Genomic DNA, 72,089 nt, shown 5'->3' with positions numbered 1-72,089 from the left:
AAAATTCAAAGTTGATTTGCTGGAGCTGTGACAAAATTTGCTACTTTGAAAGGAATTACCAAGTTATTTTGGGTAATAATAACACTAAAGGAATTAGCACAACTACGTGTTAAACGTTTATTCAGTTTTCGAGTATTTTTTTTTAGATGCATAACTATATGCATCAATCATTTCTTCCGTAGATGAAGTGCGGTTGGTTCATCCTCTCAATTGAGGTGTTTTCAAGAATCATGAAAGGTTTGAACGCAGATTGTTATCTTCAAGATACAAACGAGGTTTAAGATGAAATCAAGTGGCAAACTTGAAGAAATGTTTAGTTTCATATGTTATAATCAATATTTTAATTCATTTTAATTGTTCAGTGTTATTAGTCCACAGTCGATAGTCCACAGTTAACATTCCAATAATTCATATATAGTTTAATATATAATATTCGAATTAATTAATGTGACGACCCCGTCAAAACACTTAACGGATCCGTCAGTTGGTCCCACAGCTTGATCGGACTTAAATGAATTAAATAAACAAAGTTGCATTCTTTTATTTCAAAATGTTGCCCAAAAAGGAAACAAACCCAATTAAGTAGTTTAAATCAACCAACCATAGTAATGAACCAAAAGTTGACACAAAACATTGCCAACAAACCCACAATTTAAATTATTCAAAATAGAATGCAAACTTAAGTTTCATTAATAGTTTCATAAAATCTGCCCAAATGCATGCAGACTCTTCTAACGACAGCGGAAGCATCAAATAACTCAAGTACCTGTGAAAACATGCAAGTAAACTGTCAACACAAAGGTTGAGTGAATTATAGGTTTAAATAAACAAGTAAACTTTAGACCACAAGATTTAAAAAAATATGTTAGAAAACATTAAACATTATTCCATTATCAATGAGCCACCTGGTAACCACTTAACCCTTTATTTACCCTTGCCAAACACAATAAAAATATACACTTGGACAGTGTATCTACAACAAATTACGAAGTACTAAACATTCCGATTATAAATTGCTAGCGCGACTAGCTCGAAATGGGGTTGTCAAACCCGATAGATCTATCCATAGGATTCGCGTTCACCAGTAGAAACCAGTGATTACAGTTACCAGACTAGGGAATATTTTTGTCCAACTCACAATGAATAATTAAATTTAACTGTTACTTGTGTCTAAACGTAAATAAAAATCTGCATGTAATCACATCCCAAAAATATACTTTGAAAAGTATGTAAAAACGGGACTATAACTCACCTTAAATAGCAACTGAAGAAATCTCACAAACAAGCGAACAGCAAGTAAAGTAATGTGATCAAGAAAGATCACAACGCCGACCTATAAATAAAGCAGGTCGAAATAAATAACTAACTTAGGCCAAGTCTTAGTATGATAGCTATTGTACAGGTTGCAAGTAGGCATAGAACATTACTCAGCAAGCATCGGTTTGATTGGAACAGCATAAGGACACACACTTTCTATTTTTAGAAAGTTTCTATTTTTAGCAGGTTTCCATTTTTGGAAAGTTTTCTATTTTAGGAAAGTTTCTATTTTTGGAAAGTTTCTATTTTTGGAAAGTTTCCAAATTTAGAAAGTTCTATTTTTAGAAAGTTTTGAAGTTAGGAAAGTTTCCTTATTTAGAAAGTCAACAGAAGTCAACTGAAAGTCAAAGTCAACCGAAAGTCAACTCAAAAGTCAACCTTGGTCAAACATAGTCAACATTAATTTTAAAAGTGTAAGTTATAATAATAACATAGGTTATAATGTTATTTAAAGTCAAAAGTGTATAATAATGTCTTAACATAAGTTTAATTAAATAAAATGAATTATTAAAGTTAATATAAGTTGAAATGTTATAATTAGTATAACATAAGTATTTAATTAATTAATTAAATATTAATCATAATATAAATATTATAAATTTATAATAAATTTTAAATCATATCATAAGTATTATTAATTAATAATGAATTATTAATCATATCATAAGTTTCTAATTAAAATTATTAAATCATAAGTATTTAATAATTAAATAATAATTAAGTCTTATAATAATTAAATAATTATTTAATATTTATTATAAGTCTTTTAATAATTTCACAAAAACAAATTTAATACTTATCATAAGTATTTTCCTTTAATAATAAAAGTATTACTAATCATAAGTTTAATTAAAATGTTAATTAAATTATAATTAATAATTAAATGATATAATAAATATTTATATCACAAGTTTTAAATAATAATAATTAGTTCTTTTATCATAAGTAATTGATTAATAATGAAATCCATTAATTTTAACATAAGTTTAATCATGAACCATAAGTTTTAAGTTTAAAAGTTCGTCGGGTCGTATCTTGAGCCCCGGGTGTCGGTTTCGGGCAAGCCACATATGCAACTTCACCTACTCAAACCACCCGACACAATTATGAACTCAAGAACACTCCAAGAACAGTCCCTAGGTCGTGGATATCAGCCATGACAACATTTGGGAAATCAATTTACTCAAAACGGTAATTCGGGCACAACGGGTGAACCGTGGCTCGGATTTAGGTAACCCGAACATAAAAATTCGTCCCACCATCAGTCCTAACCAAATAACACACCCTAAAGACACCAAAGATGGTCACAAAGTCGGACCCAACCTTGTTCATGCCAAGAACACCTTTCAATCTTTAACAAAAACCAAATTAAGCATATCTAGGGCTCCGGGAATCGAAACGACATGAATCCGGAGTCTAAAATTAATGCCTTGATGAGAGGAACTCATTTATGTACTTTATTTTAACATTCATATCAGTTACAAAGTCAGAATATACGAATCAAACTGCTGTCCAAAATTTACAAACCGAAAACATGTACAAACGAGTAATTCTATGCATCCAAACAACATTACAACAACTAATATACATCATACTAATAATATAAACTCAAAATACAGAAATATAAATGAAAAATAGAAGATTCTAGGGTTAGGGTTTATACCCTAATCGAGAAACGATCAACGTAGTCGCGTAGAGAAAGACGAGAGGAAACCGATTATGTGAACGATTTAATGATCCAAGTAATATATTGTTGATGGATGATGATGAATGGTGTTGGTGGTGGCGTCGCCCAAGGAAGAAGGAAAGAGGGAGGAGAGCAAAATTAATTTAGGTTTTTGATAAATTGGAAAGTGATAAGATGAAATCTCAAAAAAAAAAGAAAACAAGGAGAAGTAACCCCCTCCCCCCCTTGGCTTCGGCCGAATTTGCATGGGGGTGGGCCCCATGGGTCCAATTTTGTTAAAAGTTAATTTCCTTGTGGCCCGAAATCCCGAACGAAGCCCGAAACGCGAAAACACGCTTACGCGATTAAAAATCCGGAAGGATAACGAACGCGCGACGAAAAATAAATATAAACACACCTAATAATAATATGATCATAAAATATCATATTTAAAATATTTATGATTTAAAAATCCCGAAAGCTCGACCGTTGGTTTAAAAACCGAAAAGATTCGCCGGATGGAAATCCGCGGAACGTAGAAACGTATAAATTAAAATATGAATACATATATTCACATAACACATAATAATTATTATATATATATTATTACAAAAATAATAATATAGGTTATAGAAATGACGTGGCACACTAACAGTTAACGGTCGTTAAATAATTAACGGAAAAAGATAACGGAAAAAGTAGGGTCGTGACAATTAATATGTATCGTGACCCGTGTACATGTCTCAGACTCAATTACAACTCAAACTATATATATTATTGTAGAATCAACCTCAACCCTGTATAGCGAACTCGATCATTACAGCATATAGAGTGTCTATGGTTATTCTAAATAATATATATAGATGCGTCGATATGATATGTCAAAACCTTGTATACGTGTCCCGATATTTAAAGTGCGTAAAAATAAATAACAGGAATTAAATAACGATAAATAAAGTGCGTAAAGTAAATAACAGAAATTAAATGACGATAAATAAAATGGCGAGAATGTAAATTGCGATAAATAAAGTGTAATTAGTTAGCTGGGAACAATTAGCTCGTAACAGTTAGCGTGGATTCTTAACAAAATTTCTCATAGTTAATTTGTTTTTTTCTAACAAATTTTATTTTGTCAAATGTTTCCTTCATTATGCCACTTGATTTTTGATAAATCAAAATCCAAATATGAAATTGGATGAATATGGTTATTCTGTGGTGAATCATATTCGTATATCTGTGGATGTAAGTAGGATGGTAATTGACCATTGAATCAGGTTCGAAGAATGTACAGTGTAATTTATTGTGAAATCTAAATATTCCTAGGGTATTACCTACCCGTTAAAATATTTTCACCATTAACAGTTTGTACAAAAGAATTTTTAATTACAATCTTTATGAAAATATACTTACATATATATTTTCTTCAGATGTGATCATGGATTTAATGAGTTAATATGATATTAAACTCATATGATTTTCGGTTTGAGCTAGAATAAGTAATCTCTAAAACTATTAGGAACCACATATTCTCCGCAGAATATTTCTTCAATGAAGTGATGGATCAATACTTTATCGTTCATTGTTGTTGGTACTCCTTGGTATCTATGGTGCGTATGATGTTGATGTTTGAGGTATAGATTGTGATGTCGAGACGTGTGATGCAGATGTTGCTGTTGGCGGTGGTGATGATACCGTTGATGTTACTGATGGTGGTACCGTTGTTGATGTTGGTGGTACTGTTGGTGCCGATGATGTTGCTGAAGCTGGTACGTTTTGCACCATATTTTCCAAGACTACAACTCGAGCGCGAAGCTCATTGATTTCTTCTAATACACCGGGATGATTGTCAGTTCGGACGATCGAATGAATAAGGTCTAGAATTTGAGATAGTATATAATCGTGATGAGATGTTCTGGAAATGAGAGAGAAAATGGTATTACGAACAGGTTCACCGGTAAGTGCTTCAGGTTCTTCGTCAAGAGGTGAATTTGGTTGATGGAAAGGATTGCCTTCTTCGCGTCTCCATTGATTTAATGGATTACGAACCCATCAGATGAATTGAGGATGGCTGATTGGTTGATTCATTCTGGTGATGCTGCTTTTGGAGCTCAAGTGTGTATCCATATCGGAATGGCTGTCGGAATCCGGAGAATTTGAACTAGTTGCGAGTTCCGTATTTTACGGTTAGATAAAGTGTTTTCGATATGAAATGATTTTCGGATATCGGATGATATTCTAATTACATAGAATACCTGTATATAGTACAGAAGATCCCGTAGATTACAGAGGGAATTAAGGAAACGTATCAGACAAGATTTAATGTGATTGGATATGAATTTGTCTGTATACCATCTATGCAATAATTGCAATAAAACGTGTCGAGACTGAAAACAATAGGTAGATATTTTTTGACCAAGAACGATAAGCAAAACTTTTTAACATGCAGACCAGGTTCAAGTCTAGACTTATTAATTTATCCTAACAATTATTAGGTCAAAGTCCAGACTCATTAATGCATCCTAACATCTAATAGTTAGACACACTAATGCAAGACCTGGTTCGCTAAGACCACCACTTTGATACCACATGTAAAACCCCGTCCTAATCTGTCTGGATGAAGTCACCAACATCTGGTTCCATTGCGATGATCGACTCCAAATAATTTCTTTACAATGAGCAAATGCACAGCGGAAGATTTATTTCATACCTGAGAATAAACATGCTTTCAAGTGTCAACCAAAAGGTTGGTGAGTTCATTAGTTTAACATAAATAATCATTTTATAATTTTAATAGACCACAAGATTTCATATTTCCATTTCTCATAAACATACGTCCCACGCATAGAGACAAAAATATCATTCATATGGATTGAGCACCTGGTTACCGACATTCACAATATACATATAAGAATATCCCCATCATTCCGGGATCCTCCTTCGGACATGATATAAATTTCGAAGTACTAAAGCATCCTGTACTTTGGATGGGGCTTGTTGGGCCCAATAGATCTATCTTTAGAGTTCGTGTCAATTAGGGTGTCTGTTCCCTAATTCTTAGATTACCAGACTTAATAAAAAGGGGCATATTCGATTAGATAATCCAACCATAGTATGTAATTTAGATTACTTGTGTCTATTTCGTAAAGCATTTATAAAAGTTGCGCATGTATTCTCAGCCCAAAAATATATAGGGTAAAAAGACAAATGAAACTCACGCATATAAATATTGTAAAACAGTTAAAAAAGCATTTGCATGTATTCTCAGCCCAAAAATATATATAAAAAGGGAATAATGAAACTCACCATACTGTATTTTGTAGTAAAAATACATATGACTAAATTGAACAATGCAGGGTTTGGCCTTGGATTCACGAACCTATATCATGTATATATATTAACATATGTAACGAAAATCGAACAACTTTATATATTATTATCGGTGATATATCTGTTATTTTAATGATTTATGTGTTCCACTTATAGCTTAAATATATATTTATTTTATATATCATACTTATTATAAAAGTAGAGGGAGGTTATATGTACTAGGTATATTTTTATGTAACTAATATTTATTTGGTAAAATAATACTGATAAATGAAAAATTGTAATATCTTTATAACGATAATAATAACAATAACTAATAATCATTTTTAAAATAGTGATAATAGAAATAATGATATTAGTAATAAAAATGATAATAATAATAATAATAATAATAATAATAATAATAATAATAATAATAATAATAATAATAATAATAATAATAATAATAATAATAATAATAATAATAATACCTTAGAAGGAAAAGCTCCAAAAGGAAAATAAACTGCCTCCGTCCGAGCTCGAACCCGTGACCTCTCATTCAAACCCTAAACTCCCTAACCACTCTTCTGTTCATTACTTTTCTGAAATAATCACTATCCTAAATCATTTTAACTCAACTAAGCCTGCTGCTTTTTCTTCATAGTTCACATAAGATCATATTCCTAATACCATCATATATAATCATAATCGTGATCATCTCATGATCATGATCATATCAGAATCATAGTCATAACATAATCATAATTATATCATAATCATTATTATTTTTCGATTCATTTCGTCTCGATCGTCATCGTTCTTGATCTAGTACTACCATCACTATCTTTATCAAGTTATCATCATAATTATTAACATTTTAACCCACACAAAATCATAATCATATCAACCATCATCATCGAAACTTCTATCATCATATTATCATTATCATTAACCCGTATCATCATCATTCATTTACTAGTTCATCACCAAAACATCATCACATCATTATTAATTATAATCATCATCATTTCATTAATAATAATACGCCTTTTAATATATAAGGAAATCCAATACCAAAATAGCCCAAGATGCAAATCCATATGAAACCCTAGTGGTCCATAAACAATCGGCCCACCCCAAAATATTAATGAACCGATCCATCCCTAAACATAATTGGAATACACTGTAATATCTTAGGGTTCTCCACGGCTCAAAATTCAATTTCCACTTTGATAATATCATATTAGTAAATAAGGTGCAAGTGGGATCGACTTTCTTGTTGTCCACGAACAGAAGCAAAAGAAAAAGTAAATGGGGTCTTTGGTTCATCATACAACTCCCTTTTCCTTTATCATCTTCATCGGCTAAAAGGAAAAAGAGGAATCATTGTTTAATGGTGGTGATCTAAACAGGGAAATAGTAAGCCTTTAATTGTAAGTGGTGTTCGAAATAGAAAGGAACAGAAAAGAAACAGGATCATCGAATGAAAACTGAAACATTCATGGGTTTTGCAGGTGGGTTGATAATGGTTATTCTGTTCAATATAAAATCATTCACTAATACATCATCTTGTCCTTGTTACCTGACAACAATAGTAATATCCAGTTGTTCGATTAATGGCACAAGAAGAAAAGTTTTGATGGAGAAACAACATCATCATCATCTTAATACATAATCACCGTTTTCATCACCTTATTCATCATCATTTACGTATTTATCACTATCTCATCTTTTCCTTTCTCTAATCCTCTTCAACTTCACGTCATTGGCTTTAACATCCTCCAAGGCTATCCATGATTCATAAAAGTAATATGATGCGTAGGCATCATATTTAATTATGGGACCAACTACTTCATTTGTTTTAGTCCTTGCACCTTTCTTTATTGAGTAGGTAATCTCTTTGTAATCCACTAGTCTAATATATTGGTATGTGGGGTAATAATGCTTAAAGATTGTCGACCAAGACCAAGAAAATATGCATAAAAGTAGCCACTCTATTCACATACATTTATTCATGGACACTTGACATTAATTAATGTTTTGATGATTGTTTTGAGTTGGATTTTGTCTTGGTAATCAGACAGAAACATACCATAATCCAAAATTATTCGTAGATGGTGTGTAGCTACAATCGCAGTCTGTTTTGGTCGATCAAGGAACTGAAGTGAAAAAATGGGTGTTAAGGTGTTTTGATTGAATTATGAGTTTGGCTCTTGGTTGGTGTCGATTTAAGCCAGAGACAGAAAGAGTAGCAAATGAAATGAATAATATTAGCAGTTGGTGAAGGTTTGTTTGCCCGATCAAGACAGAAACCGTAAGGCAATCTAATGAGATGATTATGAGGATGGTGAGGTGGTTTTCTATTGCAGAAAGAGAGATGGTTTTGTGAGTTAGTAAATGTGTGCGTATTTGAGTTGGTAAACAAATACAGAAAGAGAGGTGAGGTAGGTGGGTTTTATTTATTTATTTAATTTTTTTTTCTTTAATTCATGAAGAAAATATCATGAAGAAAGAGATATTGTATTGTCCGAATGTTTGAAGTGGCAAACAAGAATTTATCTTGATTGTTTTGTAATGCAAAGTGAGATCGACGTAAATGGAATCACAATGAGAAATAAAATTTAAAGCAGATGGGGACTTATAAGGATTACCCTAAATTATTAGATTTTAAATATATTATATTAATTTTAATAATTATAAACATAATATATATTAATAATAATAATATTATTAATGATAATAATAATAAATTGTATTATTTTTATAATAATAATAATACTGATAAAAATAATAATTTTATAGATAATGGTAATAATAATAATATCTAATAATAATACATATAATAATTAAGATATAACACGTTATATTTATAAATTTTATATCTATATATTTTATATAATAATACTAATAATACAGATGTTAATATTAATATTAATATTAATAATATTAATGAAAGTAATACCAATAATATTACTATAAAAACTATATTTAAAATTTAAATTAACTTTAATATTATAATATATTCTATCATAACATATATTGAATATTTAATATCTATATTTATTATTATTACTATTATTATTATTAATTTTTTTTTTTATATGTTGTTATATAATTATGTTTGTATGTTGGTTACATCATATATCATATAGATAATTATGATTATTCTAATAATGTTTTATATATTTAAGCATTATGTATATATCTACTATTTTTATTTACACACAATTGTTTGTGAACCGTCAGGAATAGTCAAAGGGTAAGTACATATATGAACAGTTCAAAAATTTTTTTGAGATTCAACTTTACAAACTTTGCTTATCGTGTCGAAATCAAATAAAGATTTAGTTTAAATTTGGTCAGAAATTTCCAGGTCGTCACATATTGAGTCAAAATAATTTCTTAACCCGTTGCGTAAAATAGCATTTGGGTTCCCCGCAATATATGCATCAAAGTAAACACATCGTAACTTATGGATTTCCCAATGTGATATCCCCCATCTTTCGAACGAAAGCCTTTTATAAATCAAGGCATTCTTGGAACGTTCTTCGAATGTCTTACAAACTGATCTCGCCTTAAATAGTTGTGCCGAGGAATTCTGACCGACTCTAGACAAGATTTCATCAATCATGTCTCAGGGTAGGTCTCTTAAAATATTGGGTTGTCTATCCATTTTGTATTTTTATACTGTAAAATAGACAAGAGTTAGATTCATAAAAAATACTTATTAATACAAGCAATTTTTACATATATCATAAAGCATAAGCACACTATATTACATATATTACACCACACGAATACAACTATCTTATTCTGACTCGCTCGTTTCTTCTTCTTCGGTTTTGGTTAGTTTTGCCAAGTTTCTAGGGATATATGATGTTCCCCTAATACGAGCCGTCGTTTTCCACATTGGTTTAGAAAAACCTAGTGGTTTAGAGGTTCCCGGGTTATTGTCACAACTTAAGAAATACGGGTGTTAACGATACATATAAAGTTCATCGGGTTTGGAATCAAATTTCTCTATTTTTATGCCCTTTCCCTTATTGTTCTCTTTTGCCTTATTAAATTGTGTTGGGGTAATTTCTATAACATCATCGGAATCCTTGTCGGGATCCGATTCATCGGAGAATTGGTAATCCTCCCAATACTTTGCTTCCTTGGCGAAAACACCATTGACCATAATTAACTTTGGTCGGTTGGTTGAGGATTTTCTTCTACTTAACCGTTTTATTATTTCCCCCACTTGTGATGCCCCGTACAAAACCATCGTGTACGAATCATCAACAACAGGATCATTACAAGGTTAAGTACTATATGCTGTAATAAAAGAAGTTGCATTCATGATAAAAAAGATGACGTCATAACCGACGTCAATTGTTTTACACCAATAGTATGCTTCTACGAATAGCAAGCACGAATAAATGTATGTGACCCTTAGGTCATTACAAAACATAGTTTCAAATGTATTAAAGTTTGAATGCAAGATAAACAGTTCATGCGGTGATAACACTAGAGCAGCGGATGTCTACGGCAAGACTAGCACGACAGCGGAAACAAATAACCTTAAGCACCTGAGAAAAACATGCTTAAAAACGTCAACACAAAGGTTGGTGAGCTATAGTTTAAGTATAACAGTATGTAAGGTAGGCCACGAGATTTCAGTGCTACAAAGAGCGTTTCAAAACAGTATGATAAAGTATATGTTAACCGTGGGCACTTGGTAACTAACTTAACATTTATACCCCCTGAAAGTACACTTGGCAAGTGCGTATGTATACGAAGTATTAAACACTCGTTAAATGCTAGCGCGACTAGCCCGAGTGGGGATGTCAAACCCTATGGATCCATATCTAAGATTCGCGTTCACGGTTCAAAAACCAATGATTAAACGTTACCGAGCTAAAGGGAATGTTTATGTAAAAAGGGAATGCTATAACTCACAATGATAAAGTAGCGGTAAAGTATGACTCGGAAAGTAAGCAAGTAATGAAGGTTGTCCAAACGGGTCCTCAACCTAAGTAAAATAGTACTAAGTCAGTAAATCGTCCGAAAAGGTTTAAAAGTATGTAAATAAGGTCTTAAAGGTCATCATCATTCATCATCAAACAAAAGGTGTAAAGTAGGTTTCGTTTATAAAAGTAGTTTAAAACAAAGGCTAACTTTGATCAGTCACCACGGCCTCTACCCTTACTGAATTAAGGTGAGACCAGTGGCCATGGCTCCGTATATGAGTCCTTTAAGTGTGGTAAAAATCCCAGAAGCAAACTCGTCTTTGTTTGACCGTGGCGACGGTCTAAGTGCGAGTAGGTTAGAAATTTCTGCACAACGTTAAAAGGACATAGTGACGATCGGAGGGCCATAAATCCTAAACCGTAACTCGGATTAAGACGAGTCCTATATGAAAAGTTATCTACTCGAAAAGAGCTATCTGAAAATCAAGGTTACAGTATCCCAGGTGTACTGGTCTGTTACAGAAACCAGAAAACGGTAGGTAGAAGACAGAAAGCAGAAAAATAATGGGTTCCGGTGGTCTTGGTGCTCGATGCTTATCACGGTTCTCATCCTTGATGCATATAGCTTCAAGTGTACAACTCGTTGATGTGTTTGCATCATTTTCACCAAGGTTTGACCATCATAACCCAAGTGTACGTCTAAGACATGAAGCACAACTCACTTAAGTGTTGCAAGTGTTTTGATGAACCAAGGTTACATCAAAGTCTTAGATTCAACACATACATGAAATGTAAAAGTAATATTGAACTATAAACTTGAAAGTAAGCTAACTAATCAAGATCATAAGTTGTAGAACATAGTTCTTAGTTTGATCTTGAAGATCCAAGACTCAAAAGTCTAGATCAAGCATAAGTATACAAAGTTATATTTAAAGAAAACTTACTTACATGTTCTTGAACTTTTAAGTTAACTTTTAGTTCCAAGAGATATGAGATCAAGACTAACTTGTAGTACTTTACCAACAACAACCAATAATCACAAAATTAAAGTGCAAGTAAATGAAGTGATAAATTAAATAAACAAGTAAAAGGTTCATGGTTGGTCATACTTTTAAAGATTCAACCAAAGTTTGATCTTTAAGAAAAGTAAACTTTAAGTTTACTTCAAGAACTACAAGTATGAATTCAACACATGAACTTACAAACTTTTGAAATAATAAATGAAGAACATAAGCTAAAAACTTTATGTTCTTGTATGCCTTGTAAGAACAAGTTAGATGAAGAATCAAACTAACAAGTTTGCTTCTTAGAAAATCATAAGTAAATAACAAACAACAAGTAAGTAAGTAAATCATAAACATGAACAAGTAACAACAAGCAAATGATGATGATTATGGGTGTGTGTATGGTCACGGTTTTGCAAGGAAAAAGAAAGGAAGAAAAGCTTCAAGTTACTTACAAGAACTAAAGAGAAAAGAGAGAAAAAAGTTGAGAGAATTAAGTGTGTGTTTGGAATGAATGAGGTATGAGTGAATGCTAGCACATAAGTTAACCAAAATTGAAACAAAAAAAGCTCCCCTTGGCCTACCAAAACCGACGGTTAGGAGGGAAAAAAAGGGGGAGAGGAGTGACCACTAGTCTCATGTATGTAAAGCTTACAAAGTTGGATACAAGATGGTTGTTTATGGGAAGTAACATGTAACAAGATTCCAAGTCCTTAAACTAACTAGTTACAACTCTAAGTAATACTTACACATGGTAGGTTGGGCTAAAAGGTCCATTAAGAAGTAGGTTGGGCTTATAAGTCCTCATTCAAGAGTCCATTAACATTAACAAGGCCCAAGTTCAATTAATTAACAAATTAATCCATTTAAAGCCCATGTAACTAACTAATAACCTTAGTTAATTATAATGATTAATAAAATTAATCATGAATGTAAATAATACTTGAAAATATTATTCGTGCAAGTTTCGTGTGTCACAAAGACGTTTCGGGCATTTAAAGTCAAGTGCGGGCAATCATGTAAATGTAATAACATACATTCGTTTAATCACAAGTATTAATAATAATAATTATTAATAAATAAATGTTGGAAAGTCCAGGGTCGTTACATTACCCACCTGTTAAAGAAAATTTCGTCCCGAAATTTTAAGCTGAGGTAGATGGAGGAGTCGGGAAAAGGTGAGGATACTTCTGCATCATTTGATCCTCTCGCTCCCAAGTAAACTCAGGTCCTTGTTTGGCATTCCATCGTACTCGGACGATCGGAATCTTGTTGTGTTTCAAAGTTTTGATCTCTCGATCCATAATCTCAACAGGTTCCTCCACAAAGTGGAGTTTGTCATCAATTGTAAGTTCTTCCAGTGGTATGATAAGTTTGGATGCAGCAAGACACTTCTTCAAGTTTGATACGTGGAAGGTAGGATGAACTGAGCTCAACTGTACTGGTAGATCCAAACGGTAAGCAACGGGTCCAACACGTTCCAAAATTTTGAAAGGACCAATGTATCGCGGGTTTAACTTTTTGCGTTTTCCAAAGCGAATCACACCCTTCCAAGGTGCAACCTTTAACATTACATGGTCGCCAACGTTGAATTCAAAGTCTTTACGTTTAAGATCGGCATAACTCTTTTGGCGATCACGGGCAGTCTTAAGTCTAGCTTGAATCTGAGCAATCTTCTCCGTCGTTTCATGGACTACCTCGGGTCCGGTGATTTGCTTTTCGCCTACTTCAGCCCAACAAATAGGAGATCGGTACTTGCGGCCATACAATGCTTCAAAAGGTGCAGCATTAATGCTCGAGTGATAACTGTTGTTGTACGAGAATTCGGCTAGTGGCAAATGCCTTTCCCAGGCTTTTCCAAAGTCAATGACACATGCACGCAACATTTCCTCCATGGTCTGAATCGTTCGTTCACTTTGTCCGTCAGTCTGTGGATGATACGTAGTACTCATGTCGAGACGGGTTCCCATGGCTTCTTGCAAAAAACGCCAAAATCTAGAGGCAAAACAGGGATCGCGATCCGAGATGATCGATAAAGGTACACCATGACGAGATACAACCTCCTTGATGTATAGTTGAGCAAGTCTTTCCATTGTATCCATTTCCTTCATCGCTAAGAAGTGTGCAGATTTGGTAAGACGGTCAACGATAACCCAGATGGTATCGTATCCGCCCACCGTCTTTGGTAGCTTGGTGATGAAATCCATCGTGATCCTTTCCCACTTCCATTGTGGGATTTCCGGCTGTTGAAGTAAACCAGAAGGTCTCTGATGCTCGGATTTAACCTTCGAGCAAGTCAAACACTTACCAACATAAGTCGCAACGTCCTTCTTAAGATTCGGCCACCAATACTGTTCTTTAAGGTTGTGGTACATTTTGCCCGCTCCAGGATGAATTGAATATCTCGATTTGTGTGCTTCATCAAGTATAAGATTCCGTAAATCCCCATAAAGAGGTACCCAAATTCTTCCGGCATAACATCGAAGTCCAGACTCCCTAACCTCGAATCGAGAGACAAGTATGTTCAAATGTTCGTGAGATATATTCTCCTCCTTGAGATCCTCATCTTGGGCTACTCTGATCTGACTGTTGAGGTTTGAATGAATGGTGATGTTCAGAGCCCTAACACGAAGAGGTGTCATCCTCTCCTTTCGACTCAAGGCATCAGCTACAACATTGGCTTTGCCCGGATGATAACGAATTTCACAATCATAGTCGTTGAGCGTCTCGATCCATCGACGCTGTCTCATATTCAGTTGCTTCTGATCAAAGATGTGCTGGAGACTCTTGTGATCGGTGAAGATAGTGCTCTTAGTTCCATACAAATAGTGTCTCCACAATTAAAGCGCAAAAACAACGGCTCCAAGTTCAAGATCGTGAGTAATGTAGTTCTGCTCGTGTATCTTCAATTGGCGGGAGGCATAGGCAATAACTTTTGATCGTTGCATCAGTACACAACCAAAACCACTCTTCGATGCATCACAATAAACAACAAAGTCATCACTGCCCTCAGGAAGTGATAGGATAGGTGCGGTGGTTAACTTGTTCTTCAAAGTTTGAAATGCTGATTCGTGTGCGGGTTCCCAAATGAACTTCTTGCCCTTGTGAGTCAGCGCGGTCAAAGGACGCGCAATCAGAGAGAAACCTTCGATAAACCTTCGGTAGTAACTGGCGAGACCTAGGAATTGGCGAATATGCGTCAGAGTAGTGGGAGTCTCCCACTTGCTGATAGCTTCAATCTTGGTGGGATCAACTTTGATACCCTGGTCGCTCACAACATGACCCAGAAATTGTACTTCCTTCAACCAAAATTCACACTTGGAGAATTTGGCGTAAAGTTGCTCTTATCTCAGGAGTTCAAGTACTAGTCGGAGGTGTTGCTCATGCTCTTCTTCGCTCTTAGAGTAGATGAGGATATCATCTATGAAGACGATAACAAACTTATCCAAGTACGGCTTGCAGACACGATTCATGAGGTCCATGAACATGGCAGGTGCATTGGTTAATCCGAATGGCATCACGAGAAACTCATAATGACCATAACGAGTTCTAAATGCAGTTTTCATTATGTCACTTTCCTTCACCCTCAACTGGTGATAACCGTATCGTAAATCGATCTTTGAGTAAACGCTCGATCCTTGTAGTTGATCAAAAAGATCGTCAATGCAGGGAAGAGGATACCGATTCTTGATCGTCAATTTGTTGAGTTCACGGTAGTCGATACACATACGGAAGGATCCATCCTTCTTCTTCACAAACAGAATAGGTGCGCCCCAAGGCGAGAAGCTTGATTGGATAAATCCTCGATCAAGTAGTTCTTGTAGTTGACTTTGAAATTCTTGCATCTCGGAAGGTGCGAGTCTATAAGGTGCGCGAGCTATAGGTGCAGCTCCTGGCACTAAGTCAATCTGAAACTCTACTGCTCTCTGCGGCGGCAATCCAGGCAATTCCTCTGGGAAGACATCGGAAAATTCGTTCACAATTCGAACGTCGTTCACGCTCTTCACCTCAGTTTCTACCGCTTTCACATGTGCTAGGATAGCAAAACGTCCCTTCTTCATAATTTTTTGCGCTTTCACGCAACTAATGAGGTTCAACTTCGAGGTACATCTCTCTCCATAGATAACCAGTGGCTCTCCATCTCCTTGTGGTATACGAAGTGCTTTATCTCCACAGATAATATTGGCCCTTATCTTACTCAACCAATCCATACCGACGATCACGTCAAAACTTCCCAATTTGATGGGTATCAAATCAATTTCGAAATCTGCACCAGCTATATTGATAATAGCTCCACGACTAATATGGTCAACCTTTTCAAGTTTTCCATTGGCGACCTCGACAAGCATACTCTCTTTTAACGGGACTAATGACCAATTAATCTTATCGCAAAAATGTCTACATACATAACTTCTATCCGCACCAGTATCAAACAAGACAGAAGCTAAAAGATTGTTGATTTTGAATATACCTGTCACCAAGTCGGGGTTTTCGCGTGCGTCCCTTGCATTAACATTGAAAGCTCTAGCGCGCGGTGGTCCGCCGTATTTTCGCTTGTTTGGACACGCATTTCTGAAATGGCCCGTCTGCCCGCATTCATAACACTTCTTTGGCCCTGTGGGGTTCGGCTTCCCATTCAAAGTGGTGACCTTGCAGTCTTTGCCAACATGCCCAGACCGTTGGCACTTCTCGCAGACAACATTGCAATACTCAGTGTGGTGTTTGTAACACCTCTTGCATTGAGGTAGGATTCCCTTGTAGTTCGGGTTGGAGTTGGTGTTGTTGTTGGGGTTGGGGTTTCCACCGTTGTTGTTTCCTCTGAAACCCTCATGTCATTTCGCCGAGTTCTGTTCATAGTTTCTTCCCCTGTTGTTGTTATTGTTGTTGTTGTGGTTATCCTATTTGCGCTTCTTACTAGTACCCGCTTCAGACTTAGCTTTCTCCGGTTCATCGATGGTTATTTGATTCATTAAAGTATGCGCCATGCGCATCGCTTGGAGAACATTTAGTGGTTTGGATGAGGTGACGTTTCCCTTAATGCTCTTAGGGAGTCCCCAGAAGTATCTCTCCATTCGCTTGAATTCTGGGGTGACCATTGTCGGACACATCAGGGCTAACTCCAAAAATCTCCTGTTGTAACCATCAAGGTCGTTCCCAACGGCCTTTAACTGCATGGATTCCATTTCCATTTTTTGGATTTCGGTTCTCGGACAATACTCCTCAATCATGGCACACTTAAATTCTTCCCATGGCGTAGCATACGCCTCATCAATGCCTTGTGCCTGTGCCATTGTGTTCCACCATGTGAGCGCGCCGTCAGACAGCGTGCAAGAAGCAAATTTAGTTTTGTTGTCCTCCGAACAGTTGCTGACTCGGAATACTAATTCAAGTTTCTCGAACCATCTGGTGAGACCAACCGGTCCCTCAGTGCCGCTGAAGTTATGTGGTTTACAGCTCTGGAATTCCTTGTAAGTACACCCATTTCGAACGGGTTGAATAACCGGTGGTGGTGGCGGTGGCGGTGGAGCTTGGGGTTGCATTTCCGCAATGGTTGTGGCTACACGTTCTTGGATCATCTCTTTAATTTGAGCAGCAGTAGGTGTGGATCGACCGTTAGCCATGGTGTTCTATACAAACATTTTGACTCAAGTCAAAATCTAGCATTCAATATATGATAATATAGTGTATAACAACCAACATGTAAACAGCACAACACATGTTAATTAAGTAACGCAAGTTGATACAAGTACCGCGAAACACCATACAGTAACGTAAATAGAACACTTGTGCAAAAAGTAACATCACAAAGTTTCCATTCATTAATAATAAGTTTCATACATCATGATAGATTCGTACAATACATAAGTGAAATATGAAACTACAACTAGATTACATCATGAAATCTAATACAAAAGGTCCTACGGTGAAGGTGGGTGTAGGATGTCTAAAACCTAAGCCAACAGCTCCTCGTGCTCAGTAACCCGAGCTCGGAGGATTCCCACCTCTCTTGTCAATTCCTCGACTGTGGGAGATGGTGGGGCAGGCGGTGCAGGTGGTACGGGTGGTGCCGGTGGTGCGGGTGGTGCAGACCGCACGAAACGGGGTGCAGACGTTCCGGCTCCAGAAATAGTCAGTACGTAACGGGGTGCCTTACGCACTTGTGGGTCGGCAGGGTACGGCACAAGCCGCTTACGAGCAGTAACCCTACGACGCCGACCAAACGCGTTAGTGAAGGCTTGTCCTCCGTTGATCCCCGGAATGATGGTACCGTCGAAGCGATACCGCTTCTTCGGCGGGGTGGTCCTCATCATCACTAGAGTCGTCTGAGGAAGAGTCATCTGATGAAGAATCGGCGGATGATGAGTCATCCGAATCATGTGGTGGTGGCACTGGTGGCTGAACTGGCAGTCCGTGGGCGGCCATCATCTATTAGTATCTGCCTAGCGGAATCGGCACTAAACGTCCATTAGGAGTGCGTCGGCACGGCATGCGCATATGGTTACGGAATGGCCCTTCCCCAAACTCCGTGGGAATCACAACACCACCGATGCGGGGCTGTGGCTCCGAGGATCCGGGAGCAGACGGAGCTGGAATCTCCGTAGGGTCCACGTGTCCGTTAATAGTAGCCACTGGTGCAGGCGGCTGGCGGCTAGTCCCGGAAGATGAAGCGTCGGGGTCACTGGTGCGTATCGGGATCGGTTTGTCGGCAGCAGCAGCAGCTGGGGTGGCTGATGAGTCTAAACTGCCCAAAACAATAGCAGGTGGAACATCCGACATCTGAACAAGGAAAAAATAAATTTTCCATGTTAGTAACTCATAAAGCAAGCACGTATTAGGCCAACAGCTTAAATCATGCATAACAATAAGTAGCATGGCAATAATAACGAATCGTACAGAAGTAGCATGCAATCGAAAGCAAGTGATATTATATAGTAGTGAAATCATGTAGTAGCATACGGCATATAGCAGTAAAAGTAAGCAGCAGCATACAGTAAGTTCAGCAGAAACACGTAAACTAGCAAGTTGTAGATTAGTCCTATTAGTGAATCCTACTCGGGTCGGTCTTAGACTTACTAATGCAACCTAATTCCCTACAACCAATGCTCTGATACCAAATGTGATGCCCTGTACAAAACCATCGTGTACGAATCATCAACAACAGGATCATTACAAGGTTAAGTACTATATGCTGTAATAAAAGAAGTTGCATTCATGATAAAAAAGATGACGTCATAACCGACGTCAATTGTTTTACACCAACAGTATGCTTCTATGAATAGCAAGCACGAATAAATGTATGTGACCCTTAGGTCATTACAAAACATAGTTTCAAATGTATTAAAGTTTGAATGCAAGATAAACAGTTCATGCGGTGATAACACTAGAGCAGCGGGTGTCTACGGCAAGACTAGCACGACAGCGGAAGCAAATAACCTTAAGCACCTGAGAAAAACATGCTTAAAAACGTCAACACAAAGGTTGGTGAGCTATAGTTTAAGTATAACAGTATGTAAGGTAGGCCACGAGATTTCAGTGCTACAAAGAGCGTTTCAAAACAGTATGATAAAGTATATGTTAACCGTGGGCACTTGGTAACTAACTTAACGTTTATACCCCCTGAAAGTACACTTGGAAAGTGCATATGTATACGAAGTATTAAACACTCGTTAAATGCTAGCGCGACTAGCCCGAGTGGGGATGTCAAACCCTATGGATCCATATCTAAGATTCGCGTTCACGGTTCAAAAACCAATGATTAAACGTTACCGAGCTAAAGGGAATGTTTATGCCGTTGTATAACCCACACATATATAAGTTTAAGTACTCGTGCCTAGTATGTAAAACATAAAATCCGCATGTATTCTCAGTTCCCAAAATAAGTTAAAGTAAAAAGGGAATGCTATAACTCACAATGATAAAGTAGCGGTAAAGTATGACTCGGAAAGTAAGCAAGTAATGAAGGTTGTCCAAATGGGTCCTCAACCTAAGTCAAATAGTACTAAGTCAGTAAATCGTCCGAAAAGGTTTAAAAGTATGTAAATAAGGTCTTAAAGGTCATCATCATTCATCATCAAACAAAAGGTGTAAAGTAGGTTTCGTTTATAAAAGTAGTTTAAAACAAAGGGTAACTTTGATCAGTCACCACGGCCTCTACCCTTACTGAATTAAGGTGAGACCAGTGGCCATGGCTCCGTATATGAGTCCTTTAAGTGTGGTAAAAATCCCAGAAGTAAACTCGTCTTTGTTTGACCGTGGCGACGGTCTAAGTGCGAGTAGGTCAGAAATTTCTGCACAACGTTAAAAGGACATAGTGACGATCGGAGGGCCATAAATCCTAAACCGTAACTCGGATTAAGACGAGTCCTATATGAAAAGTTATCTAATCGAAAAGAGCTATCTGAAAATCAAGGTTACAGTAGCCCAGGTGTACTGGTATGTTACAGAAACCAGAAAACGGTAGGTAGAAGACAGAAAGCAGAAAAATAATGGGTTCCGGTGGTCTTGGTGCTCGATGCTTATCACGGTTCTCATCCTTGATGCATATAGCTTCAAGTGTACAACTCGTTGATGTGTTTGCATCATTTTCACCAAGGTTTGACCATCATAACCCAAGTGTACGTCTAAGACATGAAGCACAACTCACTTAAGTGTTGCAAGTGTTTTGATGAACCAAGGTTACATCAAAGTCTTAGATTCAACACATACATGAAATGTAAAAGTAATATTGAACTATAAACTTGAAAGTAAGCTAACTAATCAAGATCATAAGTTGTAGAACATAGTTCTTAGTTTGATCTTGAAGATCCAAGACTCAAAAGTCTAGATCAAGCATAAGTATACAAAGTTATATTTAAAGAAAACTTACTTACATGTTCTTGAACTTTTAAGTTAACTTTTAGTTCCAAGAGATATGAGATCAAGACTAACTTGTAGTACTTGACCAACAACAACCAATAATCACAAAATTAAAGTGTAAGTAAATGAAGTGATAAATTAAATAAACAAGTAAAAGGTTCATAGTTGTTCATACTTTTAAAGATTCAACCAAAGTTTGATCTTTAAGAAAAGTAAACTTTAAGTTTACTTCAAGAACTACAAGTATGAATTCAACACATGAACTTACAAACTTTTAAAATAATAAATGAAGAATATAAGCTAGAAACTTTATGTTCTTGTATGCCTTGTAAGAACAAGTTAGATGAAGAATCAAACTAACAAGTTTGCTTCTTAGAAAATCATAAGTAAATAACAAACAACAAGTAAGTAAATAAATCATAAACATGAACAAGTAACAACAAGCAAATGATGATGATTATGGGTGTGTGTATGATCACGGTTTTGCAAGGAAAAAGAAAGGAAGAAAAGCTTCAAGTTACTTACAAGAACTAAAGAGAAAAGAGAGAAAAAAAGTTGAGAGAATTAAGTGTGTGTTTGGAATGAATGAGGTATGAGTGAATGCTAGCACATAAGTTAACCAAAATTGAAACAAAAAAAGCTCCCCTTGGCCTACCAAAACCGACGGTTAGGAGGGAAAAAAAGGGGGAGAGGAGTGACCACTAGTCTCATGTATGTAAAGCTTACAAAGTTGGATACAAGATGGTTGTTTATGGGAAGTAACATGTAACAAGATTCCAAGTCCTTAAACTAACTAGTTACAACTCTAAGTAATACTTACACATGGTAGGTTGGGCTAAAAGGTCCATTAAGAAGTAGGTTGGGCTTATAAGTCCTCATTCAAGAGTCCATTAACATTAACAAGGCCCAAGTTCAGTTAATTAACAAATTAATCCATTTAAAGCCCATGTAACTAACTAATAACCTTAGTTAATTAAAATAATTAATAAAATTAATCATGAATGTAAATAATACTTGAAAATATTATTCGTGCAAGTTTCGTGTGTTACAAAGACGTTTCGGGCATTTAAAGTCAAGTACGGGCAATCATGTAAATGTAATAACATACATTCGTTTAATCACAAGTATTAATAATAATAATTATTAATAAATAAACGTTGGAAAATCCAGGGTCATTACACCACTGGTTCTATTTCTTCTTCCGGTTCCGATTCTTCTTCTGGTTCCGACTCTTCTTCCGGTTCCTCTTCGGGAACTTGTGAATCAGTCCACGAATAATTCCAATTTACATTTGACTCTTCATTATTATTAGGTGAGTTAATGGAACTTGTTCTAGAGGTAGACATCTATCACATAATATCAAACACGTTAAGAGATTAATATATCACATAATATTCACATGTTAAAAATATATAGTTTCCAACAAAATTTGTTAAGCAATCATTTTTCAAGTAAACACGGTCGAAATCCAGACTCACTAATGCATCCTAACAAACTCGATAAGACACACTAATGCAAAATTCTGGTTCTCTAAGACCAACGCTCGGATACCAACTGAAATGTCCCGTTCATATTGATTATAAACGTTCCATATTAATTGATTTCGTTGCGAGGTTTTGACCTCTATATGAGACGTTTTTCAAAGACTGCATTCATTTTTAAAACAACCATAACCTTTATTTTATCAATAAAGGTTTTAAAAACATTACGTAGATTATCAAATAATGATAATCTAAAATATACTGTTTACACACGACCATTACATAATGGTTTACAATAGAAATATATTACATCGACATATGTTTCTTGAATGCAGTTTTTAAACAATATCATACAAACATGGACTCCAAATCTTGTCCTTATTTTAGTATGCAACAGCGGAAGCTCTTAATAATCACCTGAGAATAAACATGCTTAAAACGTCAACAAAAATGTTGGTGAGTTATAGGTTTAACCTATATATTGTCAAATCATAATAATAGACCACAAGATTTCATATTTCAAAATACATCCCATATATAGAGATAAAATTCATTCATATGGTGAACACCTGGTAACCGACATTAACAAGATGCATATATAAGAATATCCCCATCATTCCGGGACACCCTTCGGATATGATATAAATTTCGAAGTACTAAAGCATCCGGTACTTTGGATGGGGTTTGTTAGGCCCAATAGATCTATCTTTAGGATTCACGTCAATTAGGGTGTCTGTTCCCTAATTCTTAGATTACCAGACTTAATAAAAAGGGGCATATTCGATTTCGATAATTCAACCATAGAATGTAGTTTCACGTACTTGTGTCTATTTTGTAAATCATTTATAAAACCTGCATGTATTCTCATCCCAAAAATATTAGATTTTAAAAGTGGGACTATAACTCACTTTCACAGATTTTTACTTCGTCGGGAAGTAAGACTTGGCCACTGGTCGATTCACGAACCTATAACAAATATGTACATATATATCAAAGTATATTCAAAATATATTTACAACACTTTTAATACATTTTGATGTTTTAAGTTTATTAAGTCAGCTGTCCTCGTTAGTAACCTACAACTAGTTGTCCAACGTTAGATGTACAGAAAAAAATTGATATATATTATCTTGAATCAATCCAAGACCCAGTGTATACACGTCTCAGGCTAGATCACAACTCAAAGTATATATATTATTGGAATCAACCTCAACCCTGTATAGCTAACTCCCACATTACTGCATATAGAGTGTCTATGGTTGTTCCAAATAATATATACACATGGGTCGATATGATATGTCAAAACATTTGCATACGTGTCTATGGTATCCCAAGATTACATAATATATTAGAATACATGTATAATACAATATAAGTTAGCTAGGATATGATTATTATAGATTTGTTACCAATTTTCACGTTGCTACAACAAGAAAAATTATCCAATCTTGTTTTACCCATAACTTCTTCATTTTAAATCCGTTTTGAGTGAATCAAATTGCTATGGTTTCATATTGAACTCTATTTTATGAATATAAACAGAAAAAGTATAGGTTTTTAGTCGGAAATATAAGTTACAAGTCATTTTTGTAAAGGTAATCATTTCAGTCGAAAGAACAACGTCTAGATGACCATTTTAGAAAACATACTTTCACTTTGAGTTTAACCATGATTTTTGGATATAGTTTCATATTCATAAGAAAAATCATTTTCCCAGAAGAACAACTTTTAAATCAAAGTTTATCATAGTTTTTAATTAACTAACCCAAAACAGCCCGCGGTGTTACTACGACGGCGTAAATCCGGTTTTACGGTGTTTTTCGTGTTTCCAGGTTTTAAATCATTAAGTTAGCATATCATATAGATATAGAACATGTGTTTAGTTGATTTTAAAAGTCAATTTAGAAGGATTAACTTTCGTTTGCGAACAAGTTTAGAATTAACTAAACTATGTTCTAGTGATTACAAGTTTAAACCTTCGAATAAGATAGCTTTATATGTATGAATCGAATAATGTTATGAACATCATTACTACCTCAAGTTTTCTGGATAAAGCTACTGGAAATGATAAAAATGGATCTAGCTTCAAAGGATCCTTGGATGGCTTGAAAGTTCTTGAAGCAGAATCATGACACGAAAACAGTTCAAGTAAGATTTTCACTCGAAATAAGATTGTTATAGTTATAGAAATTGAATCAAAGTTTGAATATGAGTATTACCTTGTATTAGAAAGATATCTTACTGTAAATAAGAAAGATTTCTTGAGGTTGGATGATCACTTTACAAGATTGGAAGTAAGCTAGCAAACTTGGAAGTATTCTTGATTTTATGAAACTAGAACTTGTAGAATTTATGAAGAACACTTAGAACTTGAAGATAGAACTTGAGAGAGATCAATTAGATGAAGAAAATTGAAGAATGAAAGTGTTTGTAGGTGTTTTTGGTCATTGGTGTATGGATTAGATATAAAGGATATGTAATTTTGTTTTCATGTAAATAAGTCATGAATGATTACTCATATTTTTGTAATTTTATGAGATATTTTATGCTAGTTGCCAAATGATGGTTCCCACATGTGTTAGGTGACTTACATGGGCTACTAAGAGCTGATCATTGGAGTGTATATACCAATAGTACATACATCTAAAAGCTGTGTATTGTACGAGTACGAATACGGGTGCATACGAGTAGAATTGTTGATGAAACTGAACGAGGATGTAATTGTAAGCATTTTTGTTAAGTAGAAGTATTTTGATAAGTATCTTGAAGTCTTTCAAAAGTGTATGAATATATATTAAAACACTACATGTATATACATTTTAACTGAGTCGTTAAGTCATCGTTAGTCGTTACATGTAAGTGTTGTTTTGAAACATTTAGGTTAACGATCTTGTTAAATGTTGTTAACCCAATGTTTATAATATCAAATGAGATTTTAAATTATTATATTATCATGATATTATGATGTACGAATATCTCTTACTATGATATATATACATTAAATGTCGTTACAACGATAATCGTTACATATATGTCTCGTTTCAAAATCATTAAGTTAGTAGTCTTGTTTTTACATATGTAGTTCATTATTAATATACTTAATGATATGTTTACTTATCATAATATCATGTTAACTATATATATAACCATATATATGTCATCATATAGTTTTTACAAGTTTTAACGTTCGTGAATCACCGGTCAACTTGGGTGGTCAATTGTCTATATGAAACCTATTTCAATTAATCAAGTCATAACAAGTTTGATTGCTTAATATGTTGGAAACACTTAATCATGTAAATAACAATTTCATTTAATATATATATAAACATGGAAAAGTTCGGGTCACTACAGTACGGTGGTGGAGTACGGTGGTGGGGTAAAAAAATGATTGGTTTGATAGAGAATCTGGTTGAGGAGAGAACTGGGTTTGATAAGGGTAAGGTGAGGCGATCAGATAAAGAGGAAAGGTGATTTAAACATTTTCGCCTAACTCGCCTAATAAAATTAGGTAAGGCGAAATAATAAACTATACGTGGCGGGATTTGATTGGTGTATATATTCGCCTAATACGCCTAAATGGGATTTCGCCTTATTCGCCTAAAAAGCTAAATTTAGGCAAAAATGTGGAAAAAAAATTAGGCGGAAGATTTTTTTATGACGTGTAGCGTATTTATTGGTTATAAGAATTTTCGCCTAAATCGCCCAATGTCTAGGTGAAATCAATGCTTAGTGTTGAAAAAAGTGGTATGACAATGCTTATTTTTGTGAGAGAGAGATACAAAAATGCTTATCTCTACACTTTACAAAGCATAAAGATTATTGCTGGCATGTCACTTAGTTAATCACTCTAATTATTTTAATCCACGTGTAAGTCCGCAATTAAATCGAGATTAATTTTTTTAATTACCATAAAATAGCACGTGGACCTGTAAAATTCGTCATTAAGGTACAATTTTTACAAATAATAAATATAAAAACACAGATACAGCCATACAGATCCTAAAAACACTCTACCATTCTCTCTTCAAAATACAAGCAACCACGATCTTTATTTCGCCGATTACTGCCTCCGGCTGCCGTAATAAATGACGCAGCAACAAGTAACTACTTCGTTACAATTTTACGCATCTAATGGTATAAATTTTGTATAATATGTCCGGTTTATCTTAACCCGCCGGAAGCTTCTCCGTTCATCTGGATTTGTAAATGGATGGCGTTCATGTTTAAGGAATCGATTTGAATAAGGGTTTCTTATCAACTGAATCAAGCAATTTAAAGCATCTTAACCGCCGTTATCAATTTTGAAACAAGCAATTTCAACACAGGTATCTAATTTTCGAAATCCATAATCGAATTTGACTGTAGCTTTGTTGTAATATAATCGATTTCCATAAACGAATTTCACTACCACTTATGTATTTAATTCAGGATATTTATGTGCTTCCTGTAATCGTAATTGATAAATCCATGGACTGCTGAAGACGATGATGGTGTTTAACAAATCCACGACATTTAACATGTTGAAGACAATGATGGTGTTAAACTATTTTAGACCGGCACCTAGGGTTCATCACGAAAATAGGTTCGTTATTCTAATTAAACTATTTTAATGAATTTATCTGTTAACGTTTATGAATACCAATTTTTCAATTTGTATAATGATTTTATGTTCTTTTATTTTGATTTAAGCGTATGTAGACAATCAATCATTGTTGAAGCAATTTCAGTGGAATGTATCTAATTTAAAACTGATTTGTTTACTTACAAAAGTGTGAATTTTCGTTTATATGCAACTTGGGGCTGTAATTGATGTTGTGGAATCATGGTAATAGGTAAACTTAATGATTATGGGAGGTCTTTGAACATGTTAAGGTGCGTTTTTTATGCCGAAGTTAAGGTTCGTTTTGTATGATTTTTATTGTTACGATTCATTAATTTTGGAGTTAACTGTTGTCGACTATTTGTTTCTGTTTTAGAATGCTGAGAGTTCAAAGATAGAGCACGAGAAGAAGACTGAACAACTGAGGAAAATAGAGTCGGAGGGTGATTTCGTCAAGGGGGAGGAATCGAAGAAAGAGGTCGAAAAAGTTGGAGTCGATGATCATCGTTTCTGCTCAGACTATCAAGATAACTTCACAGGAAATCAAGTTATGTATGCTACTATTCTGAAACCTCATATGAGGTAAAAGTTCCATCCGCTATCTTTGTAAAATATGACGCACGTAAAAAAGGTGTGTGTTTTTATATATAATGAGATAATTGAGCACATGTTTTACTGGGTAATTGTTCGTAGTTTTTAATTTTTAATTTGTTCAATTAAACAATAAAAGTGGTTGTTGCATTAGAAACATGTGGAGATAACGAGGTTTGGATATATATATATATATATATATATATATATATATATATATATATATATATATATATATATATATATATATATATATATATATATATATATATATATATATATATATATATATATATATATATATTGTGCCGGTATTGCAATCCGTGTGCCATTCTATAAGGACTAAACCAATGGTTGTGTTTTAGGGCATTATCCTCAATGGGATGAAGATCATTTGATTTATTTTGTTGGGCATTCGGCTGTAGCACACGTGATATGGATTTTGCACCAGATGTTAACGAGGTTAGTTTTTGTTACAAATTGAATTCAACATCTTTATTTTAGAGGAGGTTTCTAGGTCATCACATTCACTTATAAGTTTTAATAAAATTTATGTAACTGTTCTTTACTTTTATGTGAAGTTTTGTAAAGATTGAGTTTTATATATTTTGAAATTTCTCTGAAGTGATACTCTTTTTTTATCCATAAGGTAGAGATATAGATTTAATTTATGATGTTATATAGTTTTATAATATTTTGATTAAGACGTTCGAGTTAGGATTTTAATTAGTACTTCATATGCATGAAAGTGGTACAGTACATCTATAACTAATGGTTAATAAGGGGGGGGGGGGAATATGCAGGTTTAATGTAACATCATTGTTGGAGAGGCCAAGGGATACACATGTAAATCTTGAATGAAACCCGAATAGCTGTGTCATAGGTGTTATACTAATGGTTATTTTTTACTAAAAATCTTGGGTTTGATGTTGTTGTTATGGGAAGATTGGTTATCATATACTTTTATGCGGTTGTACGGATGCTAAGTATACATTTTTGTATGATAGTTCATTCTGTAAGTTTAATTTTTTGGAAGACATAACATTAGAACAAACATATACATTACCGAGTAGTACTTCTAATATTGGTTTTTTATGATTGCATCATATTTGTACGGGTTAGTACCCTCATTCATATACTATTTTCTGCTCTAAGTACCTGACCCATTTCGCAGGCAATTGTCCATCAATATTGGGATTCAAGTATTTGTTCTCAATGCCTGCACCCTTCTCAAATTTTACATTTAATAATTTTTCTATTTTGATTGGCATTGGTACTCATTGGTATTCTGCAGGTCGCATCTCGGAAGGTACTTAACATTTTATATGCATAGAAGAACGTGTAGAAGGTCCAATATGTTTCAGAGAATCTGGACGCCATTTGTTTCGTTCTATCAGGCAAAAACTAAAACTTTAAAAATCACATATTGCTATTTATGTATATTAATGTAACATTCCGTGTTTGATTTTAAGTCTTAAAGTTAATATATTGTTTGTGAATATTGATCATGGGAAGGGGTGGCTAGATGGGTTGTTGAGTATAAAGTATATTCATATTGACGTAATCACTAATAGAGATGGATATAGCCTAATGGTATTGAACCTACTGTTGGGTTGTCCCGTAATAACTATAGTGTAATCATACTACACTTGGGTTCTTTTCTTTGTGTCTGAATCCGCTTCTTTATTGGTCGCTCCCGGACAACCAAATATTGGTGTTAATTCTACTGAAAGTCATCATGTTAATCTACAGCCAGTTAGAAGTGGTGAGGCTGATGGTGAGTATATTTGTTTTTAATTGTTTTGTATTTAACTGATTGTTTTCACTTATGGTATTTCATTTCTATTTGAATTCTCTTTAGTTTCTTATATTGTATATTGATGTTATTTGTTTTGTTTATTATAGGTGTAACTAAATATTATAAAAAGCTTGGTAATTGCGACCGGGTTTGTGAGTACTGTTCGGCCTCATTTTGGTTCTATGAACAGGTGAAAGTTAGCACTGCTAACCGCCGTCTACGTTATCATATATGCTGTGAGGATACAGTTCGATACTTATATGAAATTAACTTGTTGGGAATGACTTAGGTACAATTAACTCATGTGTTTCAGTCGGGAGGGCAAGCTAAGACTCATCAAGTTTGTTTCTTTTTCCTGTGTTAGGGTGATCGAATTGCTATTACTCTGAAGAATCAAATGAAAAAGAAGTATGGCATAATTATGCAATACCTTATCTAATGACTCATCAAGTTCATTTCTCATTCGTATGGCATAATTGTATGTACTCATCGCAATGTTTATGTGTTTGTAGAATTCCATATTTTGTGTTTAACATTTAGTTGGCATAACATTTTTACATATATAATTTCGTTGATTAAGAGTTGTCGTGCAACGCACGGGCTCTTAAAGGCTAGTTTCATTAAATTTCTCATTGATAAAATGATTTTTTTTAAGAAATAAGGGAAACAAAAAACTTATTGCTATAAATAACATGGGTTCACAATGCATGATTAGAGGAAACTTGCATAGTAAATTGTCGTCTCGATAGCTCGCAAAGAAAGTTAGAAACTTGAGCTTGAAAAGAAAATAATTCAAAAAATGAAGAAAGAAAATATAAATAAAATATATCACATTTGAATCTGCATTTGAGGATTTAATTACTTGAGATTTTATCTTTTATAAGAGAGCCAATGTATTTATTTACAAGAGATTTTCCTCCTTACAAAATAAATATACCGAGTAAATAAAATAAAAAGTTACAAACTTAGTGTTAAAGTTGATGACGTAAGCAATTGGAAATGCTGCAAATATACGTGTAAAAAGTAGGGTAACCTCATAGAGGCAATCGACCCGACCCGATTCGACTCTGTCACGTTGTCGTCTGATTTACTTCACTCACAGATCTCTATCTCTTTCTCCAATATATGTTGAAATCTGTGTGTGTATATATATATATATATATATATATATATATATATATATGTGTGTGTGTTACTGTGTAATGTATCGTACAGCTTGCAGCTTTCTCTCTCTTTCTGCAAAATTAGCCCTTCCTCATTTCATATCATTATCATCATCATCATTTACACTATCATTTATCATTTTTATCATTATCATTATTGGTAAGATCGCAACTTTCAACTTTTCATTTTTATTATTTATTTGTATAATAATAAGTAGGCGTATCTTGCTCTCAATATATCTCAATCAATGTGCATGTTTTTTTCTTATTCATTTCTACTTGTTATTTTATTTTATACTTCTGATTTTAGTTTTAGTTTTATTATCCTGGAAAATAATGATCGATAAATGAGCATTGTTTTTGGTGGTTATGATCATGAATGTTTTTGTTTAATCTATTTTGCTTTCATTACTGTGATTTCATTTTGTTAATTCATCAATTTTTAGTTGCTACTATTAAATTTGCTTTATTTGTAGTGTCCTGTAGTGCATTATTTATTCATTTTAATTTTTTGATAAAAACTGTATCGGGAGCTTTTAATTGATTCTTATTACTCTTTGAATCCAGTGTTTGATTGATAGTAATGATTATTCTAGTGTGATTTGGCTTCGAATTGCAGCTATTAAGATATAGGCGCATAGCATAAAGTTGAGTAATTATTACATAAGTATGTTATGGAACTGGTGCATAGGTAGGTGGTTGGGTATCAATTAATCACTTTCTAAGTTATAGCCAATAAGTGTATAACATAATAACCTGCTTTTTTCCTTTAGAAGTTAGACTATATAAGCACCCACCAAATCTACCCTTGGAAACGGTCACATGATTGAGTAAAAAAAACTCATCATCCTCTGTTTTATTACATGGTCAGGTTAATACCCTGCAGTAACTCCAAATAATTTCTTGCAAATTACTCTTTGACCAATAAAAAATGATGTTTAGTAACTCGTATTCGTGTATCGATCATTGAATTACAAAGGGCGAGTCAATGGACAAGCTGCTAAATATGGTGATGTAATATTCTAAGTCCTCTAAGTAAGTATTAGTTTCACATGTAATAGTTTGCCCAAATAACAGAAAAAGTATCATGCATCTTTGTGTTTTCTATGGTTAGGTTTGGTATATGTGACAACAAGCTTTGTGTTTTAACTAATTCTTTTTATGGTGTATTAGATCGTTAATTGACATTTATAATGAGTGTCGCATATGTATTGTGACAGGTTCCATGTGATCTAAGTTACCGTACGTTATACATAGCAGAAGAAGGGCTTTCTCTAGTAATGGATCATAAATCATGGCTTTGGAAGAAAAAATCAATTGAGAAAACTATGATTGCAGCAGACAAGTCCAACCGGGTGAATGAAGATGAGGTTCATAAATCTTCCTCTTTTTACGTTTCATACATACATTATTCAGCATAACAGGTTTATATTTAAAAAACTTGAACTTTTTTAGACTAATATTTCATATTTGTGTACTTGAAGTATCAACAATTTTAATCCAAGTGTTTATCGAAATAACAAATTAAATTATATTATTTTGAACCGAAATGAGTTCTATGATATATAAGCCAGTTTTGGGAGGTTAAATTAAGTGCTTATATTGTGGCCCAAAAAATCTAATATTACTCTTTTTTATAGTTGCAACGTGTTTTAAAATATGAAGCCGAATTGGAGAGGAATTTGAATATCACCAATGAGAAGCTGGCCTCAGCACTTGTTGAAATCAATGCTAAAGATGACGTGGCAAGAAAGCAGACAAACATCGCGCGAGAAGCCATTCAAGGTCATTTACTATCCATTCACTGTTACGTGATTATTCAATATTTAACTGTTAATTAATTTGACCAAACTATTTCTACCGTACAGGATGGGAGAAAGCAGAAGCTGAAGTTTTATCGCTAAAGCAAGAATTAGAGAAATCTACACGGGAAACAGTAGCCTGTGAGGAGAGATTATATAGTGTTGATGCTGCATTAAAGGAGTGTATGCAGCAGCTGCGTTTTGTTCAAGAAGAACAAGAAAAAAGGATTCACGATGCGGTGATGAAGACATCACGTGAATACGAAAAATCAATAATCGTTCTAGAAGAGAAGTTATCAGAGTCGAATAAACGACTCACAAAACTAAGTTCCGAGAATAATCAGTTGAACAAGGCTCTTTTAGTTAAAGAAAAAACAATCGATGAACTACATTTAGTAAAGAATCAATTAGATTCTGATTTAAGTGCTGTTATGAGTAGACTTGAGTCGATACAAAGAGACAACGGTTCGTTAAGTTACGAAGTCCGAGTGCTGGAGAAGGAACTTGAGATCAGAAATGAAGAACGAGATTTTAATCGACGAACTGCTGAGGTGTCACACAAACAACACCTGGAAAGTGTGAAAAAAATAGCAAAGTTGGAAACGGAAGTGCAAAGACTACGCCTGCTCGTTCGGAAACGGCTCCCGGGTCCTGCTGCCCTTGCGAAAATGAAGAATGAAGTTGAAATGCTTGGAAGAGATCATTCAGAAGCTTCTAGAAGAAGATCAAACCCGTTTCCGATTGCTTCAAAAGACTCTTCAGGGAAACAAATTGACTTTTTGACTGAGCAGTTGTGTTTGCTAGAAGAAGAGAACAGAGTTCTCAAGGAATTCATTAATCGAAAAACAAACGAACAGTCAAAAAGTCAAACACCTAGGAATTTCATTACATGTCAGGATTTTTCTGACGTTGGTAGTGATGAAAAGGCGAGTATGGCTGAATCGTGGACCCCATCTTGGAAGACGGTTGGAGCGTCTGACATTGGTTTGATGGACGATTTTGTCGAGATGGAAAAGTTGGCGATATTTTCTGTTGAGAAACCGTTTACATCATCTAATCTTGTATCAGAAAATCACTCTAATTGGCTCGAAAATATACTTAAAGCGATAATGGAACATTCTAGAATCACAAAAAGACATTCTAGAGACATAATCGAGGATATCACGGTTGCTCTGACGCAAAAAGGTGACCAAGATCCTCGTATATCTACTGATACAATCGATGCAAATGGCAACAAGTTGTTGAATTACGATATGAACGGATCAATACAGAAGCTAATTGAACTTATACAAGGGATTAAGTTGTCTATTAAGGATGATAATTCATCTCTGTACAAAACTGCAGATACACCTACCGGATACACAGTTCGTGTCCTTCAATGGAAGACGTCTGAAATCGGAGCGGTTTTGGAGACGTTTCTTCAAAGCTGTAATTGTTTGATTAATGGGAAGGCGGATTTGGAGAATTTTACTAAAGAGTTGACTTTGACTCTCGAATGGATCGTGAACCACTGTTTTTCACTTCAGGATGTTTCGAGTATGAGACATGAGATGGAGAAGCAGTTCGATTGGGATGAAACTCGAAGCGATATTGAAGGAGATAAGTTGCAGTTGTCGAATTCAGTAACAGCTTCACCTTGGAATGTTAGAAATAATTGTTTAATGAGTTCAGGAGAAGAAACTAAGAAACTGAAAGATGATTTGGAACAGAAATTAGAGTTGGAAGTTTCTAAAAGTGAGTCATTAATTAGTCGATTACAGGAATCGGAGAAGATAATTGAAGGTCTGCAAACGGAGGTTGAATCGTTAAAACAACAACAACAGTATATGATTAAGATTGAAGATGAAATGGAAGTAGAAATGAAAGTGAAAGAAGACCTTGATGAACAGCTCATTCAAGCCATTGGAGAATATAGTGAAGCCCGATTATTATCTACGTCTCTTAATGAACAACCAAGTAACAACAGTAGCTTTAGTGTAAAAATGGAGGACGGATATGTCTATGAACCTGCTTCACAAGAAAGGTAATAATAATCTACAGAACTCGGAATTACTCAGTCAAACTCGGTCAAATTTGGTCAAAGTCAAACTTGATCAACATCCTAGTACTCTCTGAGTTGCCGAGTCCTTAAAAAGTCCCGACCGGCTGAGTACTTCCCGAGTAGCAAATTTTGAAACCTTGACCTTCTCTTTTGATACCTTATATCATTCATCTAGTTCTAGATTTTTTTATTAAAATATGAATTTAAGATATAATTGCCATTATTTCAGTACGACAGAACGCGATATACAAGAGTGCAAGGTGGATGGTGATGAAAAAAGGCTTCAAAATGTAAGTTCCCATCCCCATTCGTTTTCAATTATGAGTTTATGACTTACATTCCTATCTCCAATTTTTGTGTGTGTTACAATTTAGTAATTAAGTTTTATATACAGGAGCGCGAAATAATTGCAGCTTCAGAAAAGTTAGCAGAGTGCCAAGAAACCATTTTAAACTTAGGGAAACAGTTAAAGGCATTGGCTTCACCTAAAAACGCATCTGTTCCCGAACGACAAATTTCTAGCCCGGCCCATGAAGCACCAAAATCGCCCGTACATGGAAAAACAAACCATCCGCGAATATCTCTACTTGACAAAATGATGGCTGAGGATGGCACACGAGCAAATTTCCAAACTAGTAAAACTAAAGAGATTACACGTACGGTGACATCACCGGTTGTCACGGATGGTAATACTAATGATGTGAAGTCGCCACTGAGGTTTTTAAGTGTAAACGGAATTAAACGTCAAGAAGATGAAGAAGCTTTAGTTGAGTTTTTGTCGATTGTACCTGCTGAGAAGAAGAAAACTGGAATGCTGAGGAAATTGCTATGGAGAAAGAAAAAAAGTAGCAAGTGAATGATATGAAGTTTGTTGTTGAGCATATAAGGTTGCTTTTAGTTGTGTGGGAATAATGTGATTTGCTTTTGATTTAGATCCTTAATTAGAAAAAGAGTGAAAAAAGGATTTTTGTGCTAATGTGATGTATATATATAACTGTAAGCTAAATAACTGGGATTTGATTTTGGATGAAGATTTTTAAACATTTATGGATGCACTAATGAATGTTACACTCGAACAAGATGCTTTATTGATTCATTGTATGAGAAATACTGAAACAACCAGAGCTATGGTCTTTGGTCTTGTTGGTCATGTGGTACAAGTAAAACGAAAAACACTTTAAGATCTGCAGTGAGGAAAAATGACAAGTATGGATCTTTATTTCTGCATCATCTGCCCTTCAAACTCTACCTTGTGTATAAACCCACACTACTGACCCGCCCCATATCCCTTTAACTGACTGATATGCCAAATTGTCACCTCTACTTGTAATAAGTATATAAAGAATTATATCATAACTGGAGTTATGGTTAGTCTGTTTACTTCATATTAAGATATTCATTTAATGGAATGTGTAAAGTATGGTAATCATATTTCTATATTATTATTCAAACTTCTCTTTCCATAACAATGGTAAAATGGTAAAGTGTTACTATTTTATTGCATATTGCAATTGCAATATAGCATACACAAGACAGTCATAAATACGTGCTAAGGTGTATTGCACTGCTCTGTATACTTTATATATATATGCAAAAACTGTTTCGTACTTGTGATTTTCTCATTTGGTCAGGCAGGTTATTTTGTACCCAAGTAGGAGAATTCAGATGTAGCATCAGGTTATTTTGGTTTCTTTGTTCATAACTTTAATTTTACACTATTTAACATTATACCTTTTTTCTCCAAAGAATTTGTTGATTTATATATACATAGTTCTATTAGATAGAAAGAGCCTTAATGAAAAATCTTCTCCGGTTGATACGGTGTCTGATGGATCGGTTACTTCTGGATGTACGGTGTTTGTCGGTAGACTGGAAAAGTGTACCCATGAAATGCATAGTAGCCTGTTTGGGAACGAAGGGGAATTACAGAAATTAAATTCTGGAACGCAAGAAGATATGCTTTTGTGACGTAATCTACACCTGAGTTTGCACGGGCTGCTGTTACTAAAGGTTTTTTTGGTCGAGCAATTTATGTCGGGTGGCCAAAGAACCGTGCTTCTTCCAGAACGAAGGTTCTCATGTAACCAAAAACGCGCATATTTTAATCTCGAACCAAACCAATTGGTGGGGGCTCGATCGAGGTGTGATTCTTGTTGATAAAATGCCACTTGAGGTGTCGAAGTTGAGGTGTTTTCTGCTAAAACACAAGATCTCGGTTTCTTCCGTTTGTAATTCGGGCACTTATGGTACCATTGTTCATTGTCAGGATGCTGGTGGTTATGATAGATTAATTGGTTCCTCGACCGAGCCAGACTTTGTTTTGACAGTACCGTTAGCAAATAAAGCAAGAGGCTCTTTTAGATATGTGTGGTTGGAGATTCGAGGTGTTCCATTTGCCTTTCTGTCGGACAAAAATGCTTCGGTGATTGCTAACCACTTCGGAGAGGTGGTATTTGTTGCCAACATTTCTTCTTCATTTGGAAATGCTGGTGCCTTTTTTGTTTTTGTCGAAACAAGATCCGCGAAACATATTCACGAGTTATTAGAGATAGCCTTGATTGAGTCAAATGTTTGTCTTAATACCAATGTATGGGTTAATGAATTGAACGATCCGATCTTGTTGAATCATATGCTTTATGGTGGAACATCCTCGGAGTGGATCGCTTCTTTGAATCGAGATCTCCTGGTACAAGCGGAAATTGAATTAAACGAACTATCTAATATTGATGGTGAGAAAGAAGTCGAAGGTGTTGCTGTTGGTGGTGTGATTGATGACGTGATTGATGAAGTGCTGTGGGATGGGGTTAATCAAGATAGACAAGAGGTTGCTTCAGGTAAGGTGTTGTTGCGGTCGTCTTTAGTAGATCAAGATGTTGTGGGGGGGGGGGGGGGGGGGGGGGGGTGTTACTTTGGGTCAGGTTAGTTCATGTCCGGTTTCGGTGTCTGGGTGTGATGTTGCTGTCACGAGCAATATGGGTGGTTCACATTTGGTTTCGGGTACGATAAACAGTTTGGGGGATTCTCTTTCGGCTTGGGGTATGGTCTTATGGCTAACGGGTTGGGAGATGCAAATCTTGAAGATAATGGTTACGATTTGAATCTTAATCGTGGGCAAAAGTTTAAAGGGAATAAATCGTTTGTGGTTAGTTCGAGGGATGGGCTTGGTGTGAAATCGAGTGTTTATGACGTTCATTATACGGAGATTGATATGGCACTTGAAGGTCAAGGGTTCGTCAAATAAAAAAGGAAATTGAATGAGACCGTGAGTGGTGTTACGAGGTCAAATGCTTCTCGATCGATTGGGTTGGAAACGAGATGCTTGTTAGATAATTTGTCTTATGTTGCTACGGGTAATAGTAACGGTAGGATGCATTGTATTTGTTCGGAAGCGAAGTGCAAAGGTTTTTGTCGGGGTTGGTTCACACATTCGAGTAAATTTCGTGGACAAGGGGTGAAGAGATATGGTTCTAAAGCTAAAAGATAAGGAAAAGAAGAAGATGGCGTCGGATTTTTCATTTGGTTTACGGGATTACGATGATGATGATGATGATGGAGATGGGAGTGCGTTTCAAAATTCGTCTAAGGATGCTCAAGCGGACGGGTCTTGTAAGTGGTCTTACGTGGGCATCGGATCCGAACGTTAGTTAGGAAAAGGGGTTTTTTTCGAGGAGTTTAAAATACACGGTTTCAATCCTCCTCTGACGGATACTATTACACGTGATGGGACCGGAAACGGTTCGACTTTTTCGTTCAAGGCTATAGCGGACAATGGTGTCGTTAGCAACAACACTGACAGCAAGGTCGGTTAATGGGGTTTGGCTTTGTTCGTTAGCTAGTAGTGGTCTTCATTGTTAATTTTTCCTTATAGGTAGTAGATTGTATGTTGTGTTGTTTTGTTGGCTCTCGACGACGTTCGACGACGTTCGAGTTTAGTTACCTATAGTTTCGGTTTTGTTGTTAGGGTTAGTTTGCTGCTGTCGAGCTCTGTTCGTGTTCGCTTCTTGTATCTTGTTTGTCTTTTTCTTTTTTCGAGAAAAAGATTTGTTATATAATTTTCTTTTTTTCCAAAAAAAAAAAAAAAATTGAAAGAGCCTTGTGTCTTATTGGCTCAAGCATAAAAAAAGTACGTAGTATTTTTCTGCACTTTTGACACCAGACCTTGGCCATTACTGTTCACTTTGTCTGCAAATGTCTTTTTATTTTCAATAGTAAGATGCAAATACATGCAAACAGTATTTAATCCTTCAACTATATTTCTACTCACCGCTATGAAAAACCTACAAAATCTCCTTATAGCCGTTTTAAGTTCTACCACTTCTTTATTGCATTTGCTTTCTCATCCAACTAACACATTCATCAGCACTTCCCGAAGGATAAGCAAGTTGCCATTGTATCAGTTTCCGTTGCCATTCGCTAACAACCGGTCCTCCTTTTTCAACCCCCAAAACCCTAATTATATCCTTACCATTAACCAAAGGCTTAACTTCCCAAACTTTATCCAAACCCAACTTCAATATTTCTTCCTCAACTTCCTTAAAAACTTCACTTCTTTTATCAAAAGAATCATTCTTGTACAAAGGTGTGCATAGCATCAGTGCAGCCCCCCATAAATCCTTTATTTCCCTCAGAAGCAAACCTAACAAGATTCGTTTTTTCAACCAATCAGGAACATCAATAACCTCTGTTTCCCAACTGACTTCACAAGTTCGCATATCTTCTTCATTTGACAATATGAAAGGGATCAAACACAAAAACTTGTCAAACTGCATTGTGCACCCTAATGACATCTTCAGCATCACTAACTTTCAACTTGAGGGAATTTTTAAATATGTAGTAATCACTTGTACAGTATAATAGAGAAACTAATGTGAACTTTTTATTTGATAAATATAATCCAGGAAAAAACTGATCATCAAACAACCCAAAGGAATGTTTAAATATTAGGAAAACAAGGTAACTTATTAAAGAAATAAATCCATCAGAATAGGAAAAGATTTCTTCCAGAATTTTCTGCCTCTTGATTTTCCTTTGCTGTCCTGGAAAGTCACATTCAATATTTAAGGTCCAACTGACCATCTTCCAGCTGGTAATGCTCTAAAAATTCTTGCAGGCCCAATACCTTCTTGGGCCGACGCTGGTAAACCTTGGCCCACCTTTGATCTGCACCTTTACTAGACGATCCTGCATCATTCCCTCCTTCGTCGGAAAGACTCGTCCACGAGTCTAAGTCATCGTCACGTTCATCAATATACGGGGACAAATCAGCAACATTGAAAGTGGCCGACACATTGTAATGGCCTGGTAGCTCAATCTTATATGCATTATCATTAACACGGGTTAACACCCGAAAGGGACCATCCGCCCGAGGTTTTAACTTTCCGAAACGTCCTGCAGGAAACCGCTCTTTGCGAAGATGGATCCATACAAGATCCCCAACATTATAAACAACTTTTTTCCGATGTTTGTCCACACGAGATTTATATGCATTATTTTGGCGGATTATTTTATCACGCACCTGCTCATGCAAATTCTTTACATTAGCCGCATGTTCTAAACCTTCTGTACTTGGTACATCACGCACCGGCTCAGGATGAAAGTCAAGTGGGGTAGCCGGATTCATGCCATACACAATCTCAAACGGAATTTTCCCCGTAGTACGATTAGTGGACCGATTGTACGCAAATTCTGCCTGGGGTAATACGAGATCCCATTGCTTCGGATGGTCTCCAACTAAACTTCTCAAAAGATTACCCAAGCTACGATTAACAACCTCCGTTTGACCATCCGTTTGCGGGTGATGTGAGCTACTAAATTGCAACTTTGACCCAACTCGCGCCCATAATGTTCGCCAAAAGTGACTTACAAATTTTACATCTCGATCAGACGTCAAAGTCTTCGGTATACCATGTAAACGAACAATCTCTGAGAAATAAAGCCGAGCAATCTGACTTGCATCAAATGTTTTTACACAAGCAATAAAATGGGCCATCTTGGAAAACCTGTCAACAACTACCATCACGGAATCCTTTTGTCGTTGAGTACGGGGCAGACCGAGAACAAAGTCGAGACTAATATCTTCCCATGGTCGGAGAGGTACTGGTAACGGCATGTACAAGCCCGAATTGTTACTTTATGTTTTTGCAATATGACAAACACGACATCGGGCGACTACTCGGTTAACATCGCGCTCCATATGCGGCCAATAAAAATTAGGCTTGAGAAGTAGAAAAGTTTTGTTCATGCCAAAGTGGCCCCCCAGACTTCCTGCATGCCCTTCAAGAATCACCATTTCTCTAACAGATCCACTTGGAACACAAATTCTAGTCCCCTTGAACAAATACCCATTATTAATATTAAACAGTGGGTGAGAACCCTTAGTACATGTTACCCATAAATCTTTAAAGTCACGATCTGTTGCATACATAGACTTCCAAGAGTCAAAACCGCAAACCTGGATACGCATAGTGGAAATCAATGAATAGCGCCTACTAAGGGCGTCTGCGACTTGATTTTGAGCTCCCGCTTTGTGCTGAATAACGAATGAATATGCTTGTAATGATTCTACCCATTTCGCGTGTCTAGCGCTTAATTTATGTTGCCCCTGTATGTATTTTAAAGCTTCATGATCAGAGTAAAGGACAAACTCAGCGGGTAATAAGTAATGCCTCCACACTTCAAGGCATCTAACAATAGCATAAAATTCGCGATCGTAAGTTGAATATCGTCGTCGGGCATCATTTAGTTTCTCACTAAAGAAAGCAACAGGTCGCTTATTTTGGCTTAAAACCCCTCCAATCCCAACTCCGGATGCATCATATTCAACATGAAAAACTTCCTCGAAATTGGGTAATGCGAGCACGGGTGCTTGAGTTACCTTATCTTTTAAATCATTAAAAGCTGCTGTAGCCGCATCGTTCCATGTATATCTCCCACCTTTCATGCATTCTGTAACAGGAGCAATTATAATACTAAAGTTCTTTATGAAACGTCGGTAAAAAGAAGCTAACCCGTGAAAACTGCGTATATCGTGGAGGGTTGTCGGGATTGGCCAATTCAGAATAGCCTCAATCTTGCCTTCATCCATGCGTATACCCTTGCCCGACACAACGTACCCGAGGAATCTCACTTCTGATGTCAGGAAGTGACATTTTTTACCATTTGCATAAAGTTTCTGATCCCTCAATGTGTTAAATACTTGCTTAAGATGAGACAAGTGCTGCTCAGTTGAGGAACTATATATGAGGATATCGTCAAAGTACACAACAACGAATTTTCCAATAAAAGGCTTGAAGACCTGATTCATCAACCTCATAAACGTACTTGGTGCGTTGGATAACCCAAATGGAATAACCATCCATTCATATAACCCGTCCCGAGTCTTAAAAGCCGTCTTCCACTCATCTCCTGGTCGCATTCTTATTTGGTGGTAGCCACTCCTCAAGTCAATTTTAGAAAACACAATAGCGCCGTGTAACTGATCCAATAAGTCATCGAACCTAGGAATTGGAAAACGGTACTTAATAGTAATCTTGTTAACCGCTCTACTGTCGATACACATCCTAAAAGCTCCACCTTGTTTAGGAACCAGAAGTGCCGGAACGGCACAAGGACTCATACTTTCTCGAATTAACCCTTTCGCCAATAACTCAGAAACTTGCTTTTGTAGTTCTTCGTATTCTGCCGGGTTCATCCTATATGCAGGTTTATTCGGTATTGACGAACCTGGGATCAAGTCAATGCAATGTTGCACATCGCGCATTATCGGCAATCCAGGAGGAATTTCTTCGGGTATAACATCTGCAAATTGCCGTAGGAGTGGCTTAACTTGGTCAGGCACCTTATCTGCAACTTCATGTATTTCTGCAACAACCAATGCAAAAATCAAAGGTGCTAATTTGACCGTGTGCTCAAACTCGGATCGACTTAAAAATAATGTATCTGCTTCTGGTGGTTGTTTCCGATGATCCCAGGGGACCAGTGTTACCTGCACACCATCTTTACAAAAAGTGTAAGTGTTTTTAAAACCATCATGTTTCGTTCGTCGATCAAATTGCCATGGTCGACCTAAAAGAAGGTGACACGCATCCATGGGAATAACTTCACACCATACTTCATCTTTGTATTTTTTCCCGATTGAGAATTTAACAAGACACCTTTTCGTCACCTTTATGCGGTTTCCTTTCTTTAACCAAGTCAACTGATATGGTTCAGGATGATCTTCTGCCTTTAGACCCAACTTTTCCACCATCTCATTTGACACCACGTTCTCACAACTACCACCATCAATAATCATATTACATACCTTTCCCTCGGCGGTGACCCGAGTTCGAAAAATATTATTTCGTAACCAAGCATGTTCATCAGTTGTAGGTACGGGGATAGCATTCAAAGCTCGATGCACGACTAACGCTTCTCCTTGATCCGGGTAGACTAACTCCTCCTGATCTAGTTTCGTGTCCCCTTCATCTTCTTCTGTATCATACTTTGGTTCGTCATGATCGTCCTGCGTGGTAAAGGTGCGTTGGTTTGGGCAGTCACGTGAGTAATGACCCATTCCATTACACTTAAAACATCGAGGAGCCCAGATGTTATTACCATTATTATTGGGACCAGCACTAGACGATGGTTGTTCTCGTTTTCCTTTATCTAACGTTACTGGACCAGCCTTGTTAACTGGTGGAAATCGTGAAAAAGGAGCTCGAGTTTTGCCTCTGATTAACTGTTTCTCAACTTTTAAAGCTAGCTTACAAACATCATTAAACGACCAAAATGGTTGTAAAGTTACCACGTTCGAAATTTCGGGATTTAAGGCTCCCAAAAATCTTGTAATCAACTGCTCTTCTTCTTCATTTGAATCACACCGAATACGTAGCTTATCGAACTCCCTAATCAATTCTTCAACACTTAAGGACTTTTGTTGAAGTGCATGGTACTCCAAGAATGCTTCCTGTCGATAGTTTCCTGGTAGAAATTTGTTTTTTAACAACTTCTTCATCTTTTCCCACGTCTCGATTTTTGATTTCCCCGCTAAAGCTCGATTCTTTTTAACATTATCCCACCACAAAGAAGCATGCTTTCTCAACTTTATTGCGACTACCTTGACCTTCAAGTGCTCGGGAACGTCACGCAAGTCAAAGATGCGTTCCACCGTACTTAGCCAGTCAAGAAAATCATCTGGTTGCAAGACACCCGTAAACTCAGGAATCTCAATCTTTACTCCCAAGTTCCGTAGGGGATCATCACGATTACCCCTTTGGAATCCTCTCGGCGCATTGGCGAAAGGATTCGTATCAGACAGATCACTGGAGCGATCAGAATCACTCCCCACAAAGTCATGATCACGATTAAACTCTAGTTCAGCAATTCTTCTATTCAACCGATCAATTTCAGCATCCCTTGGATCATCTTCGTTGCCTCAATGGGCATTTCTACGAAGTGGTACTCGATGGTAACCTCCACGATGCATTCTTTCGGTTGCAACCTGCGCTCGTGATACCAAATAATCACTTGTACAGTATAATAGAGAAACTAATGTGAACTTTTTATTTGATAAATATAATCCAGGAAAAAACTGATCATCAAACAACCCAAAGGAATGTTTAAATATTAGGAAAACAAGGTAACTTATTAAAGAAATAAATCCACCAGAATAGGAAAAGATTTCTTCCAGAATTTTCTGCCTCTTGATTTTCCTTTGCTGTCCTGGAAAGTCACATTCAATATTTAAGATCCAACTGACCATCTTCCAGCTGGTAATGCTCTAAAAATTCTTGCAGGCCCAATACCTTCTTGGGCCGACGCTGGTAAACCTTAGCCCACCTTTGATCTGCACCTTTACTAGACGATCCTGCATCATGTAGTTCACAACATGTACCTTTTTCTTTTTGTTATCGATGTAAATGGTTTTACGAAGTGGAACGAACAACGAAGCATACAAACACAGCCTCCTCTGTTCATCACTATAAGTACATTCAATTTCTTGCATCTGTCTCCAAGCGACACCCATAAATTCAACACAATTCTTATCATGCTCTTTTGATATAACCGGGTCACAATTTGGGGGTAGAGCAAAAACGACCCAAAACAACCCCAACTCACATATGTAAGCCAAGGCTTTAGTGGGGTGGGTCCCACTTACCATAAGATCAACCTCATGACCGATTCGTTCTCTGCTGATTTTGTTCGCAGCGGCAGTTTTCACATCTTCGTCTGCAGCTGCAATCTTCAACTCTTCGACCATTTTAAACTCGAACCGTGCAGTAAAACGAATCGCTCTCAAAACTCTTAACGGGTCATCCAAGAATGTCTCTTTTGGAGGTAAAGGGGTTACAATTTTTCCAGATTTTAGATCGTCTAAACCTCTTCCTGTAAAATCTTCAACTGAGGATGTATTAATGTTATAAAACAAACTGTTAATAGTTAAATCCCTTCGATACGCATCTTGTTCTGCAGAACCAAATTTCATAGTTGGAATTCTACTGTTTTCAGTGTAATCTTCGGATCTCAAATTTACAAAATCAATCCAGACATCAAAAAGATGCATCCTTGCGGTTTCCAAATGCTTCGATTGATCAGGATTACTCTGAATAACACCAATTCCTTGTGTTTTTTCTCCGTTAGATACCAAATACTCGTTTACTTTTTCACAAAACTCGCGTCCCAACATATCATCAAGAGCAATATCGATATCATAGCACTCTTTCCCCAAAAGCTTGTCACGTACCCACCCACCAGCAACACGAAGCTTGGTTTCAAGACTAAAATGATGAACAACTTGAAGCAATCGATCGAATATCAGCTTTTCTTTATCGGTTAGATCAACGTTTTCCTTAACCATAACTGGTGACACAGATCCATTTGTGTTCGACATTGAGCTGCAACACCCGTACAACACCTTGGAAATTGAAATATCGAGTTCTTAAATTTAATAGTGTTTTTGAGAACGGGATTAAGGGACTTCCCAGTGAAGGTAGATGTCAAAACCGACCCATGAAACCATCTTAATTGCATTATTTTGTCACTAATCCTAGCCATAAACAAACCACATTTACAACAACAACAAAACCCAATAACACAATGAGTGGTGTATGGGGAGGTGAGATGTAGACAATCCTTCCCCTATCCGAGAATAGAAACAAGTCCTTTCTCTACCCAGAAAGTAGAGAAAGTCATCCCTCTCTCTATTTGACTAATAAAGAGATTGCTTCCGAGTGAACCTCCGGCCAATGAGTAAAAAGTTTTTTTTTTTTAGTATAAAAAAATTAAAATAGAAATAAAAATAAAAATAAAAATAAAATTGAGACGCCATGAAAATGGTAGAATCAAATTTTCATGGGTTTTAAAACCAGCCTGGGATTCACTTTAGGCTCTAAACGGCAGTCAAGACGCCAATAAATCGACGCTTGTTGTTGGCCCAAAAATAGAGCCAAGTAGTAGTAGTAGTAGTAGTAGTAGTAGTAGATAGTAATAGTAATAGTAATAGTAATAGTAACAGTAATAGTAAAAGGAGTGACGGTAAGGAGTAATAATAATAATAATAAGAGTACTATAGTAGAGGTAGTAGTAATATAATAATAATAATAATAATAATAATAATAATAATAATAATAATAATAATAATAATAATAATAATAATAATAATAAAAATAATAATAATGCTAATAATAATAATACAGATACTACAAAAATTAATAATAGTAAGAGATAGTAAATAAAAATAATAGTAATATTAATAATATCAAATTACTACAACTAATACTAATAGTAATAGCGATAATAATAATACTAATACTAATACAAATACTAATAATAATAATAACACTAATCGTGATCTTAATCTTAATAATAATAATACTAACAATAATAATAATAAACATATACATGATAAAAATCATAATCCTAATAATAATTATAGCACTAAAAATAATAATAATAATAATAAATAATAATAATAATATAATAATAACAATAATAATAATAATAACAATAGTAAAAATAATAATAATACAATTATTGATGATGATGATGATGATGATGATGATGATGCAACCCTACTCGACTATTCTTATTCTAGCCCTCCACGCATTTCTATCAGAAGTCATGTCCTCAGTCAACAAAAGCTCCCTCATGTCGAGCCTTATTCATTCCATCCACCTACGAGTAGGTCTACCTCTCCTCCTTAAGCCGTCGACCGTGAGTGCCTCGACTCTTCTAACCGGGTCTCCTCATCACATGTCCAAACCATCGAAGCCGTTCTTCCCTTAGCTTGACAATGATGCTACTCACTCCAAGGTTATCCCTAAACACACCATTTGGAATCATATCTAGCATGGTTTTACCACACGTCCACCTAAGCATCCTCATTTCTGCCACCTCCATCCTTCTCTCTTGGGCCTTCGTCATTGGCCAACATTCTGATCCGTACAACATGGCAGGTCTAATTGCCACCTTGAAGAATTTCCCTTTCAATTTGAGCGGTATCTTCTTGTCGCACAAAACCCCTTTCGCTGCTCTCCACTTCAACCAGCCAACCTTAATACGATGGGTCACGTCCTCGTCGATCCTACCCGATTTGTGGAGGACCGAGCCTAGATATCTAAATGAATCTTGAAGGTGCAAGGTCTGGTCCCCGATGTTGATATTCACTCCAACATTATGTTCATCCTCCGTCCTGACAAAATCACAACTGAGATATTCCGTCTTTTGTCTACCGATTCGTAACCCATTTTGTTCTAAGGCCTCTCTCCATAGTTCGAGTCTTCTATTAAGTTCATCCTTGGATTCCGCTACAAGCACAATATCATCGGCAAAAATAAGACACCGAGGGATGTTCTCTTGTATTCCTCGAGACAGCTCGTCGAGGATCAAAGCGAAAAGGAAAGGGCTAAGGGCAGATCCCTGGTGTAGGCCTACTTCAATCGGGAAGTACTCTGTGTTTCCCACAGGCGTCCGAACACAAGACTTTGCCCCTTCGTACATATCCATAATAGCTCTAATATATCTACTTGGGATACATCTAACATTAAGGGTCTTCCAGATCAACTTTCGCGGTACGCAATCATAGGCCTTTTCTAAGTCTAAAAAGACCATCTCTAGGCTCTTTTGCCTTTCCATATACTTTTCCATAACGCTTCTTATAATATGAATTGCCTCCATCGAAGAGCGCCCCGGCATAAAACCAAATTGGTTCTCCGAAATAAAGGTTTCACGTCGAAGTCTAGTCTCAATCACTCTCTCCCAAAGCTTCATAGTATGGCTAAGTAATTTTATGCCTCTATAGTTACCGCAGATTTGGGCATCTCCTTTATTTTTGTAGATTGGGATAATCTCGCTGAGTCTCCATTCCGTAGGCATTTTATAACTTCTAAGCGTCTTATTGAAAAGACACGTCAACCACCTAACACCATCTTCGCCAAGGCACCTCCACGCCTCTATTGGGATCTGGTCTGGTCCAACAGCTTTGTTTCTTCCCATCTTTCGTAGTGCCGATCTTACTTCATCCTGACTGATCCTCCTACATAAATTGTTGTTTTGGAATTGTCCTATACCCAAATCCCGTGGATCCTCCTAGCGCCCGGGACCTCCACCAATGAAAAGAGATGAGAAATACTCTTCCCATCTTTTCCTAATTTCGTCTTCCTTCACTATGGTTTGACCGGCTTCATCTTTGATAAACTTGATGTTATCTATATCCCTCCTCCTACGCTCCCTGGCTTTTGCAATCCTGTAGATATCATTTGCTCCTTCTTTAGAGTCTAGTTTCTTATACAAATTTTCATACGCCTTATCTTTTGCTCGTGCAACAGCCTTCTTAGCTTCTGTTTTGGCTTCTCTATATCTCTCTTTTGCCCTAGTTCTATCATCACGTGTCCCCTCCCGGCAAGTAATGAGCTCCCTAAACCTCAGTTGCTTAAGCGCGACTTTGGTTTGAACCTCGTCACTAATCCACCAAGATTCTCTAAATGACTTATGTCCTCTCGATGTCCCTACTGCCACACCTAAGGCTTCCTTGGCTACATCTCTAATAGTGGCTGCCAAACTATTCCACATCTGATCTGCGTCACCATGAGTAACAGTATCCACTCCTGCCTCAACTCTTTCCAAAACCGAAGCTTTAAAAGTTTAAGCTTTCACTTCATTCAGATTCTTCCATAGTATCCTAGGTTGGGCGGGTCTCACGCACTTAGTAACCCGCCTCTGCAGAACCAAGTCCATGACCAATAGTCTGTGTTGGGTGGAACATGTCAAGGTAGTCAGGACTTTACAGTCCCTGCAAGCCCTAAGGTCCCCTTTGCGAAGCAACAAATAGTCAATCTGGGTGTTATGGCCCCCACTGTGGAAAGTCGCTAGTTGAGCTTCCGTATTTCTGAAGAAAGAATTTGCAACAACCAAATCGTGGGCCACAGCGAACTCGAGGATAGAGCTTCTTTCTTCATTTCGAACTCCGTACCCAAAGCCCCCATGGACTCCCGTATAACCGTCAGAAATCGTTCCTATATGTCCATTAAGGTCTCCCCCAATAAGTAAACGATGATCAGCGGGGCAACACCTCACAACTTCATCTAACGATTCCCAAAAGTTTCTTTTTTCTTCTTTGTAGTGACCCGAACTTTTTCATGTTTATATATATTAATTGAGATTGATGTTTACATGATTAAATGTTTCCAACATGTTAAGCAATCAAACTTGTTAAGACTTGATTAATTGAAATAGGTTTCATATAGACAATTGACCACCCAAGTTGACCGGTGATTCACGAACGTTAAAACTTGTAAAAAAACTATATGATGACATATATATGGTTATATATATAGTTAACATGATATTATGATAAGTAAACATATCATTAATTATATTAACAATGAACTACATATGTAAAAACAAGACTACTAACTTAATGATTTTGAAACGAGACATATATGTAACGTTTATCGTTGTAACGACATTTAATGTATATATATCATATTAAGAGATATTCGTACATCATAATATCATGATAATATAATAATTTAAAATCTCTTTTGTTATTATAAACATTGGGTTAACAACATTTAACAAGATCGTTAACCTAAAGGTTTCAAAACAACACTTACATGTAACGACTAACGATGACTTAACGACTCAGTTAAAATGTATATACATGTAGTGTTTTAATATGTATTTATACACTTTTGAAAGACTTCAATACACTTATCAAAATACTTCTACTTAACAAAAATGCTTACAATTACATTCTCGTTCAGTTTCATCAACAATTCTACTCGTATGTACCCGTATTCGTACTCGTACAATACACAGCTTTTAGATGTATGTACTATTGGTATATACACTCCAATGATCAGCTCTTAGCAGCCCATGTGAGTCACCTAACACATGTGGGAACCATCATTTGGCAACTAGCATGAAATATCTCATAAGATTACAAAAATATGAGTAATCATTCATGACTTATTTACATGAAAACAAAATTACATATCCTTTATATCTAATCCATACACCAACGACCAAAAACACCTACAAACACTTTCATTCTTCAATTTTCTTCATCTAATTGAACTCTCTCAAGTTCTATCTTCAAGTTCTAAGTGTTCTTCATAAATTCCAAAAGTTCTAGTTTCATAAAATCAAGAATACTTTCAAGTTTGCTAGCTCACTTCCAATCTTGTAAGGTGATCATCCAACCTCAAGAAATATTTGTTTCTTACAGTAGGTTATCATTCTAATACAAGGTAATAATCATATTCAAACTTTGGTTTAATTTCTATAACTATAACAATCTTATTTCAAGTGATGATCTTACTTGAACTTGTTTTCGTGTCATGATTTTGCTTCAAGAACTTTGAGCCATCCAAGGATCCATTGAAGCTAGATCCATTTTTCTCTTTTCCAGTAGGTTCATCCAAGGAACTTAAGGTAGTAATGATGTTCATAACATCATTCGATTCATACATATAAAGCTATCTTATTCGAAGGTTTAAACTTGTAATCACTAGAACATAGTTTAGTTAATTCTAAACTTGTTCGCAAACAAAAGTTAATCCTTCTAACTTGACTTTTAAAATCAACTAAACACATGTTCTATATCTATATGATATGCTAACTTAATGATTTAAAACCTGGAAACACGAAAAACACCGTAAAACCGGATTTACGCCGTCGTAGTAACACCGCGGGCTGTTTTGGGTTAGTTAATTAAAAACTATGATAAACTTTGATTTAAAAGTTGTTATTCTGAGAAAATGATTTTTATTATGAACATGAAACTATATCCAAAAATTATGGTTAAACTCAAAGTGGAAGTATGTTTTCTAAAATGGTCATCTAGACGTCGTTCTTTCGACTGAAATGACTACCTTTACAAAAACGACTTGTAACTTATTTTTCCGACTAGAAACCTATACTTTTTTTGTTTAGATTCATAAAATAGAGTTCAATATGAAACCATAGCAATTTGATTCACTCAAAACGGATTTAAAATGAAGAAGTTATGGGTAAAACAAGATTGGATAATTTTTCTCATTTTAGCTACGTGAAAATTGGTAACAAATCTATTCCAACCATAACTTAATCAACTTGTATTATATATTATGTAATCTTGAGATACCATAGACACGTATACAATGTTTCGACCTATCATGTCGACACATCTATATATATTTCGGAACAACCATAGACACTCTATATGTGAATGTTGGAGTTAGCTATACAGGGTTGAGGTTGATTCCAAAATATATATAGTTTGAGTTGTGATCAATACTGAGATACGTATACACTGGGTCGTGGATTGATTCAAGATAATATTTATCGATTTATTTCTGTACATCTAACTGTGGACAACTAGTTGTAGGTTACTAACGAGGACAGCTGACTTAATAAACTTAAAACATCAAAATATATTAAAAGTGTTGTAAATATATTTTGAACATACTTTGATATATATGTATATATTGTTATAGGTTCGTGAATCAACCAGTGGCCAAGTCTTACTTCCCGACGAAGTAAAAATCTGTGAAAGTGAGTTATAGTCCCACTTTTAAAATCTAATATTTTTGGGATGAGAATACATGCAGGTTTTATAAATGTTTTACAAAATAGACACAAGTACGTGAAATTACATTCTATGGTTGAATTATCGAAATCGAATATGCCCCTTTTTATTAAGTCTGGTAATCTAAGAATTAGGGAACAGACACCCTAATTGACGCGAATCCTAAAGATAGATCTATTGGGCCTAACAAACCCCATCCAAAGTACCGGATGCTTTAGTACTTCGAAATTTATATCATATCCGAAGGGTGTCCCGGAATGATGGGGATATTCTTATATATGCATCTTGTTATTGTCGGTTACCAGGTGTTCACCATATGAATGATTTTTATCTCTATGTATGGGATGTGTATTGAAATATGAAATCTTGTGGTCTATTGTTACGATTTGATATATATAGGTTAAACCTATAACTCACCAACATTTTTGTTGACGTTTTAAGCATGTTTATTCTCAGGTGATTATTAAGAGCTTCCGCTGTCGCATACTTAAATAAGGACAAGATTTGGAGTCCATGCTTGTATGATATTGTGTAAAAACTGCATTCAAGAAACTTATTTTGTTGTAACATATTTGTATTGTAAACCATTATGTAATGGTCGTGTGTAAACAGGATATATTAGATTATCATTATTTGATAATCTACGTAAAGCTTTTTAAACCTTTATTGATGAAATAAAGGTTATGGTTTGTTTAAAAATGAATGCAGTCTTTGAAAAACGTCTCATATAGAGGTCAAAACCTCGCAACGAAATCAATTAATATGGAACGTTTTTAATCAATAAGAACGGGACATTTCAGTTGGTATCCGAGCGTTGGTCTTAGAGAACCAGAAAATTTGCATTAGTGTGTCTTATCGAGTTTGTTAGGATGCATTAGTGAGTCTGGACTTCGACCGTGTTTTCTTTAAAAATGATTGCTTAACATTTTTGTTGGAAACTATATATTTTTAACATATGAATATTATGTGATATATTAATCTCTTAACGTGTTTGATATTATGTGATAGATGTCTACCTCTAGAACAAGTCCCATTGACTCACCTAATAATAATGAAGAGTCAAATGTAAATTGGAATAATTTGTGGACTGATTCACAAGTTCCCGAAGAGGAACCGGAAGAAGAGTCGGAACCGGAAGAAGAATCGGAACCGGAAGAAGAATCGGAACCGGATGAAGAAATAGAACCGGTGGGGGAAATAATAAAACGGTTAAGTAAAAGAAAATCCTCAACCAACCACCAAAGTTAATTATGGTCAATGGTGTTTCCGCCAAGGAAGCAAAATATTGGGAGGATTACCAATTCTCCGATGAATCGGATTCCGACGAGAATTCCGATGATGTTATAGAAATTACCCCAACTGAATTTAAAAAGGCAAAAGAAAATAATAAGGGAAAGGGCATAAAAATAGAGAAATCTAATTCCAACCCCGATGAACTTTATATGTATCGTCAACCCCCGAAGTCCTTAAGTTGTAACAATGACCCGGGAACCTCTAAACCACCAGGTTTTTCTAAACCAATGTGGACAACGACGGTTCGTATTAGGGGAACATCATATATCCCTAGAAACTTGGCAAAACGAACCAAAACCGAAGAAGAAGAAACGAGCGAGTCGGAATAAGATAGTTGTATTCGTGTGGTGTAATATATGGAATATAGTGTTCTTATGCTTTATGATATATGTAAAAATTGCTTGTATTAATAAGTATTTTTTTTTATGAATCTAACTCTTGTCTATTTTACAGTTTAAAAATACAAAATGGATAGACAACCCAATATTTTAAGAGACCTACCCGGAGACATGATTGATGAAATCTTGTCTAGAGTCGGCCAGAATTCTTCGGCACAACTATTTAAGGCGAGATCAGTTTGTAAGACATTCGAAGAACGTTCCAAGAATGTCTTGGTTTATAAGAGACTTTCGTTTGAAAGATGGGGGATATCACATTGGGAAACCCATAAGTTACGATGTGTTTACTTTGACGCATATATTGCGGGGAACCCAAATGCTATTTTACGCAACGGGTTAAGAAATTATTTTGACTCAATATATCCGAATATTGGACTTCGTGATTTAGAAAAAGCGGCTAACATGCAACATAAAGAAGCATGTTATGCTTACGGATTAGTAATGTTCGCTTCTCACCAAAGTGAGAACAAGAACATCGGGCTACAACTATTAAACAAAACGTTTCCACAAGTGACGGAGTCGGTAATTGGGGTAAGAAATGAGGTTTTTAGATTATTACGGGACTGTTGGACATTACGTAACCCTCGTCCCTTTGATGACGTTACAACACGCTGTCTTATCAACGACCATAACGATTATGTTGCACAAGACCAAGGATGGGAAGTAGTCCTAGTAAAACCAGAATGCATGACTTGTTTCTGGACGTATGAATTACGTGTATTTATTGCCTTTGCTGAACGACTTGTGTACTAGCTAGAATTGTCTTCACAACTATCTTGTATCAAAGTTATTGTGTGCTATATTTCATGCTTTATGTAAAATAAGCGGTATTGTAAGTTTGTAAAATATTGTATAAAAGTTTGAACGCGAAATATTATTATAATCAGTTTTTCATATAGAATTGTAGTAGTTGAATTGTATATTAGCTACTAAGTATGAACTTAACGGGTAGGTACTACCCGAATTTAAACTTATAAAACGCTAATATGAAGAAAAAGCTTTTATAAATGAGTTCATATTATGCTACGAAATACTATTAACTACTCTTAATATTCTGTATGATTAACTTGTTCCATTTAACTATTTTGAAGGAAATGGCACCGACTACTAGACACACCGTGAATATGAATGAAGAGGAATTCCGTACTTTTCTAGCTTCAAACATAGCCGCAGTACAGGCTGCGCTACATACCAACAATAACCTTGGATCTAGCAGTACAGGAAATCGTGTAGGATGCACCTACAAAGAATTCACTGCCTGCAAACCTTTGGAATTTGATGGAACCGAAGGACCGATCGGATTGAAACGGTGGACCGAGAAGGTTGAATCGGTGTTTGCCATAAGTAAGTGTACTGAAGAGGACAAAGTGAAGTACGCTACGCATACCTTCACAGGTTCTGCGTTAACATGGTGGAATACCTATCTAGAGCAAGTGGGACAAGATGATGCGTACGCACTACCGTGGTCAGCATTCAAGCACTTGATGAACGAGAAGTACCGTCCCAGAACCGAGGTCAATAAGCTCAAGACAGAACTTAGAGGGTTACGAACCCAAGGATTTGATATTACCACGTACGAAAGACGATTCACAGAATTGTGCCTATTGTGTCCGGGAGCATTCGAAGATGAGGAAGAGAAGATCGACGCGTTTGTGAAAGGATTACCGGAAAGAATCCAAGAAGATATAAGTTCACACGAGCCCGCCTCCATACAACAGGCATGTAGAATGGCTCACAAACTAGTGAACCAGATTGAAGAAAGAATTAAAGAACAGACTGCTGAAGAGGCCAATGTGAAGCAAGTCAAAAGAAAGTGGGAGGAAAACGGTGATAAGAATCACCAATACAACAACAACAGCAATTACAACAATAATCGCAACAATTATCCCAACAATCGCAACATCAATCGCAACTACAACAAACGGCCCAACAACAACAACAACAACAACAACAACAGCAACTACAACAATCATCCCAACAACAATAATAACCGCAACAACAACAACAATCAGAAGCAACTATGCCAAAGGTGTGAAAAGAATCACTCGGGGTTCTGCACCAAATTTTGCAACAAGTGTAAAAGAAATGGTCATAGCGCGGCGAAGTGTGAGGTCTACGGACCAGGGGTTAATAGAACGAAAGGAACAAATGGTGTCGGAACGAGTAATGGCGGAGCAAGTAGTGTCGGAGCAAGTTATGCCAATGTAGTTTGTTATAAATGTGGAAAACCAGGCCACATTATTAGAAATTGCCCGAACCAGGAGAACACGAATGGACAAGGCCGTGGAAGAGTTTTCAATATTAATGCGGTAGAGGCACAGGAAGACCCGGAGCTTGTTACGGGTACGTTTCTTATTGACAATAAATCTGCTTACGTTTTATTTGATTCGGGTGCGGATAGAAGCTATATGAGTAGAGATTTTTGTGCTAAATTAAGTTGTCCATTGACGCCTTTGGATAGTAAATTTTTACTCGAATTAGCAAATGGTAAATTAATTTCAGCAGATAATATATGTCGGAATCGAGAAATTAAACTGGTTAGCGAAACATTTAAGATTGATTTGATACCAGTAGAGTTAGGGAGTTTTGATGTGATAATCGGTATGGACTGGTTGAAAGAAGTGAAAGCGGAGATCGTTTGTTACAAAAATGCAATTCGCATTATACGAGAAAAAGGAAAACCCTTAATGGTGTACGGAGAAAAGGGCAACACGAAGCTACATCTTATTAGTAATTTGAAGGCACAAAAACTAATAAGAAAAGGTTGCTATGCTGTTCTAGCACACGTCGAGAAAGTACAAACTGAAGAAAAGAGCATCAATGATGTTCCCATTGCAAAAGAATTTCCCGATGTATTTCCGAAAGAATTACCGGGATTACCCCCACATCGATCCGTTGAATTTCAAATAGATCTTGTACCAGGAGCTGCACCAATAGCTCGTGCTCCTTACAGACTCGCACCCAGTGAGATGAAAGAACTGCAAAGCCAATTACAAGAACTTTTAGAGCGTGGTTTCATTCGACCAAGCACATCACCGTGGGGAGCTCCTGTTTTGTTTGTCAAGAAGAAAGATGGTACATTCAGGTTGTGTATCGACTACCGAGAGTTGAACAAACTTACCATCAAGAACCGCTACCCACTACCGAGAATCGACGACTTATTTGATCAACTACAAGGCTCGTCTGTTTATTCAAAGATTGACTTACGTTCCGGGTATCATCAAATGCGGGTGAAAGAAGATGATATTCCAAAGACTGCTTTCAGAACACGTTACGGTCATTACGAGTTTATGGTCATGCCGTTTGGTTTAACTAATGCACCAGCTGTGTTCATGGACCTTATGAACCGAGTGTGTGGACCATACCTTGACAAGTTTGTCATTGTTTTCATTGATGACATACTTATTTACTCAAAGAATGACCAAGAACACGGTGAACATTTGAGAAAAGTGTTAGAAGTATTGAGGAAGGAAGAATTGTACGCTAAGTTTTCAAAGTGTGCATTTTGGTTGGAAGAAGTTCAATTCCTCGGTCACATAGTGAACAAAGAAGGTATTAAGGTGGATCCGGCAAAGATAGAAACTGTTGAAAAGTGGGAAACCCCGAAAACTCCGAAACACATACGCCAGTTTTTAGGACTAGCTGGTTACTACAGAAGGTTCATCCAAGACTTTTCCAGAATAGCAAAACCCTTGACTGCATTAACGCATAAAGGGAAGAAATTTGAATGGAATGATGAACAAGAGAAAGCGTTTCAGTTATTGAAGAAAAAGCTAACTACGGCACCTATATTGTCATTGCCTGAAGGGAATGATGATTTTCTGATTTATTGTGACGCATCAAAGCAAGGTCTCGGTTGTGTATTAATGCAACGAACGAAGGTGATTGCTTATGCGTCTAGACAATTGAAGATTCACGAACAAAATTATACGACGCATGATTTGGAATTAGGCGCGGTTGTTTTTGCATTAAAGACTTGGAGGCACTACTTATATGGGGTCAAAAGTATTTTATATACCGACCACAAAAGTCTTCAACACATATTTAATCAGAAACAACTGAATATGAGGCAGCGTAGGTGGATTGAATTATTGAATGATTACGATTTTGAGATTCGTTACCACCCGGGGAAGGCAAATGTGGTAGCCGATGCCTTGAGCAGGAAGGATAGAGAACCCATTCGAGTAAAATCTATGAATATAATGATTCATAATAACATTACTACTCAAATAAAGGAGGCACAACAAGGAGTTTTAAAAGAGGGAAATTTAAAGGATGAAATACCCAAAGGATCGGAGAAACATCTTAATATTCGGGAAGACGGAACCCGGTATAGGGCTGAAAGGATTTGGGTACCAAAATTTGGAGATATGAGAGAAATGGTACTTAGAGAAGCTCATAAAACCAGATACTCAATACATCCTGGAACGGGGAAGATGTACAAGGATCTCAAGAAACATTTTTGGTGGCCGGGTATGAAAGCCGATGTTGCTAAATACGTAGGAGAATGTTTGACGTGTTCTAAGGTCAAAGCTGAGCATCAGAAACCATCAGGTCTACTTCAACAACCCGAAATCCCGGAATGGAAATGGGAAAACATTACCATGGATTTCATCACTAAATTGCCAAGGACTGCAAGTGGTTTTGATACTATTTGGGTAATAGTTGATCGTCTCACCAAATCAGCACACTTCCTACCAATAAGAGAAGATGACAAGATGGAGAAGTTAGCACGACTGTATTTGAAGGAAGTCGTCTCCAGACATGGAATACCAATCTCTATTATCTCTGATAGGGATGGCAGATTTATTTCAAGATTCTGGCAGACATTACAGCAAGCATTAAGAACTCGTCTAGACATGAGTACTGCCTATCATCCACAAACTGATGGGCAGAGCGAAAGGACGATACAAACGCTTGAAGACATGCTACGAGCATGTGTTATTGATTTCGGAAACAGTTGGGATCGACATCTACCGTTAGCAGAATTTTCCTACAACAACAGCTACCATTCAAGCATTGAGATGGCGCCGTTTGAAGCACTTTATGGTAGAAAGTGCAGGTCTCCGATTTGTTGGAGTGAGGTGGGGGATAGACAGATTACGGGTCCGGAGATTATACAAGAAACTACCGAGAAGATCATCCAAATTCAACAACGGTTGAAAACCGCCCAAAGTCGACAAAAGAGCTACGCTGACATTAAAAGAAAAGATATAGAATTTGAAATTGGAGAGATGGTCATGCTTAAAGTTTCACCTTGGAAAGGCGTTGTTCGATTTGGTAAACGAGGGAAATTAAATCCAAGGTATATTGGACCATTCAAGATTATTGATCGTGTCGGACCAGTAGCTTACCGACTTGAGTTACCTCAACAACTCGCGGCTGTACATAACACTTTCCACGTCTCGAATTTGAAGAAATGTTTTGCTAAAGAAGATCTCACTATTCCGTTAGATGAAATCCAAATCAACGAAAAACTCCAATTCATCGAAGAACCCGTCGAAATAATGGATCGTGAGGTTAAAAGACTTAAGCAAAACAAGATACCAATTGTTAAGGTTCGATGGAATGCTCGTAGAGGACCCGAGTTCACCTGGGAGCGTGAAGATCAGATGAAGAAGAAATACCCGCATCTATTTCCAGAAGATTCGTCAACACCTTCAACAGCTTAAAATTTCGGGACGAAATTTATTTAACGGGTAGGTACTGTAGTGACCCGAACTTTTCCATGTTTATATATATTAATTGAGATTGATGTTTACATGATTAAATGTTTCCAACATGTTAAGCAATCAAACTTGTTAAGACTTGATTAATTGAAATAGGTTTCATATAGACAATTGACCACCCAAGTTGACCGGTGATTCACGAACGTTAAAACTTGTAAAAAAACTATATGATGACATATATATGGTTATATATATAGTTAACATGATATTATGATAAGTAAACATATCATTAATTATATTAACAATGAACTACATATGTAAAAACAAGACTACTAACTTAATGATTTTGAAACGAGACATATATGTAACGTTTATCGTTGTAACGACATTTAATGTATATATATCATATTAAGAGATATTCGTACATCATAATATCATGATAATATAATAATTTAAAATCTCTTTTGTTATTATAAACATTGGGTTAACAACATTTAACAAGATCGTTAACCTAAAGGTTTCAAAACAACACTTACATGTAACGACTAACGATGACTTAACGACTCAGTTAAAATGTATATACATGTAGTGTTTTAATATGTATTTATACACTTTTGAAAGACTTCAATACACTTATCAAAATACTTCTACTTAACAAAAATGCTTACAATTACATTCTCGTTCAGTTTCATCAACAATTCTACTCGTATGCACCCGTATTCGTACTCGTACAATACACAGCTTTTAGATGTATGTACTATTGGTATATACACTCCAATGATCAGCTCTTAGCAGCCCATGTGAGTCACCTAACACATGTGGGAACCATCATTTGGCAACTAGCATGAAATATCTCATAAGATTACAAAAATATGAGTAATCATTCATGACTTATTTACATGAAAACAAAATTACATATCCTTTATATCTAATCCATACACCAACGACCAAAAACACCTACAAACACTTTCATTCTTCAATTTTCTTCATCTAATTGAACTCTCTCAAGTTCTATCTTCAAGTTCTAAGTGTTCTTCATAAATTCCAAAAGTTCTAGTTTCATAAAATCAAGAATACTTTCAAGTTTGCTAGCTCACTTCCAATCTTGTAAGGTGATCATCCAACCTCAAGAAATATTTGTTTCTTACAGTAGGTTATCATTCTAATACAAGGTAATAATCATATTCAAACTTTGGTTTAATTTCTATAACTATAACAATCTTATTTCAAGTGATGATCTTACTTGAACTTGTTTTCGTGTCATGATTTTGCTTCAAGAACTTTGAGCCATCCAAGGATCCATTGAAGCTAGATCCATTTTTCTCTTTTCCAGTAGGTTCATCCAAGGAACTTAAGGTAGTAATGATGTTCATAACATCATTCGATTCATACATATAAAGCTATCTTATTCGAAGGTTTAAACTTGTAATCACTAGAACATAGTTTAGTTAATTCTAAACTTGTTCGCAAACAAAAGTTAATCCTTCTAACTTGACTTTTAAAATCAACTAAACACATGTTCTATATCTATATGATATGCTAACTTAATGATTTAAAACCTGGAAACACGAAAAACACCGTAAAACCGGATTTACGCCGTCGTAGTAACACCGCGGGCTGTTTTGGGTTAGTTAATTAAAAACTATGATAAACTTTGATTTAAAAGTTGTTATTCTGAGAAAATGATTTTTATTATGAACATGAAACTATATCCAAAAATTATGGTTAAACTCAAAGTGGAAGTATGTTTTCTAAAATGGTCATCTAGACGTCGTTCTTTCGACTGAAATGACTACCTTTACAAAAACGACTTGTAACTTATTTTTCCGACTAGAAACCTATACTTTTTTTGTTTAGATTCATAAAATAGAGTTCAATATGAAACCATAGCAATTTGATTCACTCAAAACGGATTTAAAATGAAGAAGTTATGGGTAAAACAAGATTGGATAATTTTTCTCATTTTAGCTACGTGAAAATTGGTAACAAATCTATTCCAACCATAACTTAATCAACTTGTATTATATATTATGTAATCTTGAGATACCATAGACACGTATACAATGTTTCGACCTATCATGTCGACACATCTATATATATTTCGGAACAACCATAGACACTCTATATGTGAATGTTGGAGTTAGCTATACAGGGTTGAGGTTGATTCTAAAATATATATAGTTTGAGTTGTGATCAATACTGAGATACGTATACACTGGGTCGTGGATTGATTCAAGATAATATTTATCGATTTATTTCTGTACATCTAACTGTGGACAACTAGTTGTAGGTTACTAACGAGGACAGCTGACTTAATAAACTTAAAACATCAAAATATATTAAAAGTGTTGTAAATATATTTTGAACATACTTTGATATATATGTATATATTGTTATAGGTTCGTGAATCAACCAGTGGCCAAGTCTTACTTCCCGACGAAGTAAAAATCTGTGAAAGTGAGTTATAGTCCCACTTTTAAAATCTAATATTTTTGGGATGAGAATACATGCAGGTTTTATAAATGTTTTACAAAATAGACACAAGTACGTGAAATTACATTCTATGGTTGAATTATTGAAATCGAATATGCCCCTTTTTATTAAGTATGGTAATCTAAGAATTAGGGAACAGACACCCTAATTGACGCGAATCCTAAAGATAGATCTATTGGGCCTAACAAACCCCATCCAAAGTACCGGATGCTTTAGTACTTCGAAATTTATATCATATCCGAAGGGTGTCCCGGAATGATGGGGATATTCTTATATATGCATCTTGTTATTGTCGGTTACCAGGTGTTCACCATATGAATGATTTTTATCTCTATGTATGGGATGTGTATTGAAATATGAAATCTTGTGGTCTATTGTTACGATTTGATATATATAGGTTAAACCTATAACTCACCAACATTTTTGTTGACGTTTTAAGCATGTTTATTCTCAGGTGATTATTAAGAGCTTCCGCTGTCGCATACTTAAATAAGGACAAGATTTGGAGTCCATGCTTGTATGATATTGTGTAAAAACTGCATTCAAGAAACTTATTTTGTTGTAACATATTTGTATTGTAAACCATTATGTAATGGTCGTGTGTAAACAGGATATATTAGATTATCATTATTTGATAATCTACGTAAAGCTTTTTAAACCTTTATTGATGAAATAAAGGTTATGGTTTGTTTAAAAATGAATGCAGTCTTTGAAAAACGTCTCATATAGAGGTCAAAACCTCGCAACGAAATCAATTAATATGGAACGTTTTTAATCAATAAGAACGGGACATTTCATTCTTCACCCAAACCAGCGTGAGGTGCGTAAGCGCTAATGACCATGTAAGTCACCTCCTGGATAACTAACCTAATCGACATAATCCTATCACTACACCTATCTACGCCCACAATATTATCTTTATACAGATGTCCTATAATGATTCCTACCCCGTTTCTAGCTACCGTAGAACCCGAAAACCATAACCTGTAGTCGTCAATGTCAACCGCCTCTTGGCCCTTCCATCTAGTTTCCTGAACACACAAAATGTCCACCTTACTCTTACGCAAGGTATCAACAAGCTCAAAGGATTTGCTAGTCAAAGTTCCTACATTCCAACTACCTACTCTAATCTTAACCAGGTTCGCTAACCTATTGCCAATTCTAACCCTTCTAGACCTAGCCGCCCCTAAGCTCGAACGACATGACCTCACGTGACCATCACTACGACTAGAGTCTATCTTACCCTATATAATAAACAAAAGGGAAAAGGCAGAAGTGGCAATATAATATAAAAATATAATATAATAATAACAATAATAATAATAAAGGAGATGATTCTAACACACACTTTTTTGATCCTCACACACCAATTTAAAGAAATGGGGTATTATTAGAAGAGTAAAAGGTTAAAATAGGTGTGTGAGGATCAAAAAAGGGTGTGTTAGAATCATCCCCCTAATAATAATAATAATAATAATAATAATAATAATAATAATAATAATAATAATAATAATAATAATAATAATAATAATAATAATAGAGTATTAATAATACTAATAATCACTAATATAATAGTATAATAATAATAGTCAAGGATATAATTAATAAACAACTTTGAAAACCTCAAGGATATGAATATGCAAATACAGCGAAAAAGTAAAGCAGAAATATCACAGAGTATGGACTTAAGGAAAAGGGATCAGAGAACCAAACACAGCCTTGTAAAGACAAGGAGTTTCCGGCAGGAGAGATTTCCGGCAGCAGTGATTTCCGGCAGCTCCAAGGCAGCAGACGGCGAAAATGGCGAGGTTTCTCGTTTACTACAAACCCTCGCTAGTAGATCCGTTATGTTACCTGCAAAAAAAAAAAAAAAAAAAAAAAAAAACAGAATAAGTAACCGGGAAAAATTTTCCGGCGACCTGAGTAGGCGGCGCGTGGCGTCACGTTTCGAGACAGTTGCCGGCGAAATTCGTACTCTCAGGTTCGGAAAAATTCTGCGAGGTCGATTTTATAGGTGGTTGCCTCTAACTCTATCGAAAATAAGAGCAATTTCCGACTTGAATTTTGGGGCTGATGTTAGCTTTTGGGGTGGAAAAGTTAGTCAGAGAGAGACTTGAATTTTAGATAAAGCAGAATTTTTAAACAAACCACATTTGACTGCAAATATTCATTGGGGAAAAAACTATCACTATTTAGGATATACCTTCAAAATAACATTAACAGCATAAACTAACCAAACGTTAATATCTTTTCTTTTTGTTTGCTAATCAAGTTCTGATAAAGTTCTAATTATACTGACACCATTATCTGGCCAAACAGAGCCTTAGAGAACCAGTTAAAGTTATAGAAATATTCATGATTGAAACATAATGATCAATACATGAGCTACAGGAGTTAAATTACGTACACATCATACAATATAACTAACAAATTAAAAATAGAAAATTATTTCGTATTGTGTAGATTAGGGTTTATAGAAAGTTGTATGTTGCTGTTAAAAGGGTTAAATGAAACGAGTTCAATACCTTAACAGCATAGGTTTTTAAATAAACTGACTGACCGCTAACAGCAATTTTGATTATTATTTAGAACAAAAGGCAATCATGGAATCCTGATTGTGCAAAAAAATTAGTGAAATTAACCTGCTAGATAGTTATTAAAAACAAGTATGAGCATCCCAATCAGTAAACAAAATCAGGTCTAAATTATACATACATACATACATACATACATACATGTATAAATATATATAGTCAAAAGGTTCAAACAATTAAAAAAAAAAGAAGAAGACATAGAGAGGCAGCTACCTTATCATCTAAGATAGGCAGTAGAAAGTAGACGACGGTTTGCTGCCGGATATAGCCGATTATCCCTTCACTTTAACCTAACCAGGGGTTTTTACGGTTATTTATTTACTTATATTTTTCATTTATACAGAGTAAGAATATAAGAATACAAATTTTCCGTATAAAGAAATACATTTTTTATTATTATTTTTTTAAAAAGAGAAAGAAATTTGATATGATCCCACATGCGAAGCACGTGCAAACGTTTAAAATGAAGTCACGTACCACTCACGTGACCTGGTCATCTTCTTCTTCAATTGTTCTGTGTGAATACCGTTAGTAGTAGTTAAATACACAAGATGTAATCAGTTAGGGCAGTTTTTGTGATGACCCGGAAATTTTCGAACAAATTTAAACTTTAATCTTTATATTATTCCGACAAGATAAGCAAAGTTTGTTAAGTTGAATCTCAAGAATTTTAAACTATGTTCATACATTCATTTAACCTCGACCAAATTTCAATGATTCACGAACCATTATATGAACGGACATGATTATATATGTATATGTGTATATATTATAACTTGAAAACGTTAACAAAGTATTAGACGTATAATACTTTACACGAACGTATTTGTTTCGATATATGTTTAATATAATTATCAACGGATTTAAAAGATAATATCAAATGATTGATTTATTAGATACATTGTATGATCGTGAGTCTCTATTGAGAGGTCCACTTTGATTTAGGAAACCTTTCCTTTTTAACGATATTCGGAATAAATGGTAAAGTGGCCTACAAGTAAGAACAAATATGTCAATTAATGATTACTGGACAAAGGTTAGTATAGATTAACTTTCAACACAATGATTGTCTCGTGTCTCTTGATAAAGTTAATTATTTAGTTTTCTTAATATTGAAAACGTTTTACGACATAGATGAAACCTTTTAAAGAATGATTTTGAATATAACTAATTCTGGAAAACTAAATTATATTTATTCGATTTAGTTCAAATATATGAAAGCGTTCTTCGAAATAATAGATTTTTAATTATTATAACGTTTCGATAAAAATATGTGAATGTAATTAGTTTTAGAAAACTATAGTTATTCGATTTAGTATGGACACGTTTTTCGATATAATAGAATTTGTTTGTTAAAATGTTTTTATGGATTTTTAATGATATGAAAATGAGAATAATGATAAAATAAAGGTTTCTAATGAGCACTAAAAGACTACAACATTTCATCTCAAGGTTTCAAGTTAAAATGATGGAAATCACTAAACCTGCGCACTTGCACGAGAAAAATCATAACTAAATCATACTGACTCAAAAAAGGGTGATTCCCGTGTCCAGACGTCCGTAACTCAAAAATCTACAACTTTCGTGAAGACACCATACGCGGAATGCGTACCTATCTACGCGAAACGCGTAATGTTTATCGACATAAAAAGTTTGTCGACATAAAAAGTGATGGCGGCTTACCTTTATTATTATTATATTATATATTATATTATTATTTTACACACACACACACACACACACACACACACACACACACACACATATATATATATATATATATATATATATATATATATATATATATATATATATATATATATATATATATATATATATATATAGGGGCACGATCCATGGATAAGCTTAAAAGGAGTACAAACGGGATAAGCAAAATAATTTTTTTTTTTTGAATTTTTTTTACATTCATAAATCTGCATTAAAATGCACCTCTAATCAATTTTTTTCATAAAAAAAAAGTTCAAAATCTTTCAAAAATCGATGATGAATGATAAAATTAACCATTCATCGGGTTAATTTACCATTCATCTTGTTTACGATGAATGATAAAATTAATCAATGCTAAAAAAACCAGATGAATGGTTAAATTAACCATTCATCTGTTTTTTTATCATTCATCATTAACAGATGAATGGTTAAATTAACCATTCATCTGCTTTTTTTTAGCATTGATTAATTTTATCATTCATCGCGAACAAAAAGAATGATAAATTAACCAGATGAATGGTCAATTTTACCATTCATCATCAATTTTTACCATTCATCATTGATGTTTACCATTCATCATCGATTTTCGAACGATTTTGTTAAAAAACTTTTTAAAATTTTTTCGTTTTCTTCTATTTGCATATTAAAGGATCGTTTTTTTAAAAAAAAATTGAAATTTTACTTATCCAGTTTGTACCCCATTTAGTGCTTATTCATGGATTGGTCCACTATATATATATATATATATATATATATATATATATATATATATATATATATATATATATATATATATATATATATATATATATATATATATATATATATATATATATATATAAACGAAGTACTTGTGATTAGGAACTTAAAAACACGCACACACTCACATAAATAAATCACTCTGTATATTTCCTAACTTAAATTTTAAATTAGTAGTATTGTACTGTAACAAGTGATACACGGGTATTTTAATTCGGGTTACAAACTGATTATAACTAAGGAAAACTATGGGTTATTGCCAAGGAGGTTATGGGTAGTATTAACAACATCATTATTAGTATTATTATTAATAACGTTATTTTTATTATTATTATTATTATTATTATTATTATTATTATTATTATTATTATTATTATTATTATTATTATTATTATTATTATTATTATTATTATTATTATTATTATTAGTAATTCATTAGTATTATCAAAAACTATCTTTTTAAGTAAATAAATACTTTGTACATAAAATATAATTATTATATGTACTATAATTATATCAATATTTCACATAACTATATATATCAAACCTATTAATATTATTTATATAAATACTTACAAATAACAAACTATTGATTTTTAATATAACACTAAACAATTATGTATATGAATATGGATATATAACTACATAAATCTTAATCATTTTGAATATATATACAAATTAAATATACATAATATATAAATTAAGATATAATAAATAAATTTGTTCAGTCATGATTATATATTTTAATATATATACAAATGATATAGGTTCGTGAATCTGAGGCTAACCCTACACTTGTTCAATATCGTCATATGTATTTTTACTACAAAATATAATATTGTGAGTTTCATTTGCTCCCTTTTTAAATATTTTTGCAATATATTTTTTTGGGACTGAGAATACATGCGCTTTTATAAATGCTTTACGAAATAGACACAAGTAATCGAAACTATATTCTATGGTTGAATCGTTATACCGGATATCGCCCTTGTTGAACTTGGTAGCCTAAGAATTGGTGTTTATTATAATTGCCACCAATTGACGCGAATCCTAAAGATAGATCTATGGGCTTTGACATGCCCCAGTCAGAGAATTTGAACTGCTTTAGTACTTCGATATTAATATATGGGGATGTTCTAGATGCATTTTGTTAATGTCGGTTACCAGGTGTTCAATCCATATGAATGATTTTTATGCAAATGCATGATATTTATGAGAAATGAAATGAAAATCTTGTGGTCTATTAAATTAATGAAAATGATTGTTTATGATAAACTAATGAACTCACCAACCTTTTGGTTGACACTTGAAAGCATGTTTATTCTCAGGTATGAAAGAAATCTTCCGCTGTGCATTTGCTCATTTTAGAGATATTACTTGGAGTCATTCATGACATATTTCAAAAGACGTTGCATTCGAGTTGTTGAGTTCATCAAGATTATTATTAAGTCAATTATAGTTGGATATATTATGAAATGGTATGCATGCCGTCAACTTGCGATGAAATGAAAGTTTGTCTTTTTAAAAACGAATGCAATGTTTGTAAAATGTATCATATAGAGGTCAAGTACCTCGTGACGTAACCAAATGTAATGTATTCGTCCAGATGGATTAGGATGGGTCGTTATAACAACCCAAAACACTGAAGTAATTAAGGGGTTTCTTAGGGTTAACTGGATAATACAAGAGATTTATTAGGGGTTATGCAGTTATAAGTCAACCTTTGACCAAATTGTTGAAGAAGGAAGCTTTCAAGTGGAGTGAAGAAGCTACTGTTGCTTTTAATGCACTAAAGAAACAAATGATACAGTCACCTGTGTTAAGTCTACCCAACTTTAATCAAGAATTTGTCATTGAAACTGATGTATCAGGTGTTGGAATTGGTGCAGTGTTACAGCAACAAGGACACCCTATTGCTTTCTTTAGTAAAGCTTTGTCTCAAAAGCATCAAGCTTTATCCACATATGAAAGGGAATTCTTAGCTATTATTCATGCAGTTGACAAATGGAGAGGCTATCTATTGAATAGGCATTTCAAGATAGTGACTGATATATCAAATGGAGAGGCTATCTATTGAATAGGCATTTCAAGATAGTGACTGATATATATATATATATATATATATATATATATATATATATATATATATATATATATATATATATATATATATATATATATATATATATATATATATACCATGTAAGTTTGAAGTATTTGGCTGGACAAAGGTTAACTACTCCAACTCAGCTTAAATGGTTACCTAAATTGATTGGGTTGGATTATGAGATACAATATAAAAGAGGATTGGAAAATGGGGCAGCAGATGCTCTTTCAAGGGTAGAAGGGCATGCTTCATTATTTCACATTTGTGCTACTTCAATTATGTCTGACATTTATGAGAAGGTGCTTGAAAGTGTAGATAAAGATGTTGACTTGCAGCTGGTCAAAGCTAAGGTGCAGAAAAAAGATCCCAAGTATCATAAATACACTCTTGAAAATGGTAAGCTCTACAAGAAGAATAAGCTAGTGGTGGGATGTGATGAAGCTTTAAGACAAAACATAATTACTCATTGCCACAATGACTCAAGTGGAGGGCATTCAGGAGTGGCATCAACTTCTCAAAAGGTAGCAGCTTGCTTCTATTAGAGGAAAATGAAGAAACAGTTTAAGCATTTTGTGAAACAATGCCATGTTTGTCAAAGATGTAAACCTGATCTGACTCAGTATCCAGGCTTATTGCAACCCTTACAGATTCCAACAAGGGTATGGAGTGATATTTCAATGGATTTTATAGAGGGGTTGCCATTGTCCAATGGTAAGAGTGTTATCTTTGTTGTAGTAGACAGACTGAGTAAATATGGTCATTTTATGGCCCTAAGTCATCCTTTTACAGCCAGTACAGTAGCACAGACCTTCTTAGACAATATATACAAGCTGCATGGTCTACCTCAGTCTATAGTGAGTGATAGAGACAAGGTGTTCTTGAGTACTTTTTGGAAGGAGTTATTCAAATTATTGAAGGTCACTCTCAATCTTTCAACAGCTTATCACCCACAATCAGATGGCCAAACTGAGGTAGTCAACAGATGTTTGGAATGTTACTTAAGGTGTATGACCTGTGATAAACCAAGAGAATGGTTAAATTGGCTGCCATTAGCTGAGTTCTGGTACAATACTAACTTTCATACTTCAATTCAGACCACACCTTATGAGGTATTGTATGGGCAGGCTCCACCAACCCCAATTACGTATACTAATGGTGAGAGTAGAGTAGAAGCTGTGGACAGGACATTGCAGGCTAGAGAACAAGCTATTGTCATGTTGAAATTTCATTTACAACGAGCTCAAGATAGAATGAAGAAGTATGCTAATGTTAAATGTACAGATAGGGAGTTAGCAGTTCACTCATGGTTTTATGTCAAGTTACAACCCCATAGACAAGTTACATTGAGAATGGGCAAGTATAATAAGCTTTCTCCCAAGTATTATGGTCCATTTCAAATTACAGAACGGGTGGGTCAGGTAGCATACATGTTGCAATTACCTAATTCAAGTCAAATCCATCCTGTATTTCATGTTTCACAGCTTAAGCCTTATAAAGGACCACCGGTGACAGAAATGACTGAGCTACCGGCTGTGGATACTCAAGGTGTCATTACTCCAGTGCCTTGGAAAATTTTGGATAGGAAGATGATGAAACGCCATAATCGAGCTGTTGTTTATGCTTTAATTCAATGGCAGCAAGGGTCAATTGAAGATGCTACATGGGAAGATTTGGAAGAATTGATTCAACGTTACCCTAATTGTTCCGTGCTTAGCAAGCTAAGGGGATTGATATGACCCCCGTGCGAAGCACGTACAAACGTTTAAAATGAAGTCACGTACCACTCACGTGACTTGGTCATCTTCTTCTTCAATTGTTCTGTGTGAATACCGTTAGTAGTAGTTAAATACACAAGATGTAATCAGTTAGGGCAGTTTTTCAGTTGTAACAACTTACAATTCTCTCTCTTGTAATCTCAATTTCATGAATAACAATGGCGATTGCACTCCAGAGTTTTTCTTTTCATTAGACTCTCGGTCAATTGCTAGTTTAATTTCAATCATCAATTGATCCAGGTTAAACACTTATATCAAAATTACCATTAACAGAATCGAAAAACAACTCAATAAGGCTCTGTTCCAGAGTTTTTTATTAAAAGAAAAGAAAGGAAGAGAAATGATTATTACAAGAAAGAAAAGAAGGTGAATGATTTGCAATTAAAATGAACTTGGGAACAGAAGAGATAGGAACGCTTCCTTTCAATTCAAATCTGCCCAATTTGGAAGGGAAATTATGAGGGAAAAATAGACTCAATTCCCCTTCCCCTTCATTTCTTTTCTTCCCTACAAAAATCTCAGGAACACCTCTTTTTCTATACAATCTTTCTCCTTCTTTCTAAATCCCTTTTTTTCCTTCCAAAAATGAACTTGGGAATAGAGACTAAAGTAATGAAAGTTCACGATCAAAATACAAATATTGAACATCATTCGGTTGATACATTCATTGATCTTACTAATCTTAATAAATCGAATTACATAAAGAATAGGATTGACCTCTGATGTTAAAGCGAAGGGGTACTAAATACTATAATATTTTACTACGAAATACTATTAAATACTATACAATTTTACACAAGTTATTTATTTATTTATAGAGTGGAAATACCTAAACCTTGCTACAACACTATAGTCAGTGTACCTAATCGTAGAGTAGTGTAGTTTTTAGTAAGTCCGGTTCGTTCACAGGGAACTGGCCAAGTTTAACGCTACATTTTTAAAACTAAATTTGTATATAAATATATATATAAATATAAGAAGCATTATTATTAATATAAAAGGGGGTTTTTACTGTTTAATGACCGGTTTGTCAATTTTATGTCTTAAGTCGCAGTTAAAACCTAATGTAAAAAAAATAAATATAACTTAATTTAAAGCATAAAGTAAATCACAATAATTAAAGTGCGATGAAATAAAATGACAGTAAATAAAAGTTGCGATAATTAAAAAGTACGATAATTAAAATGACAATAAATTAAAGTGCGATAATTAAAAGTGCAATTAAATATGAAATAAAGGAATTATGCTTATTTAAACTTCCGTAATCATGATGTTTGACGTGTTGATTTTAGTTTATTACCATGGGTTAATTGTCCTTTGTCCTGGATTATTCAATATGTCCATACGGTTTTGTCCATAATAGACCATCAGTCATAAATATAAAGTGCGAGAGTCTTCGTAAAATTATCCTTATACCCGAAGTCAAATATTCCAACTAATTGGGGATTCGAATTGTAACAAGGTCTTAATACTTTGTTTAATGAATACACCAGGTTATCGACTGCGTGTAGTCCAAGGTTTTACTACTTTGTTAACAATTACACCAATTACCCTTGAATGTAATCCACCCCTGTTTCAACTAATTCATTAACTATTAATCCAGTTCCGTGTCCGGTAAAATGACCAATTATTGGTATTTATAGATA

General features: G+C 35.2%; 3 protein-coding genes across 3 annotated transcripts; 1 reads left to right on the top strand and 2 right to left on the bottom strand.

The window, feature by feature from the left end:
• Positions 1 to 31,730: 31,730 nt before the first annotated feature.
• Positions 31,731 to 35,600, top strand: LOC139891832 (filament-like plant protein 7). The gene is made up of 5 exons (XM_071874841.1): positions 31,731 to 32,107; positions 32,378 to 32,522; positions 32,606 to 34,562; positions 34,810 to 34,870; positions 34,975 to 35,600. The coding sequence occupies exons 1-5, from the start codon at positions 32,018 to 32,020 to the stop codon at positions 35,434 to 35,436; spliced, it is 2,715 nt and encodes a 904-aa protein (XP_071730942.1). The 5' UTR covers positions 31,731 to 32,017; the 3' UTR covers positions 35,437 to 35,600.
• A 3,180-nt stretch (positions 35,601 to 38,780) lies between these two features.
• LOC139891831 (tRNA nucleotidyltransferase cca2-like) lies at positions 38,781 to 45,623 on the bottom strand. The gene is given in 4 exon segments (XM_071874840.1): positions 38,781 to 39,340; positions 39,342 to 39,410; positions 44,437 to 45,473; positions 45,476 to 45,623. Coding segments are annotated over 4 exon segments (1,686 nt in total). The 5' UTR covers positions 45,615 to 45,623; the 3' UTR covers positions 38,781 to 38,899.
• A 2,014-nt stretch (positions 45,624 to 47,637) lies between these two features.
• On the bottom strand, positions 47,638 to 63,784 carry LOC139888744 (uncharacterized). The gene is made up of 8 exons (XM_071871735.1): positions 63,780 to 63,784; positions 63,625 to 63,683; positions 63,189 to 63,334; positions 62,348 to 62,724; positions 48,845 to 49,188; positions 48,256 to 48,691; positions 47,864 to 48,093; positions 47,638 to 47,768 (listed from the first exon to the last, which is right to left on the bottom strand). The coding sequence occupies exons 1-8, from the start codon at positions 63,782 to 63,784 to the stop codon at positions 47,638 to 47,640; spliced, it is 1,728 nt and encodes a 575-aa protein (XP_071727836.1).
• Between the last annotated feature and the right edge of the window lie 8,305 nt (positions 63,785 to 72,089).

The sequence above is a fragment of the Rutidosis leptorrhynchoides genome, chromosome 2 (assembly GCF_046630445.1).
Source record: "Rutidosis leptorrhynchoides isolate AG116_Rl617_1_P2 chromosome 2, CSIRO_AGI_Rlap_v1, whole genome shotgun sequence".
Lineage (NCBI taxonomy): Eukaryota > Viridiplantae > Streptophyta > Magnoliopsida > Asterales > Asteraceae > Rutidosis > Rutidosis leptorrhynchoides.
Note: the sequence above shows the minus strand (reverse complement) of the source record. Positions and strands in the feature narration are given on the sequence as shown.

Bases quoted from the DNA above. Each gene is read 5' to 3' on its own strand.
- LOC139888744 (XM_071871735.1), bottom strand. The intron at 63,335-63,624 runs GTTTAAAAATTC...TTTTTTTTGCAG, and splicing joins TTTGCAGTCAAATGTGGTTT to GTAACATAACGGATCTACTA. The intron at 47,769-47,863 runs GTAACTATAGAG...TTTATTTCGGAG, and splicing joins AGGAGATGCCCAAATCTGCG to AACCAATTTGGTTTTATGCC.
- LOC139891832 (XM_071874841.1), top strand. From the start codon at position 32,018: ATGGATCATAAATCATGGCTTTGGAAGAAAAAATCAATTGAGAAAACT. The intron at 32,108-32,377 runs GTTCATAAATCT...TCTTTTTTATAG, and splicing joins ACCGGGTGAATGAAGATGAG to TTGCAACGTGTTTTAAAATA. The intron at 34,563-34,809 runs GTAATAATAATC...CCATTATTTCAG, and splicing joins GAACCTGCTTCACAAGAAAG to TACGACAGAACGCGATATAC.